Source organism: Pinus tabuliformis, chromosome 5_2 (assembly GCF_031772625.1).
Source record: "Pinus tabuliformis cultivar Carrire ecotype Pingquan chromosome 5_2, CPIR1, whole genome shotgun sequence".
Classification (NCBI taxonomy): Eukaryota; Viridiplantae; Streptophyta; class Pinopsida; order Pinales; family Pinaceae; genus Pinus; species Pinus tabuliformis.
Genome location: NC_142306.1, coordinates 333,788,338 through 333,860,426, shown reverse-complemented (window position 1 = coordinate 333,860,426; position 72,089 = coordinate 333,788,338).

Sequence of the window (72,089 nt, the reverse complement as noted above, 5' to 3'; positions counted from 1 at the left end):
TTGCTCAAGGATGAGCAAATGGTTCAGCTGGGGGGTGATGATGAGCCCCAATTTTGGTACAATTTGGGCTCATTTTGGCCTATTCTACTTGCTCAAACCATTCATTTTTTTATTGCTTATGCATGCATTTCTTAGTTTATTCATGTTGTTTGTAGGAAGAAGGGTAGGCACTCTCTCTACGTGACTAATGCATTTTGATTCCAGGTTTTGGCATTAAAAGGGAGCAAAAGACAACAAAAAAGGAGTTAAGGAGACAACAAGGTGGCACTGCGGGTTTTGGGAGAGGATGTCCACGGTTCTACGGACATCCCTCGTGATTCCCATCAAGAACTCCGAGCTCTGATCCATCTCCCCTCCGAGCTTAAAAAACGGCCAACTGTTCTACAGGAACAACAGTTATAAACTGCTCTACAGGAACAGCAATTATGACCATCCTACAGGATCAGCAGTTAAACTCTAGTTGGACAGTCGAGCTCCTAAAATGTAGGACACTTGTTGGATCATCGTTTTTGTATAAGTATGAAGGCTTTAGCCTTAGATAGGTTGTTGAAACTCTCGTATTGGTATTGTAATTTTGGAGCACAGTTCAGTTTTCGTTCCTTTTTGTAAGCCAATTTGGCATGATATCAGTTATGAATAAAGAAGGCAGTTTGTGATCTAGTTCTGAGTTTTTCTTAAGGAGACTATAGCTCTCAGGTTAGGGCCCAACCTGAGAGCCATAGGTTCCCTCTACTGTAGTGTTGTTTCCATTTCATTTCAGCACTTTGAGCTTTTCATTTACACATGCAATTCGAATTACAGGTTGTTAAGTTGGTCTTTTTCATGAGTTAGATAGGAGTTGCTTATGTTGAATTTGTTTCCACTTGCTTAGTGTAGCAGAGGATAGATATAATCGATTGGAGCTCCAACAAAAAGGTTGTTAAGGCTCACTACCGTCTCATCTGGGATTGGAGTGAAGTCCATGACTAACCACCAAAAACACGCATTTCTTTACTTGATGATTGCTGCAATATAGTCACAGTCACGTTAGATGCTTCCTTGCCATTCACACCTGCACCACACACCTTCATCACAACTTCATGCACATTCTCCTTCGCGTTTAGATTGTTGTTCATTGAATTCACAAGCATAGGCAGTTTAGGTTGATGCATTTTTGGTTGAGTGACAGTCATAAGCATTTGTTTCACTTACACTGCTCTCCCTCGTTCCATCACTTCGTCCTCCATCTTGATCACGCATGCAACCATATCTTTGACCCCTGCTCCGCTCTGTTATCTCCCAAAGTCTTTCACTCCTCACGTACTCCCATTCTCTAGCCCTTTCATTGACCTAGCCCTCTATCTTCCAACCTACTCCCTCTCCTATTCCTCCACTTCTACAGCCATCACCAGCCTCATTCCTACCTTACACATCTCCCCCTACCATTCCATCACTCCTCCATCACTCCAAACACTCACGGTAGGTCATCCTGTAGCCATTTGTAGACATCCTGTAGAAAACAGAGTATCCTGTAGGATCCTCCACAGCCATCCTGTAGAAGGCCACTCTCTCGGTTGCTGAGCATCTGAATGCGAGGAACCTCTGTGGATGGATGCTAAGGATCCCTAGGGACCTCTCCTAGCCTTCCCAACCTGTCCCACGCTTTCCTTCCTTCTTCATCCCATCTGCACAACCAAACCCTAGTTAGCACAAGATCACCATCATTCCACACACTTAAAGGAAAAATACAAAAACATATCTTTCATGATGCAAGTAGTTTAGATCCATGCATTTGCACCTATTAGAGGTAACAGCAGCATTGGTAGAAGTTTCATTCACATTTCTTGCATTGTAGAGGTTAGACTAGTTAAATTAGGGTTTCCTAGGTTTACATGCTTTGATTTGCTTTCAGTTCATTTTTGTCAAGTAGAGTAGCTTTCCTTTGAGATTAGCTTTCGTCCATCAATTAGCAAGCTTCTTCTGAGAGCCTATAGAAGTTGGCTTGAGCCCTAGCGGACTTGTGCCAGCTGACCAAGTGACAGCTGCGACAAGAGCTAGTACTTGTGCATATAGCACCGTCGCTTCCAAGTTTGTACAAACTACCGGGTTGATAAAATGAGAGACAGGAAGCCCCAGGAGTTGTAGCATTATTGCTACAATACTGGAGCTCACCAGCTTTCCATTCCAAGGGGTGGTACTGATGTTCTATTAGGAGTCCAATGGTTACAATAGTTAGGGATGATAGCTTTTAATTTTCAAGAATTTTTCTTGAAACTTTCATGGGGAGGAAAGGAAATTCAATCAAGGGGCATCATAGGGAAACTTAGAAATATAATCAGCTATAATGACATGACAAATATTTTGAAGAAATAAAAACATGGAATTATTGCACAATTATGCTCATTGGATGTTCAAACATGAAAATCATTTGTTTCTCCAGATTTCCAAAGAATATTAGATAATTATTCCAAAGCATTTGAGACTCCGAAAGGCCTCCCACCTATTTGTGATCATGATCATGTTATTCACTTGTCTTTAGGAAGTGTTCCTCCAAACATCAGACCTTACAAATATCCCTATGCCCAAAAGAGTAAAATTAAACATATTGTTGTAAAAATGCTAGAGGAAGGTATAATTCACCCTAGCCAAAGTTCTTTCTCTACTCTGTTAGTATTGGTACACAAGAAGGATGGATAATGGCATATGTGCCCGAATTATAGGGAGATCAACAAGCTGAATATTAAAGATAAATTTCCCATTCTTGTCATTTATGAATTTTTGGATGAATTACATGGAGAAATTTACTTCACCAAGATGGATATTCATTTAGGATATCATCAAATTAGAATGAAGACTAAAGATATTTTGAAAAAAACATTCAGAACTCGCAAAGGTCATTACGAATTTTTTGTCATCCCTTTTGGCCTTACTAATGCACCTTCCACATTTCAAGGTTTGTCGATGAATTCCGTTTTCAAACACTTCCTTAGAAACTTTGTGTTAGTATTTTTAGATGATATAATAATCTACAAAAAATCTTTGAAGGATCATGTTAAACATGTTGACATGGTGCTCAAACTATTGGAGGAGAAACAATTGTATGTAAAAACTTCCAAATGATTCTTTAGGGTACAAGAGGTGGAATATTTTGGTCATATTATATGTCATAAGGGTGTTAAGGCAGGTCCTAAAAAAATTAAAACAATCAAGGAATGCAAAATTCCTACAACCCTAAAGCATACTTGAGGATTTATTACGTTCACAAGGTCCTAAAAAAATTAAAGCAATCAAGGAATGGAAAATTCACACAACCCTAAAGCATATTTTAGGATTCGTGAAGTTAACAAGGTATTATCGCAATTTTGTTAAGAATAATGGAAAAATTCCAGCACCTCTAACGACATTACTGAAGAGGGATACATTTTTTGGACTCGAGAAGCAACTAATTCCTTTTAACATCTTAAAGAGGCAATGTGCCAATCTTCAGTTTTAGCTACTCCAGACTTCACAAAAACCTTTATAGTGGAATGTGATGCCTTAGGAAATGGAATTTGTGTTTTTTTAATTCAAGAAGGAAGACCCATTTCTTTTAAAATTTTCCCAATCAAGGGAAAGTATTTACACAAACCTATTTATGAGAAGGAAATGTTGGCAATACTACATGCCCTAAAGTGATGGCACCCTTACCTAATGGGAAGACATTTCAAGGTAAAAATGGAGCATGATATCCTTAAATACATTTTGGAACAAAAAATATCTTCAAAAGAGAATAAAAAATGGGTCTCTAGGGCATTGGGTTATGACTTTGAAATCATATTCAAAATAAGGAAGCAAAATGTTATTTCTGATGCACTCTCAATAAGGGAGGAGGATGTAGAAGCATTTCTCTATGTCATTTCAATTATCCAACATGACTGGATAATTTAAGCAAGGGAGGAATGGAAGAATAATGAAGATCTGTGGAGACTCATTCAAACATTGCAACAGGATCCAAATAGATCAAATAAATTTGTCTAGAAAAAGCAGTCGTTACGGTACAAAGATCACTTATATCTATGTACGAAATCTAAACTCAAACAAAATATTCTTTTGGAATTGCACACCTCTCCTTTAGGAGGGAAATTGGGATTTTTAAAAATATACCATAGGGTCAAGAAGGAATTTTTTGGGATGGCATTAAATATGATATTCAAAAGTTTGTGGCACAAGGTTTGGTTTTCTAACAAAATAAAGTTGAAACAATTAAGACCCTCGGTCTGTTACAACCTTTATCCATTCCATGTCAACGTTGGGAGGAGGTCTCAATGAATTTTATCGCATGTTTACCCAAGTCTAAAGGAAAGAGTGTCATCATGGTGGTAGTTGATAGGCTTACCATGTATGAACACTTTTGTGCATTAGCCCATCCTTTTAAATCTAGTACAATTGCTACTACATTTATGGAAACAATTCAAAAGCTACATGGAAACCCAAAGATTATTGAAAGTGATAGACATCCCATTTTCCCTAGAAATTTTTGGACATAGTTATTTTCTTGTCTTCGTAATCAATTATCTCAGAGCTCATATTATCATCCTTAATATGATGGGGAAACTGAAATAATGGAAAACAAATTGGAAGGATATCTTTGTTTATTTGTATCTGATAAACAAACACAATGGGTCAAGTGGTTACCTCTGGCTGAATGGTTGTATAGCACTTCCTTCCATATTGCAGCAAAAATGACCCCATTTATGGAACTTTATGGATATCATGCACTATCCATCACACCATATTTAAGTAGAAATTCTAAGGTTCTAGTAGTGGAAGATCACATCGATCATCATCAAAAAGTTTTCAAACTCTTAAAGGATAACCTCACTATGGTGCATAATCGAATGAAAAAACAGGCATATCAGCATCACAACAAAAGAAGTTATGATGTATGTGACTGGATATTTTTACGGCTATATCCATACAAACAAATTTCCCTCAAGAAAGATAAGAAGGATAATAAATTATCAACCAAATACTATGGTCCTTACTAGGTGTTGCAAAATATGGGTACTATTCCACCCAAATTTGAGCTTCCTGCATCTTCTCGAGTGCACGCAGATTTCCATGTTTCAAGCTTAAATAAGGTTAGCGGTGATAAGATTCTATTTCAAACAATATTTCAAGAACTTGAGCAAGAAAGAAAAATCACATTGGAGCCTAAACCAATCACGAAAACAAGAACTTGGAAGCTATGTAATCAATCAATTTCAGATTATCTCATTAAGTGGAAGAAATTACACTTTGAAAATTCTACATGGGCGGATGAGAATTTTATACAAAAGAATCCAAAACTACTCAAGCATTGAGGACAATAGTATTTTTGAAAGAGAGGGGCATGTTAGGTCCCTATATTACTAGTGTAGTCCCTTATTGTTATTTTAGTGTAGCCCCCTTATTGTTATTATGGTTCCCATGTATCCCCTATATGGTTATTATTGTGCCCCATAAAATCCCACTATTGTTATTGTTGTGCCAATACATTATTATTGTTATGTAGGCTCTGATTATATTGTGACCACTTAGACTCTTATATATAGAAAGGAGGTCTTGTCATTTGTATCATCCAAGAATCCTTCATTTATGTAATGTAAAGGAGGTTTCCCCCTTGAGGAGGATAATTTTTAAGTCCTTGATCTATTTTTTCTTCTATTATGTGAGTTGGTTTCATAAAAGAGATAGTGTAGAACAATGTCATTCTTTTGGATATTGATACTTTGAAGTTTGTCTTTGAGGGCTAGTTTTCTATGGCGATTGCTATTCTCGAATATCATTGTTAGTTCCTTCCATAGTGTGAATGGAGTTCCTTTCCTATAGATATTTGAGAAAATGTGGGCTCAAACTCCCTCCCAGATAATTCTCCTCGCCTTGGCTACATCTTTCTTCCATTGGGCTAGGTTTTGTGCATCAAGTGATCATAGCTTTTCAATGTCTATCTCGACATATTCTAGTAGTTCATTTTTATCAAGAACCGCCTCCATGTGATCCTTCCATGCCTTCCTTCCAAGGCATGCTCTAATCTCATCCCATTGATGGTCATCTTCCTAACTCCTAAGAGATCCTACTACATTACACCTGCAAATTCAAATGTCCCGAGGAACAACTCTGAAATTGTGATTCTAATGTGAATCCAACTATGATACCATGTAGAATTATGGTGATATAATTGTAGCTTCTCAAGAAGTTTAAACTAAAATGAAGGGACACAATTCTACTCTACTAATCCGTGGAATTTAGTTTACAATTTAGAACAACATTCGCAAACATACAATAAGAAAAACCACACATGCACAATATTTTTCTAGGGGAACCAAACTAGGAAAAACCCCTAAAGCATATGTCCATTAATTAGATGAATAGAGAATGTATTACAATTACTTGCTCGCTCTGACCTCAACGTCCAAGTGAATAACATTTCTCTTAATGAGAAGCTCTAACGCAAACTTAGTCAATTTATTCCTATACTTGATCTCTTATTTCCTTGTGCAAATCATGAGGAATTGACCCCTATTTTTTAGGAATTTTCCTCCAATTGATTGTGCAATTAGTAAGGATTGATCATCTAACTGCATGCAACACTTGTATACACAAGCTAGTCTACAATTGATTGTTACACTACCTAAAAATCTCCAACACATGTGAGGAACACAAATTCCTTCTATGCACTAGATATTTTGAGCTCATGGATCATTTAAATGGATTATCACTAAGTTAGAATGCTTTCGCACTACACAATTGACCTCCAACTAGTTCTATCAATAGTTAAAAGTAGTTTAACTTAATACCACTGGAAATAATTGACCTTCATTGCTACAAATTAGCAATCACACATGCCTAAATAAACTCCAAGCCTTCTAACTCGAATTATTGAGCTAATGGAGTGATAAGAGCCATGTCACCTAAGTTAACCACCTATAAGTTGTCTGTTGATGTGGAAATTCAAATTTTCTCAATTTGACCAAGGAAAAGTAAAATTGAGACTCTCTTGCTACACTCCTCAACAATTAGTTGTGATAAAAATCCCTTAACTTCTCCTTTTTTCCTTTCCTTTTATTGAAGTTTCAATGACCCCAAGGTTAGGATTATCTGGTACCACTACTAGTTAACTTCAAAATGTTTGTGAGGGGAATTCTCTATTTGAATCCGGGTTCACAAAGTTATGATTTCTCTCAATACCCCCCATGCTTACTTCATCATGTATTTCCTCCTTCTTCTACTTAGATATTTGCATTGCTACTGATTCTATTATTGTTCCAGGGTGAGCCATGACGTCTTCTACTTGATTACCTTATTGGTTTTGAACATCCAGATTTGGATGATTCATTGTGTTCTCTTCTTCTTCTTACTAGTGAGGATAGAATACTCTCCATATACTTGGCTTATAGGGTTGGGTTATTTTTCCCTTGTGGACACGTGTTTTGTAAATGTCCATTTTGAAACCAAATTCAACATTTGGATGTCTTGTTCTTGTAATAAAAAACCTAGGTCCATTAATTTTATTTATTTATTTATTTATTTTTTTTTTTTTTTTTTTTTTTTTTTTTTATGTTTGAGTAGAATACAATCAAGTAGTTCTTTGCTAAGGTCTATCTCTATACATATTCTAGCAAATTAAATATGCCTTTTTTGTTCTTTCACAATCCATCCTTTTTAATTTTCCAAAGGTATTTCCAATATTCATATTTGTGGCATAGAATTATGGGAACTGTGGGGTAATCAAGACCCCAACCCTTCCCCAAAACCATGGTCCCTCATTTAGAGTGAAATCCATAGCTCTTTGTGTATAAAATTGAACTATGAAAATTCCTTTGGAGCATAAGTAAATATCATAGTTGCAAGTCCAAGTGGAAAGCAACCATTATTGTATTATGTCAAGTTTTGGCCAAAAAACATTGAATCTGCATATAACATCCCTGGATTGAAGGATAATAAAAATATAATTTTTCCTCTGGGAGATTAACATCCATGACTAGGGCTTGCTCCATTTGATCTACAATGTAGGGCCTTGGGTTGTTCCAGTTAAAATCTAATGTCTTATGACCCTTCCCTTGCACTGCATCCTTAAAAGAGACTGATCAAATCGGGTTTCTAGAACTTTGAGCTCCACCACACAACCTCAGATTTAATATGATGGTCGAATTCTGCCCAATGCAATAGTCCTTAATTTGGACAAAGACAATGGAGTTTTCCCTTCATATAAAAATATTTGGGAGGTCGTCAGTATACTAAGACTATTATAAATGTGTTGCTTCAGGTTTTCCATGATATCCAAGCTCTTAATCTAATAAATGGAGGTCTTCGGATTGTACTTTTTCAAAAACATAGGAACTGGCTTTTTTTCCGTTTCTCTGTTTTTTTTGGATATATAAGAGATGAAATAAAAGTAAAAAATCTTAGGGAGGATAGATCCCTTTTGTACCCAGGCATATTCATAACTACAAACCCTAGAAAAAACCATGGGAATTGCTCCATTGACATATTTTGACCCCGAGGTTCAATGACGCCTTGGGATCCCTTCGCTTGGGGAGAAGGGCACTTTATGATGATCCCCTTAAAACGCACATGTCACAACCAACCCACACGAATCACATTGCCACCAAAAAAAGTTGTGGAGGTTCTGACCTCGTCCTCTTCTTCCATTCATGACTTTCATCGAATCAAACCTTGGGTCCTTCGTAAGCCTTCTCAACCTATAGGTTTTCCACAGAGTAGGCCCAACCTGGAGGGGCTTCCATGGTGCCACACTCACGGATTCCCTCTCGATCCTTGGCTAGAATGTGTTAAGGAGGCTACTGATTCACCGATTAAAGAGTCCAACATTGTCCATACCTAATGCCATGGATGAAGATGGGCTTGTATTCCCCAAGCCTTGATTTTTTGCAACATACCATAGTTGTCCTCCATGGCTCCATATATACAATAATGCCTAAAAGAAAATCAAAGGAAAGCAAAACCATAACACTACTACTGTCCATTAAAGTTTTTCCCAATAACTTTTCTCAACCTAAATTTTATGTTTTTTTGTGAACAAACTATCTTACGATAAGATTCCAAAAAAATTTCCAAATATAGATAAATAGTGAATTCAATGAAAACTAATATATAAATTAATTTCTCTAATAATTATTATTTTTAAAATATAATAACCATTTTCCTAAAATAAAACAAGCTATAAAACTAAATTAAAATAAAAGAATTACTCTCGAAAAAAAACTAGAAACTCAATAAATAAAAGGACAATAAAATTGAAATAAACTCTCATGGACCTACTAATATCATGAGAATACTAACGCATCGTGGGTCATTAGAAGTCATAATGTTAATGTGACCATAATGTTAATGTGGATTTTATATCGTTTCATGGGTATACCATATTGGTATAATATGGATGAAAAATTAAATAGTACGAATGAGTGTTATCATTACGATTTAATCAAAAGATTGGACATCCGATTTCGGAAGAGTTTTTATAATTAGCCATATCATTATTGCTTCGTTTCTTTGTATTACTGATTATCATAGTTACATTTTTATATCCTCACCTATATTGTTTGTGATAATTCATTTCTGCTAAATATATACTCCTTCCAACGGATTTCGTTGTTATTTTATTATATTTTAATATTCATTAAATAAAATTGAATATTTTTTTAAAATAATTTTTTTATTAAGAAATTAATAATCTTAATCTTTATTTTTATTTACGAAAATACATTTAATCTTATGTATTTTTCCTCTGCTTCGTTCCTAAACATAGGTAGTGTATTCCAACCTAGCTTATTAAATTTTCTTGTTTACCCGAGAAAAGTCATATATAATTAAATAAAATATATCGTTTACAATATTATCTCCTTTTTCTTCCTAAACATAGGTAGTGTATTCCAATCCATCATGCCTATGTATAGCCTATCATCGTTAGAAAACTATTAACACATAATGTGGGGAAGTTTAGAATCATCTTATGTGTTAGTGTCTAAAATGAATAATTTTAATGAATCCATTGGCAATTCCTTATTAGCCCACCTTTAAGGTTTGAAGGAACTATAATATTTGGTTAGGATTTTTACTATGGTCCTTTTATTGTTTTAGGCCAAAGTTCAAAGAAACTCATATTTTTTAGTTATTCTTTTTATTGGTATTTTATTTTTAACAAATGTTTTAATTCACTTTTTTATTTGGCCTTTTTATGGGGTGAGAGGAGCTAGCGTCTTAGATAGAAACATATATTTAATTTAAAAAAAAATTAAATAAAGATATAATCATATATATAATTTTTGTTTTTATTTTATTTTATTTTTAAGTTAAATAATACTAATATTATTTCACTAGCATTTAATGTTTGATTTGTAATTCCTATATTATAAATTTGAAAATCTTTTGAAATTCCTCAACTACCATTTATATTTCCATGCAAATGTTCATGCAACTTACACCAACATAAGTTATGATGTATGTCGCATTTGTTCCTGTGCCAGTGGATCTAGTCATAAGCCAGAGGATCTAGGTGAAGATACATATCGAGTACATACTATAGTTCCATACTTAAACATAAATCAAGAACCAATAGTCCCATATTGCAAGGTAGCCAGTATGATTGACCATCTTTACGTTTAAGCACGGGTGGCGATGCTAGAAGGAAGAATCTCTAGTCATATTGTCTCCAATAATCTCCACTTCTTGTTAGTCCCTACCATCTGACAATGGCATGGGACTATTGTAATCGATTATGCCCATATTAGCATTAGCTCACCTATTTGTTAATCCCATTGATTACAATATAACCAAAATTTTTCGACATAAACTGATTCGTCATCCAAAGTTTTTCGATATAGACTGATTTGCTTTCTTATTTGGCCTCTTCCCGAGGCCGAAAAGCAAAACCATATGTTATAATTATTAATTTGTTTCGTATTTTCAAACTAGTAAATACTAGCTAGATTAATGCTAGCATTAATGGAGCACATTAAATGTCAGTTCAGTTCACCAACATACATGGCAAGTTTAATATATTTCCTTTCCTAGCTTTCCCCTTTTAACATCTGGACATCTGGATCTTTCCTAGCTTTCCATTTTTGACGTCTGGACATTTGGGTCTTTCTAACACTGCCATTTAGGCCTTTGTAACAGTTATGTGGCGAGCACGTAGCCTATTCCCCATGACCCCAATTTGGCTATAGCTTTGCATATCCTCTTCTTGGCCTCACCAGTCACCACATCACCACATGGGTCTCTGCCTTCACACCATAACAATCTTGGATCTCCAGAGCTCGGTTTAATACACTTATTGTTGAGAATATAACCTGCATGGGCAATACAGAAGATGTACACTACAGAATCCTAGGTCTCTGCCTTCACACCATAACAATCTCGGATCTCCAGAGCTCGGTTTAATACCCTTATTGCTGAGAATATAACCTGCATGGGCAATACAGAAGATGTACACTATAGAATCCCAAAAAACAGAGAATATAAGCTGCATGGGAAATACATAATATTTAGACTACAGAATCCCAAAATACAGAGCAGGTGGAGAAATGGGCAAATTCTAGAAAAGTTTTGAAAAGCAATTACCAGGACCCGCAGAAAAGGAGGATTCAGTTGACTGGTTTGTTTCATTACACGGTGCAAAGAAGATACAACCTGGTGAGCCTGACTTGTATCATTGCTTTTGTTTCATTACACGGTGCAAAGTTGTAACCTGATGAGCCTGACTTGTATCCTGGCTTTTATTCCATTACATAGTGCAGCGATATTAGTGGCGACTCTGTGATGGTATTTTTTGTAGAAGAGTTTCCATCTTCGTTCATATTGGGCTTACTCTTTCGTTCTACTACTCTTCCCTGCTTGTGTGGTTAGCCCTCTCTCTCGCGTTGTTATCCCTTCTTTGTTGCTTGCATGGGGATTGCATGGGGAGATGTGGTTTGGTTCTCTCGATCCCTTGTAGAAGTATCAAGGGAATAAACTGATTTATAGCCATTATCTAACCTTGAAGAGCCCTTAATAATATATATACTTTTTCATTAGCCAGATAACTAGTTAGTAGTGATCTAAATACTTAGAGCTAGCTATGGACAGGTATTAATTAGCCCATAAATCTTATCTTGTTTTCTCTTAACCACTATATGTGATTGTCTATTTTATGGTTTATTTTATGAGTTTGTATAGCCAACTTGATAGTTGTTCAGCTTAATTACAGGTTTAATCATAGGTTAAATAGCACAAACCTATTTACTACTAAGGGAAAATGCCAGTCCTATCTATTCCTTGGTTACAGTCTCGTAACAACTATGATAATAGTTACGTTGTTTTATTAAGTTTAATGATTATCTTAGTTAAGATGCTATTGTTAATATTGTGCAAGCAAATAAAACAAATAATAACAACATCAAACAGAGCAATAATAACTCAGACAACAAAATTTCTTTTAACAAGATATATAAGAACTATTATATTATAGCACTAATAGGTTAAGTAGGAATACCTTCGGATGGATGTTCAAATCCACAGTCTACAATAAACTCTGGTTTTAGAAGAAAATCCCTGAAGCATGAACTATGAATACCAACATAGCCTCTGCTGAATAATAAATGGAGCTTAGTTGTTAAGCAACAAAGGATCGAGGTGTCTAAATTATTGGAAGTAAGTGTAAACATTATATTCACTGCTGCAGAGTACAACTACTGCAATATTAACTCAAATTGTGGTGAATCATGGAGCAGTGGAGAATCAACACTTCCAACCATGAAAGCTTGTAACTTGTGAAGGTTCTAGTGGCTTTTTTGAATCTCTTGACACGTGATTTCAATGCAAGGTCCTTGTGAGAAATCTTTTCCTTTTATTTTAATTTTGCTTTATTTATTATTTATCTTACTTTTAATTTATTCTTTTAAATTGACATGTAGCAACTTCGTTTAAGATGTCAATAGTCCATGCCCAGAGTAATGAAACAACTACTGCAATGATCCATGGCAAATGCTTCTTTCTGGGGTTGTTTCATTTCTGGTGCATACCCATCTCAACCTACAGGCAGCGTTATTGACATTGTAGCTTCTACTTTTGCGTGGGCGGTTGCAGTCTGGTGTTGTTTCATTTCTGGTGCATACCCATCTCAACCGAGCATCATTTTCCCCATTGCAGCTTCTGAAAATAGATATATTGAATATATTATCTAAATTGGTAGTTCCCCTTGTCAAACCTGAGCAAGCCGTTTACTCAGAAAACTTGAGTAATTTATCCCTTATAATCCAAGTTGTACTTCCTGGTGAAAAGAAGTCAGAAGGACGCCCTAACTAACGAAGTGATCTTATGAAGTAGTTCTCTGCCATCAAGGAGTGATCACACCTACTTTCTTATTATTTTGGTAAAGGTTGGGATCGCACACCTCTTGGGGTGGTTTCGGTTATATGGGCCAAAGGCGCCCTATCTAGGCTTGTGTGACAAAATAGGTTTACACACTTTCCATGATGGAAAAAAAGGTTGTCTATGTTTCAACGTTATAAATATCAACAATTGCAAAAGGGGAAACCTTTCTGTATTGTAATGCTCTTAAATTTCTCTAAGACCTTATCCTCTAGTGAAATGTTGAAGTTACTGTTAGACCTTAGGATGGGAGTCGACACTATTCTAGTTGCCCGCAAGCTGGGAATCCCGAGCAAAGCTTCGAGACGAGCCCTTCTTATTGAGTCCAAATCCTCTCACCCACATGCAGCTTTGAAGCCCCCCTGGAGCAGACTTTAAGACTGCCATATTATGCCTAAATTGCTAAATCAAAATGGAGAAAGAATTCCTTAATACAAATAGAATGGTTGGGCAGCTCAAAATGAGAGCAAGGATTATTGTTATAATCATATGAAAGTTGAAGGCAGCCCAAGAAAACAAAGGAAACTGCAAAATGATAAAGGGATATGCAAAATAATTCCCATTATATATTTCTTGCATTCAATCTTTGGAAAATTTACATAAATTTATTATGAACAGAAAAAAAAAATCTGTAAGTGTCTGCCTTCCAATTCTAATATTATATCGAAGTTCTTTATGCTCAAATATATTTAATGGTGAAAAGTAAGCATAGCCATTTTACCAACGCAAGCCTTTGGCACCGCACTAACTTCAACTTTTTTTAGGGTTGGCTAACACATTTAGGCTTTCCATATTTAGGCTTTCCATTTTCTGTCAGGGCAATGGAAAAGGTGTCGAATTACTGGTTTTATTATGTTTTTCTTGTGGGATATCAAGGTTTCCATGTTTATATATCCTTTTTTTCTTATTGGTGTGATCAGGGTGTGGATTTGATAGTCATTTTCAAGTTATGTTTGTATTACCTTCTGTCATTTGCTATTGCCATTCATTGAATGTCTACTTAGTTTGCTCTATATTTTCATATTCCTCTGTAGTGTTCTAATGTTGCTATGAAGTCGGCAAGCTAATAGCTGGAATTTACCTAAACAACTACCTTATACTCTCTTTCCTTCATTATTGATCATACCCTAATAGAATAGACAAAAGAGAAAAGCAAAATGACGGGTTCTGGAGGACTGGTCTCTTTCGGCAGGAATGCCCAGGAGGAAACGGCTAGCCGAGGAAAAGCTTGCCTTATGAGTCACCTTAGCCGACCACTAGCTACTTTACAATCTCAAGGAACAATATAACTCTGGGTTGAAATGGATACTTGTTGGATCTGCAACAAATCCATGTCAAATTTCTAATCGAGATGCATATGAGACCCACTTCGAAGTCGGTTTACAACCTCAGGGAACATATTACTCTGGGTTGAGACGGATATGTGCTAGTTCTATAACAAATCCATGTCAAATTTTTCAAAACACATTTCCAGGATTGCGATATGAATTGAACAGTCATAAACACTCTTTAGGAGCAAGCACCTATCTACACTCAAAGATATGAATTGAACAGTCATGGATATGTGCTAGTTCTGTAACAAATCCATGTCAATTTTTTCAAAACACATTTCCAGGATTGCAAGGGGACTATAACTTGGTACTATGACTGAAAACTATCAGCAGTAACAACTGGAAATTTGAAAGCACTATTACTCCTGGGAGTATTAGGCTATTCTCACATGATTTAAGCTACAAACAGATTTATACAGTAATGAAAGCTGAGGGGCACGCATATCCCTCACAGATGATGATTCAGGACCAATCAATAATTACCCAGTCATGGATCCAAATCCATAGTCATTTGTTGGCTAAGATGCTGAGATATAGACCCGATCGAGGAGGCCGGAGGCCCCCAATAACTTGGCACCGATCGAACTACCATGTGCGAGATATAATTTGTTTCTAAGTCGACACCAGATGAGATAGCGATTTATTGTTAAGCTGTAACCAAATGAGAGAGTGAAATCCTCAGCTTTTTTCTTTAGGTGATACAGGTGCTTGTTGACTCCTCTCTAATCTTTGAAACAATAATCAATTTCTTGATATATAATTAAAAAAATTACCACAAACGAAATCTTGTTGACTCCTCTCTGATCTTTGAAACAATAACTAATCTCTTGATATATAATAAAAAAAGTACCACAAACGAAATCTATCATTTGTTGGATTCAGGACTTTCTTGCGTCCTTCTGATCATGGTAATTACTAATATATAGTCCTTGATGGTTGATCCGTTTTAGATTGAACACTTGAATCATAGAATTATCTGTACAGCGATAAGCATTCATACTTCCATTTAGTGGCATCTACAGGAAAGTGGGCTTGATGGAAATTTGGGCATTGGTTTTTACTCGACGCATCCAGGTTGGGCAGAAAAACTATTTGGGGACCAGGAAAAAACTTCAACTTGCAAAACAACCCAATCAGAATAATTTAGATGGGTGCCGACCAATTTAATTCTCAAAGTGACATACAGACATATTTCAAGACTCACCTCCATTCACATCCACTAAGAGAATGCAAGACTCGCCTCCATTTGCATTGACTGAGAATGCAAGCCTAATTTACATGCATAGAGAATAATGGCGTTGCGAAGGGGTTTTGTATAACTGCAAATTTTTCTATACCTGCCAAGCAGAATGCAACCAGTACTACTCTATGCCTCCCAGTCATAATGGAACCAGTACTACTCTCCCCCTCAAGTGAGGGACTAACGTTGCAAAGTGGTTTTGCATAACTGCAAAGTTTTCTATGCCTCCCAAGCAGAAAAGAACCAGTACTACTCTATGCCTCCCAGTCATAATGGAACCACTACTATTCTTCCCCTCAAGTGAGGCACTAGTACTACTCCCACTCGAGACACTCGAGACAGGGATTAGCTGCCATGCAGCCTCCCTTGTTTAATCAATATAAACCATATGAGGTCCATAAATAGTCTTGATATCTTGATTGAGTGTCGTTTTTTTAAAGGAGATTCAATTGATATGGAACATTTATTATAGATAGAGTTTTATGCAAGACTATGTTAGAGATTGCTACTTTTATATTTTTTATTACTTTCGTTATAACACTTTTTCAATACATATTTCTCTTAAGTTAATGTTAATTATGGAGACTTGTTATTACACATATACAAGAAAAAGTTATTTCATGAAATTTGGATTAATTTTATCCAATATCCTTTGAAGGAAAGTCAAAAGAAATGTTTCTAAAATATAAAGTTGTAACACTCTTTCTAATTAATTTATTAATAATCATTAAATTTTTTTCTAGGTTATTTGAGTATTGATACTACTGGCATGCTTAATATGTTGCTTAGGTAGCAACAACTCAAGGGCATTTAAGTCGTCAAAATCCTTTGGAAATCGCAACCAGACACACGAACCCTTAACATTGCTAGATTTTTGCTCATGATGTTTCAATCCAAAACCCTGTACACCACATAATTCCTTAATAAAATACCCTATCACAATCTCTTCTACACCCTATACCCATTAATAACCCTTATATGTATATTCTTTCATTATTTTTTTCAAAATGCAATTAAAAAAAACTATTTAATTATCAACCTTAAATCAATAGTACGTAAAACTTTTTATAAAATAAAAAATAAAAAATAAAAATTAATTTTATCAATGAAGATAAATTTATCAATATCTAGCACTATTCATCATAATATGTAACTTCTTGCGTTAGTGTTATTACTACTAGCATTTGCACCTGATGTTGCAAATGAAACGTCGTATGTGGCATCCTTTTATGGTGCCATGTGTATTTAAAAATAGACTCTTTGGCCATGGAACTACGCCAATTCAACTTGCCACATGTCACATCATAAAGAAACCACGTCAACATTATATCAATGTCACCTTCCTCATAGCATCCATTTAGTCTTTCTTAGCCTTCGTGGCACATACAACCTCAGCATCGGTGGTGGGTCCTACCAAGTCAAGCCCTTTTTTATTTTGCAATGAAAACTCAGTATATCCACTTTTAGGAAAAGTCCTGAATTTTCACCTCATCACAAATATATATCGGCCCGACCCATATCCAATGTTTCTCGAGCTGGTGCTTTCCCAAACTCACAGGTGTCTAAGATTCGTGGATTAAATCTTCCACACAAACATATCCAACCCAACATTAAACCTTAACCAAGGGGCCCCAACCCATATTTCAGCTGAAATTCGACTGAGAATAGATATGGCTCCCTATTTTGAGGCTCTAAAATGGGTCCCACCTCAAATTCCTTTCTTCATACGAAAATTCAAATCCCATTAGATCTGGGGCTTCCACAAAAGTGCCCAAGCAAAACTTTCCTGAATGTCTTAATATTTAAATGTATTTTCTATAGAAACGTATCCAAATATTCCATCCTAGATACAATTCAACACTAAAAGCTCATCTGACCCCAAATATTAATCCATATCTCTGTAACATTTCAGACTTAAAAATTTTAATTGATTTATAGGTTTTTTCCCAAGCTTTCCTTGGGTTTGAGTGAGACCTAGAACATACCCATGATGATATTGAGACTCCATTCAAAATAAAATCTATAACTAAAATCATATAAATGGCTTTAATAATCAAAATAACTCAAGAAGCTAATCTATCACTAAAGAGTAATTGAGGGTCACACATAGACATATTACTGCTCTACAAAATTTAGTTACAACAACATCTCATTAAATGTTTACATATTCATCTACTACACATTACAACAAGTAATTATCTAATTCTCTACAAACCATAATACATTACAGTATTAAATAACATAGTGAGCCCTTTAGTTCATCAACATGGCGACTTTCAAATCATTTATAGTAAAAGTTAATTGCATGTCTTCATCCAACAACTAAATTTACATATATAATCAAAAACATTTATATCATACACATAAAGCTATTAATCCACTTAGCCAAAAGGATAGTAAAGGCATATTGTCTGTCAAGGTCATGCAATAGATTTAAATTACCATTTAGTCGTTCATAGGGAGCCATACTTTAACCGATAACAAACCAATGATATAATCATTTACATTCAAATACACAACAATTATGGAACTTATATGAATATATATATATATCTATATATATATATATATATATATATATATATATATATATATATATATATATATATATATATATAGATGGAAATTGAAGTTGGGACGTCAACACTCCACCCAACCATAGGCCAACTACACCATAGCATCTCTTGTAGTTTTCCACCCCCAATCTAGACCCATGATCTAGGGTATTTCCTTCTTAGGGATTCTAACCATGTTTGGCTAGGGTATTGCATAATTCTCTAGGAGTATGAGAATTCTTTATAGATGGTTTATCAACTATGTTTTTAAGGAAAGTATCGCAGGCTTGTAGCACACTATCTGGGTGGTTTATTAGCTTACTTGGAAAGACCTAAGTGCTTTATCAACTTCCTTAGCAAGCGTTCAGTGTTTTATTAACCCTTTTTAGCAAGCACCCCAATGGATTTCCACCCTTTCTAGTGGTTTATCAATATTACAAGAAGCACCTAAGTGGTTTATCAATTTCCACAACAAGAAATCAATGGTTTTTTCAACCCATTTTAGCAAGAACTCATCACCTAGTTCTTCCTTTTAGTATCCCACTGCAATTTCATGCTTGGACACCATACTCCAATGATTTCCATGCATCATTTCTAGAAATTTCATCCCATCGGTCTTAGTAGAATTTCTACAACACGAAACACTCTCTCTCTTGTGCTACACATTTTTTTTGTTTCCCAAATTCTCTCCCGCTATCTCTATCCATAGTTCTCATGCTCGTGTATCTATTTTTTCTTGTCATATTTCTTTTGCTCCAAGCTCTTTGTTTCTTGCGGGGCTTTCCCGCTTCCATTTTCTGACATTGTTGGATCATAAAAAAACGTGGGCATTTTTTTGCCCAATCATTTCCTTTCCAAGTGTTTGGTGGTGTGACATTATGTTACACCAACCCACCGGCTCCTAGATCTCCCTTAGATCTTGGATCCATCTATCCTAATCTTCAGGCCAACCAAAAATTATTATTATTTAACTACAATCATCATTAATTACAAAATTAGGGGTTAATAGAGAGGTGTTACAATGCTAGCACATGGCCATGAAGAAATACATAGTGGATCCATGTAATAAATAAAGATATCATATCCACTAACAAATACAATGTGGATTTGTGTCACAATAAACATTATCAGGATGATGGACACATAAAAGAGAGGTGTCCCAAAGTATTCTTCAAGGTACATGATATGGTATAGACTTCTTTGTAGCTTGGGAGAGATGCTATATAAGAATGAGATGTCCCAAAACCCAAGGTCTTCTTCACAACCCTAATGGTATGAATATACATTATGTGAATAGATAAATGATATCAAATATGGTAGAAATCATATAACTACTAGTCATTGAGGTATATCATTGATATACATGATAGTGTTAAAATTACCAATAGAAATTAATTGTGAGAAATAAATTTACTAGCAAAACTAAATACATACACATAAACACAATCTTTATCCTAGAGAAAAACATAGTTTGGGAAAAAGCCAATAGAATATTCGATTAGTCCCCTTTCCATACCCTAATCAAGCTCGCCAAGTGAGCCTTCTCCGTTGACATCCCTAGCACATTATAAAGAATTATTCCCAAGCATTTTAAAGACTTAATTACAGGTAATCTAGAGGCTGAAAACCATGGGAAAAAAAAATGTGCCCAAAACCACCACTATCTTACTGAGCAACTTTGACCCTTTCAATGAGTCAATTTTTACCTAGTAATCATTCTTTAAACCTTAACTAGGGGTTTCCTTGACCAAATCTGGCCAAACTGACCAAGTGAGACGACATTGCTCACCTCTAGGTCCTACTGCTCTCAATGTTTATATCCAAGTTTTTTAGTAATTTAGTGAAATATCCACTTTTAAATTATTTTTAATACTCCCAGAATTTTCCCCAAATTTCCTTATAAAAATTTGAAAAAATTGGTTTCAAGAGGAAAAATTGGAGAACCCACATTTTTATTTAAATCAACACAAAAAATATGAGCCAATAACCCTAATTTCTAGCTGAAATTCCATAAAAAAAAGTCCAACGAATTTTTATTAATAAATTACTGGGAAATTTACACAAAAATTATTTGTGGTACCTATTAGAAAAGATTGGATGGTTCCCCATTAAATTAACTCAGCCCCCTTCATTATATTTCACTACCCCAAATTAACTCAACCTCTATAATGTAATTTCTCTTGCTAGAAAAATCAGGGTTTGCTGTAAATACATTGATCTCCCAAACCTTCGATTTTGACAATTCTCAAACCTCTTTCTTCATTAAACACCAATGAAGAACTTGAAGTGGTTCTCCCTCCTAACTAGATAGGGTGGATGTTTCACCATGAAAAATAATTGCAACCAACTAGGGTGTATAGTTCCAACATTGAAATTGAGATCTCCACAAGGGTTTCCTCTTACACAATAAGCTACTAGAGCTCCAAAATTAATTCATCAAATATCCATTCATATCCCCCTGAATGACCTCCTACTTTCTCTTATAGAAATGACCATTCAGAACGACATTGGTCAATACCATGGGTTGCTTTTTCCTCTTTTAATAAGCGACTTTATAATATTTATTCCTCAGACACTTTTTAATAAATTAATTCCCTAATATTAAACATTTTATAGCCTAAAGGAATTAGCTAAGCTATTGAGGTGTCTCTACTATCAACATTTTGAAAAGGGACATTATATTCCTCCCTTCTTGAAACTGTTTGAACTACAGAAATCTGAATACCAATACTAACATTCCACACAAATCTACAAAATTATTCGTTATGAAACTTTTGTATCATCTCAATCCTACCATACTCCAAATTCTCATAAAGTTGTCAACCATGCTTCCCAAAATTTATTGATAAGATTGAAGGGTATATCTCCTCATAATCCCTTTCTCTAGGATACTCTAGATTATCCTTTAGAACCAAGCATAGATTCTTTGATATTCCCATGACAAGTAAAGGGTATATCTCCTCATAATCCCTTTCTCTAGGATACTCTAGATTATCCTTTAGAACCAAGCATAGATTCTTTGATATTCCCATGACAAGTAAAATACCCCTCATGATAAGTTATTCTAACAAGTCACCCTCCAAAGGAATAATTTGCTTACACATGTTGTGATACGCTCCATCTAAGAAGAATAATTTACTTACACATGTTGTGATATGCCCCATAGAGGAATACTACCTTGTTGCTTGATCTCAATAGCCTCATCATGGCCCACAATTCCTTCCTTAATGATTGATTTTGTTGAACTCACCAACTTCTAATTTGATTGTGAATGTGATGACTCTATCTTTTTTGTACCCAATACTCTATCGATGCATTATCCTATTATGGAAGATCTATCCCTAATGTTTTTTTGTATAATGATTGATTTTGTTGAACTCACCAACTTCTAATTTGATTGTGAATGTGATGACTCTATCTTTTTTGTACCCAATACTCTATCGATGCATTATCCTATTATGGAAGATCTATCCCTAATGTTTTTTTTTTATAGAAAAAATCACACCAATAATAAAATTAAACATGCCATGGAAATAGATTTTAGAAAATAAAGTATGTTACAAAAAGAAAAAGTACCGTCAAGGGAATTAAAATGCTACCAGTATGGGATAACTATTATATGATAAATGCTAAAATACCATTAAGAGAATTAAAATAATATCAATATGGAATAAATACTATATGACGAATTATTGAGCATGATGAATGTTCAAGTAAGACGGGGCATTTTATTTTTAACGTTAATAATATTTAAATAGGCCATATAATTTTAGCTTTAGAATTGATAATGTTTCAGGAAATGCATATATCGAGATTTTGTTTTAAAGCATTTATTTAACCAGTTCTATATATATTGTATTAAAATGATATTTTTTTCCTGGTTAAACACTGTGCTATTTGGATATATATGGAATCACTTTTCAATAGAAACTATAATTTTATTGGAATAATTAAAGCTTAAATATAGATTAGTGTAGATTATTTTAATTTTAGATTTATTAAGTGTTTAGAAGGATCAAATTTATTTTTGTCTTTTAAAATATCTGATTTCTCTAAGTTTGGTAGATCCATATAAATCAATCTAGATTAGTAAATTAAAAGCTTACTATTATGTCATTTTTAAATATATTGTCATATATCTACTTTACAGAAAAAATTAAACATGTTTTGACCTTTTTATCACTTGCAAATTTTCAAATAATTTTTAGATTATACAAATCAACAAATTAACATGTTCATAAATATATTAATATATTCACATAAAATTACGCTTTTGTTAACAATTTATATAGTTTGACTTTAAATTAATAAAAAATGTTTTGTACTTTTTAATAGAAAATGTTTTTATAATTAATAAAATAAGGAGGGAAGTTAATCAAATATATTTATGATATTATTATATCTAAATTTTATAAATTAAATGGAAAATAATAATAATAATTAATTTTTTATTTTTAAAAACTATTATTTATTAGTAATATGGTATAAAGTTAAAATAATTAATATATAATTATATTTTTGAAATGGAAATTATATTTACTTTTAAAGAAATTAATTAAAATTGTAAGATATTTCGAGAGTACATTGTGTAATATGGTTGATCCATGTAAAATTAATTAAATTTATTCTGAGACTAAATAAAAAAGTGAAATTTAATTTAAACAATTTAAAAATGATAAAGTAATTTTTACTGGAAAAATAGTGAACGATGAATCTTTATTCTAAAACAGTTTGTTTAAAAAGATAAAAGTACAATTATTATGGTTATTATTAATATGATACGATTATTATTAATTTAATTTTTTATAAATTAAAAAAATTATATTATTATAATATGATATTTTTATTATTATTATCATTATGATACAATATAATAATATATTTTTAATAATATCAAAATTTTAGTATTACAGGCTTATTATTATGATTATTGCTAATTTAGTAATATATGTTTAGTTGGCTTGTAATATTTAACACCAAAAAATTTATGTTTATCATAAATTAAAAAGTTCAAAGTTTATATTAAATAACAAAGTTTTATATTGAAAAAATTTTTTTTTTTTTTCACATTTTCACTTTTCATTATGATGGAAATGTGAAATCTATTTCATTCTTAATACTAAATTGAGTAGTAGGTAAATGTCTTTCGGATTAATCACATCATTAAGATTTGGTGGAAGTTTGGAACCAACTAATGTGGTTAATCCCCACAAAAAGGTGAAAAAATCAATCAATCTTCAAGAATAAATAACATGGATGCATCATTGCCCAAAGTTAGTGGTTGAAAACTAGGGTTTAGTGATTAGTTAATAAGGTAAATAGATTATTCTTAAAATCAAGAGTTAGGAGTTATTAATTAAGAATATTATATATTAAGTTATAAAGTAGTTGTTAGGAATCAATTTTTTTTTTATTAATATATTAAGAATCATTCTTAAATTCTTTTTACTGACTTTTACTGCTTTCTTGACGGAGGGATTGTTCTTGGCGAATAGTGAACGGAAAACAGAGGATGAATAGCCAAGGTTTCAGGTTTCTGAGCTCCATGGAGGTGCACAAAGGGGGGAGCTCCACTCCCTCCTACAGGCAGGCAGTGGCCAGCCGAGGTAAGAAACCTTTAGGATATGTCAGAGGACCTTCAGGAGAAAGGAAGAAGAATCTGGAAGAGGATCAAGATGTTACCAACACAAGCGAGGACAATAGCATGAAAGATAACGAGGAAGAAGACAAAAAACAAGGAGTAGAAAACAAGGCACCCAAGGGGCCATGTAAACCCAAGGTTGAGGTCACTCCCAGAGTAGTTTCAAATGATCCTACTCTACAGGCACACAGGGACCACATGCAGACCTATGCTATCATTTGTAAATTCATGGGATTGTGGCCCACTATAAAGGCATTACAAGCGTGGGTTAAATACCATTGGAAACCGAAAGGAAGCATAGACCTACATCTTGGGTCAAAGGGTTTCTTCATTATGGTCTTTACAAATATTGAGGACAAAGATGGAGTGTTTGAAGGAGGACCCTACTTCTACACAGTAGCAGGTCTCTTCATGCCACTGTGGATGATGAATTTTGTTCCGGAGCGAGAAATTTTTACTTCGGTCCTGGTCTGGGTAAGACTCTACTCCCTACCTCTCGATTACTAGCAAAAGGAATCATTATCTGCCATAGGAAATAAACTAGGGCATTTTGTTAAACCCTCTGAAGCCACCAGAAGGGGAAAATATACCTCCTTCACATGAATATGTGTGGAGATGGATCTATCGGGAGCCATACCAGATGAGGTCATCTTGGAAGTTTTGATGAAGAATGGGTGCAAATAGTAGATTATGAACTATTCCTTTCAAATGTTGCAGGTGCCATGAGCATGCGCACTTATTTAGAGACTACCCTCTAAGCAAAATAGAGAACAGAAGTAAAGCAACCACAATGAAAGACACTGAAAGATTTAACAAAGTGGGACATAGAGGAAAAGGGAGCAAAAGGGGGCTAAAGCAACACCAAACAGAAGGGCAAAAGGCCAGTCTGAATAGGTTCCAAGTTCTCGAACAAGAGGAAGGAATATCAAAAGCAGATCAGGTAATGGAAGGAAGCTCAGGGGAGAAGGAGAAAGAAGAAGATAGCGAACAAGCACAAGATGTTACTAAACAGAAAGAAACAATGTTGAGCATTGGAGAACTAGAGATAGATCAAGAAATGACTCAGAGTGAGATGGAAATAGATGATCATGAATTGCAGGAGATTCTAGACAGGGAAAACGTAGATCGGGAAGGATTCTTGGAATAGGGAACCATGGGAGGGGTAGACTCATTACCTCAAGAAGAGTTCAACAGAGTACAACAGTTGTTCCTATGGAAAACTCAGGCCAAAGGACTAGAAAGGCAAAGATTCAAAGAAAGGTAGGGCAACGAAGGAGTGAAAACTATAAAAACCACACCAGGATTAGCTCCCAGAAACCCATGAAAGAAAAGAGGCAGGAAAAAGAAAAACGAGCTATTGATGGAATGTGGAAAGCTAATGATAGATTCAGGTAAGGTGAAAGACCTATCCAGTTACTCCTTTACAAATCTGTAATAATGAAGTTCACATCTTGGAATATAAGAGGTTTAGGTAGTAAAAGAAAGCAAACAATACTTAGTAATAGAATGAAACAAGAAGCTCCGGATATGATCTTTATCAAGGAAACTAAATGTTCCATTCAAAAAATCAAAGAAATTCATAGAAAATGGCTCAATAGGTTTGAGTTTCTAGAAGTTAAAGTAGATAATACAGTAGGAGGTATACTCACTATTTGAAACCCTCAAAAGATTGGCATAATAGATGCTGAGGCATCTAGGAATTATTTATCTATGGTTATTTAGCCTGTCGGAGACAGCGAGACTTATTTGGTCACGAATGTTTATGGCCCACAAAGATTGGATGATAAACTCAGATTTCTAGATTCTCTTGTAGAACTAAGAGATAGATATGTAGCATGGATAATGGGCAAGGACTTCAACATGATCAAATCACTTTCGAAGAAAAAAAGGGGAACAATAACTCTAAGCAAAGATTCTATAGCATTTCAAACTTTCATAGATAATATGAAGCTAGTTGACACTGAAATGAATAATGGCCTCTATACATGGAACAACAAGAGAGGAGGGGAGTCTCAGGTGGCATGAAAGTTAGACAGATTCATTATTTTAGAGGACCTTATGCTCACAGACAAGGAAACGATAATGAAAATTCTCCCCTTTGTTGGTTCGAACCATTGGCCTGTATAAATGGAGGCATAGGGCATTGGTACCCCCAAGAACAGACCTTTCAAATTTGAGAATATCTGGCTTACCCACCCAGATTTTACCAATGATATAGCAAGATGGTGGAAAGAAGATCTGCATATTCAGGGAACAAGAATGTTTCTGCTCCACAAAAGACTAAAGTACATTAAACTCATACTCAAAGACTAGAATAAGAGGGAATTTGGCAATATTTTTGTAGCGAAAAAAGAGGTTGAAGGAAAAATGCAAACACTCAATCAAACTCTTATTACAGATGGCTTTGATAGAGTCAGAGATTAACAAGCCACCAAACTTCATCAAGACTGGGAGAACTTATGTAAAGAAGAGGAAATATACTGGAGACAAAATCTAGAGTTCAATGGCTAAAAGAAGGGGAACAAAACACTAGTTTTTTCCACAGATCCACCATGGCGAATAGATCCCTTAATAGGATCTCTTCAATCAAGGACGAGGGAGGTCATCTTCGCAATTCCCATGAAGAGATAGAAACTGTGTTAGTCCAGCACTTCCAAGGTATAGCGAAGGAGACCAATGCAGACAGAGATCACTTTATCATGGATTTAACAAGGCATATACCCAAGCTAGTATCAAAAGAGGATAATTTCAATCTCAACAGGATAGTGACTGAAGAAGAGGCTAGTGACTGAAGAAGAGGTCAGTGAGGTAGTTAAGGAAATGCAGAATGGCAAGGCGCCGGGCCTTGATGTTTCCAATGTGGATTTGTTTAAAGCCTGTTGGAGTATTGTTAAATAAGATATTATGAATGTAGTGGAGGATTCCAAGTTGAATAGAACCATTCTGAAGGCACTCAATACTTCCTTCATCTCCTTGATCCCCAAATAGGATAATGCTCAGACTCCGGACAGGTTTAGACCCATAGCTTTATGCAATGTGGTTTATAAAATAATATCCAAAGTTGTTGCCAATAGATGCAAACCCCTTCTACCTACTCTAGTTTCTATCAAGCAATCAGGTTATGTGGAGGGTAGACAAATACTCAATAACATCATTCAAGTGCATGAAGTGGTGCATTCATTGTTAAGCAACAAGAAGGTGGGAATGATTATGCAATTGGACCTTCCCAAAGCTTATGATAGGCTGAATTGGACCTATATTAGGAAGGTCCTTCTAGTCTTTAGATTCGATCACAATTGGGTAAGATGGGTTATGGCAGTGGTCACTTCTTCTAGCTTTTCAATTTGGTCAATGGTTCTACTTCCAAGACCTTCACTCCTTCAAGAGGTCTTAGACAGGGAGATCTGCTCTCTCCCTTCCTCTTTATCCTCATGATGGAAGGACTTGGGTGGTCTATCAAGCATGCGAAACCAGGGGGTATCATCAAGGGTATCCATCTTTCTGAAACTAGACAGGCTTTGTCCCATCAACAAATTGTTGATGACACTATGTTGTAGGGAGTCCCCATGGTAAAAGAAGCTCTTGCTTATAAACAAATATTGTGTGACTTTTCTATGGCAACAGGTATGGAGGTAAATCTATCCAAATTTAAGATTTTTTTCTTTAATACTAATATCACTATTCAAAGAAATATCTCCAGAATTCTGGGCTTCCAAAGGGAGGTCCTTCCTTCCAAGTACCTGGGAGTTCCTCTAACTGATAAACCTTTGCACAAAAGCATCTGGGAGCAGGTGATTAATAAGATGCAGGATAAAATCATAAAATGGGCCATTAGATCTTTAAACTTGGTAGGTCGGTTGGTGCTTACAAAATCTGTTTTGCAATCTATCCCAATTTTCATGCTTTCAGCACTTCCAACTCCAAAGGGATTTTTACAACAATTTAGAACCATTCAAAGAGACTTTCTCTGGGGTAAGGGGGACGAGAAAAAGAAATGGGCCTTGGTAGCCTGGGATAAGATTTGCAAACCGAAAACCCATGTGGGTCTTGGATTGGATGATCCAGATGTACTTAGCAAGGTTTTAGGGGCAAAATTATGGTGGCGCTAGGTAAAAGATCCAGAGGCTCAGTGGGCTAGGGTATGGAAAGAAAAATATGCCAGTAATTGGCAAGATAATGATCACATAAGGATGACGGGAATCATAAAAGGATCCCACATTTGGAATGAGGCCTGGGAGAATAGAGGCTTAGTGCAAAAAATCAATTTCTGGGAAATCAGAGAAGGAGACCTTGCCCTATTTTGGGAGGATAAATGGCAGCAAGAACCTACACTATTAAGAGATGACTTTCTGGACCTTAAGAAAGAAATGGACACCAAAGGGCTTTTTAGGGTTAAATATTTTTGGGAAAAAAATAGTATAGAAAGCAAATGGAGAACTTGGAAGAATATAGAAAATGGGGAGGACAACCCCTTGAAAGTAAAAGCTGATGCACTACTGACAATTTTGGACCAAAGCAAGATTATAGTTTCAGAGGGGCATGACCAACTTAAATAGGGCAACAACAAAGAAGGTACCTTCCATATCAAGGAAGCCAAGAAGATTTTCCTTGAGCTGGATTCCTACATTCTAGACAGGGTTTGGCAGAACCTTTGGAGGCATCAGGGTTGGATGAAAATTAAATTCTTCATGTGGTTGGGACATCATAAGAAAATTATAACTTGGGAAAATATTCAGAAGAGGGGTGTTCTGGGACCTTCTAGATGCCAGCTCTGTGAAGCCCGGGAGGAAACAATGGAGCACCTTCTCAATGATTGCATCTTTACCTCTAGGTTGAGGGATACTTTTTCCACAATTTTCCAATAGACGGACAAGGACAAAGAAAGTGTTATCAACACCCTAAATAACTGGAGACGAAACTTCTCTGAGTATGATTTTCTTCACTTGGCCTGGGTTTTAGTTCCAGGCTTCATAATTTGGAATGTTTGGAAAGAAAGGAACAATAGAATCTTTAAAAATGTTCACAGAACTACCCACCACTTTTTTTTGCAAATCTTAAGACAGCTCAAGGAGATGGTTGGCACTATTGGGAAAAACTCCCCAAAAAATACTCCTTTAGCAAATGAGATGTAGATACTTTGTTAGTTGGGTATGTAGGGGCTTATACCACAAGGAATGGTTAGGAAGGTTATGAATCTGACAAATAAGCCAGATTATTGGCATCCCCCCGTAAGGGTTTTCTGAAGTTCAACATTGATGGGCCTCAAAAGGCAACCCAGGTCTTGCTGGTTTTGGAGGTGTGCTACGAGATGATAATGGTTGTATTATCTTTATTTTCCATTGCCATCTGGGAAGAGCTACAAACAACATGGTTGAATTAATGGCTCTTGAATAGTGTTTAGAATTCCTGAAATAGGATAATCTCTAGAACATAATTATTGAAGCCAATTCTGAGTTGATTATCAACTCGGTTAAAAGAATATGCTACGACACAGAGCCAGAAAAAGTCTCAAGGCATTGGAGACTGATCCAGGTCTTTCAAAGGATCCAATTTCACCTCCTAAATCTATGCACAATGAGTTTCACTCATGTGCATAGGATGGCCAATCAAGGAGTGGTTTGCATTAAAAATAGGGTCAAGTTGATTTGGTCAGAAATGCCTCATAACACATTAAGGGAGCAGTGTTTTAGCCAAGCGGAAGAGGACAATAAGGTATACAGTAACAGAGCCATAGAGTCGGGATCTGGTTGACTTTTACACAAAGGTATAACACAAGTAAAGTCGCTTTTGGCATGCAGGTCTACGATTATCAACAACAAACTAGAAGTTTCAGGGGGAGGGCTGAAAGAAGGGATCTCCATGTTCCTTTAGCCTGGGCACCAGATTCCAGTCTTTTGCGGTGGCTGAAAACCATGTTTTTTTTGCCTGTGGTAGCTTTAGCGCCCTCGAATTGGTTTCCAGTGTATCGCACCACTTTCATGCCAGAAGTAGTTTTTCTCATTTGGAAGGAATTCCACACACCATGCAATACGTGGCCCAAAGTGGAGAGGAAATACCACCCTCATCGCGCTGTAATCATTGGTGAGCTAAGGCCGTGCGATATGTTTCATGACTGTTGGATCAAACACGGTCATTCTACGTCTAGGATTGATCATGCTTGTTGGTGGGTTCGTAACAGACTTTAAGTTTTGCACTATTCGCACAACCCATCGGGAATTGCGTGAATATGGAGGATTTCAGGAGGTGAAAATGAACGAAGGATATGTTAAAAATGGACCTGATAGAATTATGAATTAGGATCTAATGAGTTTATTGGGTCCGTATTGCTTTTTAAAAGGTGTGCTTATTGGCCACTCGAAATGTTTCTCATCCGCTGGATATTTAGCTCAGGATCTAATGACTAGCTATGGGTTAAGCCTTATGTACACTATTTCTTTTTATTACAATTGTATAGAAGGATCCACTCTTGCCTTAGAAAAAAAAAGAATAATTATTAAATTAATTAAATCAATCTTTTGAAATTGATTTAAGAATGTTATTAACCTCTCTAGTAAAAATTTTGATTCATTTTCTTTTAGTCTCCTTAATAAAGGGCTTAATTCTTCCCTTGCCCCTAAGGAGATTCCCATCGATGACATTATTTGTAACATCGAGTATGGTATTAGGGATTTTCTAGATAATTTCAAGGAGGCTATTATGCAATATTTTTCTCTTGTTCTTAGGAAGGCTAAGCCTCCCAAAAGAAACCTTAGCAAAGTGGAATTTCTTTCCCTCGGGGCCCTTAGGGATAGCACTCACATTGTTGTCTTTAAAGCTAACAAGGGTGGGGTCGTCGTCAGTATGGATAAGTTTGACTATTTCATCAAAATGATTGACCATCTTTCTAATAGTGGTAGTTACTTCAAGATTAAAAAGAATACCATTAAGTCGATGTCTAAGGAAGTAGTTATGACCATTAAATCAAATTTATCGCTTAATCCTCTTTCTAGAAATCTTATCGAGAAAAATCACCTCACCCCTAGGATTTGTGGCCTTCCAAAGATTCATAAATACGCCCCCCCCTTGAGACCTATTGTTAACAAAATAGGTGGGCCTACTTATATTATTGTTAAATTCTTCGCTCTTAAGCTTAAACCTCTTGTGGGTCACACTAATTCCTACTTTAAGGAATCAACTTCCTTTGCTAAAGAATGGAAGGATATTAGGTTGGACCCTAGGGATGTGTTATTAAGTTTTGACGTTGTTTGCTTATATACCAAAATCCCCATTCGAGAGGCCATTATTTTCATTAACCAGATCACTAACTAGGGAACTGCCACATTAGTTGGCCTCTGCCTCACCTCGAATTTCTTCAGTTTCCAAGGTGAGTCCTATGAGAAAACGTGCGGTGTTGTGATGGGTTTCCCTATTTCCCCTATTGTAGATAACTTATTTATGGAATATTTTGAGACCAAGGATTTAGTCTTGGCTCAATTTCGACCTTAAAAGTGGAAGATGTTTGTTGATGATACTTGCGTCATATGGCCCATGGTCGTGAGAAGTTGGATCTATTTCTGAACCACCTGAATCCCCAATCAAACTTCATCAAGTTCACAATGGAAGTCGAGGCAAATGGCTGCCTCCCCTTCCCTGACATTCTCCTTTCTAGAATTGATGATGGTTCCATTTCTCACCTATTTTTTCACAAAAAAATTCACATAGAACAATATCTTCATGCTAGCTCTCATCATTTTCCTACTCAAAAATTTGTTGTTCTCAACACTCTTGTTGCTCGTGCTCATAGAATCTCATATGAAAACCACCTCGAGCAGTAGAAATCTCATCTTCTTGAAGTTTTTAAAAATAATGGGTATAGCAGAACTCAAGGCCTCAAGGCATTTAAAAGAGAACATAATGATTTAAGAGTTAAAACTCCTCGTGTTGATCCTATCTCCAATGCTCATCTCCCATTTATCCAAGAGACCATAGACAGGATTGTCCATATCCTTAGGAGGAATAATGTTTCATATTTGTTCAAGCCTCTCAGAACCATTAGGAATTCTCTTGGATCCATTAAAGACCATGTCAACCCTAAGGACATGAAAGGTGTTTGCATGATTCCTTGTTCCTGTGGTATTTCCTATATTGGAGAAACGGGTTGGTCCCTTAACCAGATAATCCATGAGCATGCAACATACATTAGGCACAATCATTACCACTCATTGGCTCTAGCTGAGCATGAGGAGAAATCCAAACACCATGTCTGTACTGAGGTCTCTAGATTCATTGCTAAGGTTGATCACTTACACCATAGGAAGCTTAGAGAGGCTATTAAGCTGGAGAGGCAGGCTAGAAATGTTAACAGGGATGATGGTTGGAAATTAAGTAAGAGCTGGATTCTGACCCTCTCTTCATGATTCCACCCCCTGTCTATGTCCTCTGTGTTCCCATTTCTAAATATTATTTACTTGTAATATTAGTTACCTACTGCGTTTTACCATTTACGGTCCCTTATTTCTTTATTACTATTTAAAATTTTGTTATATATGGTTTATTTTGTTTAACATAATTATTATAAATATACTCCTAACACTTTCTTTTTCTTTTTATATAAATAATATTTTATAACCTTTTCTTAACTGTTTATCTTTATTCATTTTTTGCAATAATATAAATTTATTTAATATAATTAAAATTATTAAATAATTTCCTAACTACTTTATAAATATATAATATCTTTGTACCAATTCTTAACCCTATTCTCTATAAATATATAAATTTTTTATTATTATAATTATTTATTTAATGTAATTAAAACCCATAACAACTACTTTATATTAAATTTGTCAATTCTTGTCCCTTAGAGCTTCTCTTTTAATTAATTATTCTTACTTTATTAGGAATTATTTTATCAAAATTAATAAACTCATAAAAACTACTTTATAAATAGATAATATTTTGCAACCAATTCTTAACCAGGATTATTTTAATTAATTTAAGAATTATTCTTAATATATTAAAATTGAAGAATAAAAATTAAAAATTAAAAATTAATAATTTTGATTTCTAACCGCTACTTTAGAATTTAATACATAACATTTTTAATAAATAACTTCTAACGACCAATTTCAAGAATATTTTATTTACCTTATTAATTAATCACTAATTGATAGTTTTCAACAGCTAATTCTTGGCAATGATGCATCCATGCTATTTATTCTTGAAGATTGATTTATTTTTTCACCTTGTCATGAGGATGAACCACATTAGTTGGTTCAAAACATAGACCAAATCCTAATGATGTGATTAATACGAAAGACACATATCTACAATATGGATTGCAAAAGTTTTAGATCTAAATTAAGTAGTCTTTAAGTACGACTTTTTGGAAATTTTGCCCATTTTTCAAAAAATCACACTTATAGTGTACTCAATTTCCTATTAAGAATATGAAATTGATATATGATATTTAAAAAATATTAATAATACAAAGGTGTGATGTAGATTATGAATTATATATATATCTATATATTGTGTGTGTGTGTGCACGTGTGTGTTCTTGTTTTATTACTAACTTTTTTTTCTTAATTCAAGATATGGGGGAGATTTGTAACTCATTTAATTTTTAATATGAAATTGACATGTAAAAATTTAAGACACACATATATGGAGAGAGAGTGTGTGCTAACGTTTTAATATGGAGAATGAGAATTACAAATAAATAAAATTTCTTCTATTTAGAATATTATATTAGTGTTTTTCTCAGAATGAGCATCTTAAATCAATTTTTTTGAGGCCAAAATCTTTGTTCAAATTTTACAATAAAAAATAACTTTTCATCTTCATAGATTTGATTTCTCTCCGTGTTTACTAAATGTTAAAATAAATCTATACTAGTAATCATATTTACATTTTCACAATATATTTGGTTACTTTTATTTGTTTCTTCCGATAATAAGATAGATTAATTTATTTGTATTAAATTTAATATATAATATTTACATATATTTACATTGAAAGTGTTCCTCTGTGGGGTTTGGCTAGGCATGTTGAGGCAATCACAAAAGTGTATTTTCGTTTGTCTCCTTCTGGTTAAAATCTGCCACGTGGCTAGCACCCAACACATTCGAATGCACCACCACCACTCAGTCAGGCTTCGACATGGGAGTTTTGGGACCTATTCCAGGCATCTTCACCTCCTGTTGATCAACAAAGGAGGGCAATGATGTTAGTAGAAAGGTCGATGATGTTAAGGAACATACATCAACCCTCTTTGTTGATGGAGAGAAGGACGGTGTCGTTGAGAAAGAAAATGTAGTTTCAAGAAAAACTACAAAACATCTCAAAAATACAGGATATGTAGGCAACTTTGAAGAAGCTTGGAGCCATGGATTGTCTAAAGGATTTAGTCATGTTACTAATTATGATTGTCTTAGCTTTGTCCAAAAAACTGTGTTGCTTCATCCTCAATCACCATCATCAGAAACATTTTATTTGATGAAGATAAAGATTCCACCAATAGAAATATGCAATTATTAGTAGCCAAATATCAGAAGGAATCAATGGAGCTTCGAATAAAGCATGAGCATTCCCTCTTAGATGCTGAAAATGAATTGAAAAATAGAACACGTCTTGGACCATCTTTATGTAAGAAGAAAATGAGCCTTGCATTAAATGTTAGGATCAGAAATTGAATGTGAATGGGTAGCAAGAGCATCAAGAAGATGACTCAAACAACACCAACTTCTCCTATTTTTCTCTCAAGCTTAACATTACTGCCTAAAAGGGTCATACCTCACCTAACCAATACTCCAAGCATGGGATATACCTCACTTTCCCAATACTTGTAGCATGGGCATGTGTTATCATTTTTAGAAGGAACATTGATTGGTTCCTTGACATATAGTTAAATGTAAAACACAAACAACCACATCATACCTTCCCAGTACTTGTCGTGGACATATTTTCATTTTAGGAAGCAACATTGTGTAGATAAATCTTCATGAAAGACACAATAACTCATGACTATTGAAGAATACTATAGTTTAATTATTCTAAGTTTTTGAGACTACAGGGTATAATTTTCAATTTTTTATTACTAAATTTAGTAGATATGTGTTAAAATTAAAAGTTTGAGTTATACAATTGGCAAAAATTTAGGTGTTCATAAAGTTGAAAACTCATTTTAAATAATCAAAAATCACAATTTTGCTTCACAAGATTGAGTGTAGATGTTGAATCCCACTGATATGGCATAGTTGACCCGACCATGATCTTGGTGTCAAGCAAGAAGCCGACATCATGTCATAGATTCAATTTTTTGTCTCTCTTTAAAGTTGTCCATTAAGTTACTCGCAAAAGTGACTATGTGAAAACTGATCCATTTTGTATTAGCAACTTTCTTGATTTTCCCAATTTTTTTATTCCTTCGATGTACCTTTGCACCTTTAGGGGCAATTTCCAGTTTTATAGAATAATGAAAATGCTATTTTCAAAATTCGATCATGATAAGAATAAGTTAAAACTAATTTCTAATTTTTTATAAGACAATAATTCCCATTTTTCTATCGAACAAAGTTGATACAGTTAAATAAAAACTATTAGTGAGTTGTGATGATTATCTTAAAAAAGGGGTTGAATTATTGATTGCATATTGTTTCAAATACAAGATAGTTTTATCTCGAGAGTGCAAAATGATTATTTTCAAAAAATAATTATTATATTTATTAATTTTTATATTTCATTATATTATATGAATGTAAAGTTGAATATGCAAGAAAATTATTAAAGAAATAGAATGCATTTAAAAGTAATTTATAGTTTATAATTTTTGAATTAAGGGAAATATACCTTATTTTATATAGGTTTTTGTTGAAGAAAGATTTTCCACCATTCATAGCATGGATATGAATAAATATGTATTTTATAAGAAGATGTTAAATAACATGGAAGAAATAGGGGGTCATGAGCGAGCTTGGACAATGCTTCATGGCTGCTTAGGGTTTCTGGTCAACTCTACAACAACTAAACCTCTCTGCACAACACTAGACTGCAACAACTCAGCATCTCTAGCGACAACATTACTCAGCAATTAGACCCATTGCTATGGATCCCCTTTTGGGGGGGGACTCAGAGCCTCCCCCCCAGCAACAGCAGTGAGAATTGGATTCGCAATGGGACTGAAAGAGCTTCTGATACAGTTCACCCTGACAGCACTGCAAAGAAGACTGACCTAGCAGAGAACGGGAAGAAAAAATCACCACAGGATACGGAGGCAATGCCTCAGACTCAGCATCAAGACCATCCTACATTGAACAGAGAGATCCCCAAAGCGACCTCTGCCACTTGCAAACTTATTGCAGCAGAATGACCCAAGATAGAACTACCTGGTCACCGGATCAATACCCAAATCCAATTTATGAAAGACCAAGATCTCATAGGGAAATTTATCAGATTCTGGCCAATAGAGAAAGCACTGCAGGGGTGGATTGTGGCCAAATGGAAACCTAAAGGACATGTCACCCTACAGCTCAGACCTAAAGGCTTCCTTATGGCTATCTTCAACTGCATAGAAGATTGTAACAGAGTCCTAGATGGTGGCCCCTACTTCTTCAGCTCTGTGGGCCTGTATCTTAGAGACTAGATCGAAAGATTCAATCTAGGCAAAGAGGATTTCAGTTGGGGGCCATCTGGATCCACTTGTATTGTCTTCCATTGGAGTACTGAGATGAAGAATCGCTAAAAGACATTGGAAATGGTCTGGGTGACTTCATAAAGATAGCCAAAGAAATGAAACTAAGAAGGTATACCTCTTATGCTCACATCTATGTCTACATGCATCTAAACAAGGCACTCCCAGACTCGGTAAGTCTATATCATGATGATTTTGAATGGATTCAGACTATATATTATGAACATGTTCCATTTAGATGAAGAAAATTTCATGCACATGGTCATCTTTTCCGTGACTTCCCCTTCAATGCAACCACCAAAACCAATACCACCTCAGAAAAACCTGATTCGGAAGGATCTACCAAAGTAAATACCTGGAAAAGCACCGAAAAAAGCCTGCCTTGGGCTTCAGAAATCCCACAACCATCTCCTCCATACCCTCCACCAGCAACAACTTTGATATCCTAGCACAACCAGCATTGAATGACTCTGAACCCCCTAACCAAACTAATGATATACCCATGTCATCTTTGGTAATCCAACCCTCAGACACAAGTAAAGCCCTGAAGCCACCTTATGCCCTGGTAAGCCAAACATCCAATCCCACTAAGGAAACCGAATGGAGGTCTAATGGAATGGAAATTGATAGCTTTCTCCAAGAACCAATCCATTCAAATGAAATAGTGGTGGGAAGCAGTGAGCCCAAACATATGGAAGAGGAGCCTGCAAGTATTGACATTGGGGATCTAGATATATTCAGCCTTGAGCAAGCATGTAGGAGGAAAGAGTTTGATAAAGTCCCCGATAGACAGTTAGAAAGTTTGGAGGTAATCCTTTCTAGAGCACATCAGCAACGAACTTTAGGGATCCAACCAAGTAGTCAATGGGATGGGAAAAACCTTCCGAAAGATACCAAGAAATGTGGAAGAAAGATATATCCGCAAAGAACCATCATCATTGGGTAAATGTTGGTGGATTCTGGAAGATATTCCAAGTTAATGAAGTATTACAGATCGCTACCCAATATTGAACCATGAAGCTCACATCATGGAACTTAAGAGAGTTAAACAGTCCTGTGAAGTATAGAATGATCAAAAACATGATACAGCAGGAGAAACCTTAAATTTACGTCATACAAGAAACAAAATGTAGCAGTAATACACTTGGCACCATTCTCTCAAAATCCTAGCCAGGAAGCCATTTAGTAGTAGTGGATGCCTTGGGAGCTTCAGGTGGACTTGCAATAGCATGGAATACATAGTCTGTTTCGCTCACGGATTTTCATGCGACTCATAATTTCATACAAGCTACTTTTCATATTATTGGTACCAATACTCACTGACATCTCACCAATGTCTATTTCCCTCAAGATGCCATGAACAAATTGGCATTGCTGAACACAATTGAAATGCTCAACTCTACCAGAGTACATCCTCTTTGGATTACAGGTGGTGACTTTAATATGATTACTAAACTTGAGGAAAAGAATGGAGGCTAAGTTAAATTAGACATGGAAAGGAGCCACTTCAAGGATTTTATACAAAATAACTGGCTCATTGATCTACCCTTTAACAATGGAATGTACACCTGGAACAATAAAAGATCAGGCTCACAGAAAATAGCCTCACAATTGGATCGTTTCTTTTTATCTAACAATGCCATTCAGTTAGGAGGAGACTTCACTGCCTCAATCCTTCCTCTTTCCGGGTCATATCATTGGCCCATATCTCTTCAATGGCAAAGACCTGGCAACTACATAAGGAGACCCTTCCGTTTTGAAGCATTTTAGCCTACTCACACACAATTCAACAATCTCATCTTCTTAGTATGGAAAAGCTTCATTCCCCCCGAAGGATAAGAAAATGTATCAATTTCAACAATGGCTCAAATATCTCAAAATGCATATCAAGCAATGGAATCAAACAACCTTTGGAAATATCTTTCAAGCCCAAAGAGATCTAGCATAAGAAATGATGGAACTTCAGTAGAAAATAATTAATGAAGGAAGGACAGAAGCACTGATGGAAAAGGAATAGAACCTTCAGAATCAGCTGTACGAAAGAATAAAACAAGAGGAGATCCTCTCGAAGCAGAAATCCAAAGTAAGATGGCTAAAAGAGAGAGAGCAGAATATGAAATTCTTTCACCGCACCACCATACAGAGAAGAATGCACAACAACATCACACAAATTTAGAATCAGTAGGGAGAAAGGCTGGAAGAACACGCTGATATTGAAAGAGAGCTCCTCCAACATTTCAAAAATGTTCATCAGGAACCACAAACCAATAACCAGCGATAGAACGGATTCTCTAGCATATCCCTAAAATCATAATGGAAGAACATAATCAATTACTCCTTTGACTGGTTACTCTACAAGAAGTTGAATCAGTAATGAATCAGCTCAAGGAGGGGAAAGCTCCTGGACCAGATGGTTTTACCTCCAACTTCTTTCATAAATTCTGGGATCTCATCAAAGTGGATGTTTGGCAGGTTGTGGAAGAATCTAGAACTTTGCATTGGTTGCTTCCATCCCTAAATGCTATCTTTATTGCACTCATTCCTAAAGAAGAGCACTCTATAACTCCAGACAAATTCAAGAAAATAGCTCTCTACAATGTTATCTACAAGGTCATCTCCAAAGTCATCACTTCCCATCTGAAACCGCTGCTTCCCTTGCTAATATCTCTAGAACAATCAGGATATGTAGAAGGATGGAAAATCATTGATGACATCATCCTCACACATGAGATCATTCATTCATTAAAGCACAACAAAAAAGTAGGTATGCTTCCCAAAAATAATCTCTCTAAAGCTTTTGACAAGTTAAGCTAGATCTACATTCAAAAAATGCTTACTGCCTTTGGATTCTCTCCTCCTTGGGTCAGATGGGTCATGAATCTTTTCTCCTCTACTTTTTTCTCCATTTTCGTAAATGGCATTCCCTCATGGCCTTTCCACACCTTTAGAGGCATTCGACAAGAAGGCCGCTTCTCTCCTTTTCTTTTTGTGCTAATGGCTGAAGGGTTAGGACATATAATAAAGAACGCTCTTCGACCTTAACAGCTCAGAGGCATTTCACTCCATGACTCCCCAGCCATCACACGTCAATAGTTTGTGGATGACAGCATGTTGTTTGGGCACCCTTCAGTTCAAGAAGCATTAATGTTTAAATCCCTTCTTGATGAATATTCAAAAGCATCTGGAGCGAGCATCAACACTGAAAAATCCCAAATTTTCTTTTTTCACATGCCCCCCTCTACTCAATCCTCTATAACTCACATTCTCATATTCTCTAAAGCCTATCTACCCTCAAAGTATTTAGGCACCCCTTTTACCAACTCAGCACTTAAACATGCCTCTTGGCAATTTCTCCTTGAAAAACTTGAAGCCCACCTTTCTTCTTGGACCTTTAGATCCCTTTATATGGCTAGTCGGTTGGTGTTCGTTAAAGCTATTCTACAATCAATGCCTCTATATCTTTTCTCTATTTTAGCAACACCAAAATGGGTGCTTAAGAGAATAAAAAATTTACAATGTAACTTTCTATGGGAATCCTCAAGCCAAAATAGTAAATGGGCATTGGTCAAATGGATGACAGTTTGCCTTCCCAAAAAATATGGAGGTGCAGGTCTTCGAGATCCTCAACACAGCAATGTTGTTATGGGAGCAAGGATATGGTGTAAATGGCTCTCAGCTCCAAAAACACTGTAGGCTACACTTTGGACTGCCAAATATGCAAGTAACAGACTGCTAAAAGATTTAATCAGACTTCTGCCCACTAAAAATGGCTCCTTAATATGGAATGCAACCAGACAACATAGCTACATGATACAGAAGCACAGTTTCTGGGAAATCAGAGATGGTAGCAATGCTTGTTTCTGGGTTGACTCATGGCAACAAAGACCACGACTCAACAATTTGTTCAAACCTCCACATACAAATGATTGGGCACTGCAACAGAAGGAAAAAGTCAATCAGCACTGGATTCTAGCCCTTAACTAGGGATATAGACAATGGCTAAAAGCTACACAGATTATTAGACATGGAACAGAGCAAATCCACAATGAGAATGACATAGAACTCACGAATAGAAAAATTAGATTCTTAGACAAGAAGGACATTCTGAGATGGGGGTATACACCACGTGGGATTTTCACCACAAAGAAAGCGTACAACCTTTTGATTAGCAATCAAGATTGAAAAGACCCTATGTGGGATAAAATCTAGTCTCCTAGTATTTGGCCCAAGATCTCGACGTTTCTCTGGCTACTGTGTCAAAAAAGGATACTCACCTGGGACAATCTAAGGAAAAAAAATTTCCACGGGCCCTCAAGATGCCCCAATTGCAACCAACAGGAAGAGACAATATAGCATCCTATGGACACATGCTACCTTTCCAATAAACTATGGGAAAAAATTGATTTTATATGTCAAAAAAGAGGTAGAGTAACAGGGGATATTATAAACACCATCCGTACCTAGGTAATCGATCCTCACAAGAGCAGGTTGCTAAACTCCTTATGGAAAATTATTCCAGGCCTTCTAGTCTAGACTATATGGAAAGAAAGAAACAAATGCATTTTTAAGAATCAATGCACACCTCTCGATAACATATGGAGTAATTTCTGCAACAACCTTCAGGAAACCTTGACTCTTCAAAAATGCCATGAAGAGGACCTTCCTACCCTTCCCCAGGAGAAGAACGTTTCAGAGAATTGGCATCTTCAGATTAACCAAACTCATGAGCACCCCAACAACATCTCTCCAAATACCAAAGCTCCAAGTAAATGGTAGCCTCCTCCCTAAGGAATGATACAATTAATATTTCATGGAGCCTCCAAAGGCAACCCAGGCATGGCAGGATATGGAGGCATCTTCATGTATCATGGAGGCAAACCACTTCTGATATTCTTTGGCTCAATAGGTTGGGACACAAACAATTTAGGTGAACTAAAAGGACTGTGGCAAGGACTATGCATAGCTCAACAGCATGGATTCTTTCCTATTGTAATTGAAGGAGACTCACAAATCCTTATCAACATAGCCAATCAAATTCTCCAAGGAACACCTACTCACGATGTGGCCAGCAGCTGGAGATTAGCAGCTCGTTTAGAGCATATAGACAAATCGCTCTTAACCAATAGAGCAATCAATTTCCATCATGTCAAAATGGAAGGAAATAAAGTGGCGGATCTCCTGGAAAATCTGGGGGTGGATAGTGAAAGAGTTCTAAATGCTCGCTCATTTGACATTTTAAATGGCAGCTCTCATTTACAGGAATGCACTAATCTGGTGCAGAATGATGTAGAACTCCCAAATGCGGGTGATTAAAGGATCTAGAACAACGCAACAAATGTGGGTTGGCAAGTGGCGTGGCCACATGGACTCCCATACTTCCACCCAGAAGCTCACCACCGACATTAATGGAATTTTAATGCTTTGTTTGGGGCAATGAAACCTCATTCTGGTTCATAAGATGGAAAATTAGGACCGCCTTTCCCCTATTCCACCTCCTCTGAATTGCATTTGTCTCCCTGCTACTGTAGAGCTGAGCTCACGCACGTCAATGGGGAGACGATGCCAAATCCTTTGCTGTATTGAGATGGTAGATGATGCCCACTTCTCATAGAGTCTACTTTACTGCTTTTGAACTGCTGCTTCAGCCTTGAATCCTGGATCTGAACCATGGATTACTAGTCCTCCTACTTCCACTAGCCATTCAATTCTTGGCACTGCTCCTGATCCTCCTCGTCAGCCCAATTTCGACCAGGTGAACATGCCTTGTCTGCATCACAGGATGCGTTGCAGAAGGGGCAACAGTAGAGGAAGAGAAATTTGCCCCACCTTGCTATCCCTCTCTGACTCAACCCCTTCAGACTCTTCCTCCCCCTCGAAAATGGATCATTTCTTTGGTTGTTATCCTACCACCCATTGTGGTAGGAGGCGTGCTCAGCCGGCTAGTTCTTGGAGAACTGAAGAGGCTCCCTAGCCTGCTGCTTCTTCTATCCCAACTCTGCAACCCATTCACTCTACCCAATTCTAGTTTTGTTGCACGTTGGAGTGCCCATGCATTATTGCAATCATTTCAGTAGCTTTTAGAGAGGAGACTCAAAGCTCTGAAGTCTCAGCTTGTAAAATTTAGGAGAGGACCAACACCAGCAGAAGAAAAGCCTCTAGCAGTAGCTCAAGGACACGTAGAAGCCATGAAGAAGCTTCAGACTACTCAGGCACATCTCAAGGATGAAATATTCCATGCAGCTTCAAGAATGTGGATGCAACGACAAGAGATCAATAGGATGAGGAAGATGACATGAAAGCGTATAGGTGTTTGATTGTGGAAGAACCTCCTCCACCTAATGACACCTAGCTAGTCAAAGTTTTCATTAGGTTTTGAGTTCCTGACTACCAATCTTAGGGGTATTTTCGGCTATTTCTTTTACGAAAATTTTGTCAATTTTGATGTTTTGTTCAACAAACTCTTCCACTTTGGCGTTACAGGTTGTTACCCCTGCATGGGAAGCAAACACTTCTAGTTTTAGACTAGTTTCCCCGATGTGTGCAGTCATTTACAGTTATTGGTTGATAAACATGGCATAATCTGAGACTTGATTTGCAGAGGCCGATGCCTCCTTGTACCATTTTATGTTACATTAATAGAATTAGTCATATTTAGAAAAAAAAACATTGAAGAAATAGGATTCCTAAAATTTCTTAAAGGTGTAGGAAAATGAAACTTTAGCTAAATTGAAGTTTGCATAGCAATGCCATATATTGGCTAGGGTGATGGGGGACAAAGGAAAATATTGTTTTCCAAAATAAGGATATTGTTAAAAATATAATTACCCCATACTTAAAGGAAAAATTGTGGTGTGATAAGGAGTTAGAGAAAAAAAGGAAATTAATGTATTATGACGTGATAAGGAGGCAATTATTTTATAGACAAGTAGTGATCTAGTGGGTGATATTGATAAGAAGCATGTTGTTAAGCCTTATATAAGCCCGATGTTAACCCTAAAACACTTTATTAATTCATAGATATTGATTTATAGCATTTATATTGTTATATTTTTATGTTAGATAGAATCCTTCATTATACCGCTTTATTATAGTTGTACCCTTTGTCTCTTATATATACATTAAGGAAACCTAATATTAGGATCATAAATCCTTATCTTATACATTGTATTCATTTTAAAAGGAGGTTTCCCCCTTGAAGTTATTTGCAAAAACTTGCCACTAAAGAAAGGAACTATTTCCCCATAAATCCTACCTCTATATATACCATATTGTAGGTAGACAACTAAATATATTTCCCTAGATTTTTATGCACATAATCCTTTCACAAAAGTAGAAACAAAGGAAGGATTAATCACCTGATTATTGTCACACATTGGTGTACATTATGGACTTGATCTAGTGGCACACGATATTTGTCCTCACCCAAAAATATATCTCTAGTTCATCGAACCTATCACTTAAACATGAACATGAGCACACAATACTAACCTTTCCCTCTAATCAAAGGAAAGTTAGTGTACATAATAGAATCTAATCACAACATAAGGATATACATCATGATATCATATGGAATAATAAATAATAGAGGTAAATAACTTAGTAATATACATAAATGAATTATAAAATATTATAATATACCTTGAAAGTAGGGTACTCCTCTTCAATCCCAGAATCATCACCCTTGCTTGATTAACAAACACAAACTGGGCTCATCTATGCAATAGGGATAGGTCTCCTATTAGAAATTATCTAGCATAATAATATGGTTTAATATATCTCTCCTCCTCTTCCACCATTGAGAGGGGTTGGTTATATAGGATCTTATTAGATATAGGAGGATTCACTTGGTAACCTAGGGTTTTGATGGATTATGAAACTTCTCCAATAATTAATCCAAATCCAATTCATGACGTCTTTACTAGAGTTGAATATCTTGGGAAACCTAAAAACTTAGTGAATAATCACTCCATGCGCAAAGGAATCTTATGTACTTTTAGGAAGCCATGATAGAATGTACACTAACTGAGGACGATGCCTACATAGGTTGACTAGGGACAAGGAGTGTAGGATTATCTATTGAGAACAAGAAAGGGTGAAAGAGGATGCATTCCATATTGCAATTGTTGTGAGCTGAACTAGGGTTTCTCCTCATCATAATGAAGTGGAAGGTAGGGTTATAAGAGGTTACCCTTAATACATTAGTTCAAAAGAGAAAATGATGAAGAAAATGCATTATAACTAGGCATCAAGTATAAGGAAGGAGTCATAAATCGAGGAACTATATTGGAGAAACCTTGACAACCAAGTCTCAGTAATAGATAGATCACCCCCAAGGAAAGCATACCCATGCTTGATATAAAGAAGAACTAAACATGGTTTCCAAAACTATAAAGTATGAATCCATGACATGAAATTCTTGTAACACTCCCTCCCACTCCCTTGTGTTATTCTTAAGTAGTGGAAGGTGTTACATCAAAATTAACCTCACATTCAAGTTCTATTATGAATATGAGGTCACAAAAGTAATCATTTTCAAAATTATTTGAAACTTGAAACAAATTCCACCATTGAACTCAGCTTGTCTAGAGCTTTCCATCGATATAATATCTACCTCAATATGACTCTTAGATTGAACTTTATGCCCATTCAAATATTAGCTCGTTAATCTCCCCCACATCAAAATGTACTGGCACATGGGGCTTCCAAGTGGCATATGTGGCCCTATCACATTGTTCATAAGCCAATGTAGATCCCACCATTCCAAACTCCTAATTCCATCATGCCATCACGCTAAAATGAGAGGCATAACCCTTCCAAACCATTGAAACATGATAGTAAATTATTTCATCAACTACTAGAGAAATTTCCATCTAGTTCTCTTCATCAATTGTGCCTAGCGCCAATCCAGTAATGTTGCATGTCATGAATGGCGCTAGACAGAAGGTGGGGATGACAACATTTAGTGGGAATTTTCTATCCCACAACGTTAAATTGACATTATCCCTTCTATTGTTTCTGATGTAGAATGATACCTAGCACCACCTAGTGGTCATGTCATCCAACATCACAAGTTCCCTTTTGTCCTTGCTAATCTCAGGGTGATGTCACCCTGCCATGTGCAATCCTTTTACGGTGCCATGTGTATTTAAAAAGTAAACTCCTTGGCCATGGAACTAGGCGAATTCAACTTGCCACATGTCATTTCATAAAGAAATCACATCAACATTATTTCAATATCACCTTCTTCATGGCATCCATTTAGTCCTTCCAGGGTGGTGGGTCCTACCAGGTCAAGCCCTTTTTTATTTTGCAATGAAAGCTCATTATATCCACTTATAGGGAAGTCCTAAATTTTCAAGTCATCACAAATATATTTGTGCCCAATCCATATCCAATGTTTCTTGAGCTAGTTCTTTCCCACACTCCTAGGTGTCCAAGATTCATGGATTAAATCTTCCTCACAAACATATCCAACCCAACATTAAGCCTTAACCAAGGGGCCCCAACCCAAATTTCAGTTGAAATTGGACCGAGACTAGATATGGCTCCCTATTTTGAGGATCTAAAATGGGTCCCACCTTAGATTCCTTTCTTCATATGGAAATTCAAATCCCATTAAATCTGGGGCTTCCACAAAAGTGCCCGACTGAAAATTTCTCGAATGTATTGATATTCAAATGTATTTTCTATAGAAATGTATCCAATTATTCCATCCTAGATACAATTCAACACTAAAACCTCGTCTGACCCCAAATACTAATACATATCTCTGCAACATTTCAGAATTAAAAAATTTAAGTGATTTATAGGTGTTTTCCCAAGATTTCTTTGGGTTTGAGTGAGACGTAGAACATACCCATGATTAGATTGAGACTCCCTTCAAAATAAAATCTATAACTAAAAGAATATAAATGGCTATAATAATCAAAATAACTCAAGAAGATAATCTATCATTAAAGAGTAATTGAGAGTCACACATAGACATATTATTGCTCTACGAAATTTAGTTACAACAACATCTCATTAAACGTTTACATATTCATCTAATACACATTACAGAAGTTAATAATCAAATTCTCTACATACCATAATAAATTACAATATTAAATAACATAGTGAAAGTAAATTTACATATATAATCAAGAACATTTATGTCATACACATAAAGACATCAATCCACTTAGCCAAAAGGACAGTCAAGGCATATTGTCCATCAAGGTCATGCAATAGATTTAAATTACCATTTAGTAGTTCACATGGAGCCATACTTTAACCGATAACAAACCAATGATATAATCATTTACATTTAAAGACACAACAATTATGACACTTATATGAATAGATATAAATGGATGGAAATTGAAGTTGGGACTTCAACACTCCACCCAACCATAGGCCAACTACACCATAGCATCTCTTGTATTTGTACACCCCCAAGCTAGATCCATGATCTAGGGTATTTCCTTCTTAGAGATTATAACCAAGTTTAGCTAGGGTATTGCATAATTTTCAAGGAGTATGGGAATTATTTATAGGTGGTTTATCAATTATGTTTCAAGGAAAGTATTGTGGGCTTGTAGCACACTATCTGGGTGGTTTATTAGCTTACTCGGAAAGACCTAAGTGCTTTATCGACTTCCTTAGCAATCACTCAGTGTTTTATGAGCCCTTTTTAGCAAGCACACCAATGGATTGCCACCCTTTCTAGTGGTTTATAAATATTACAACAAGCACCTAAGTGCTTTATCAATTTCCACAACAAGCAACCAATGGTTTATCAACCCATTTTAGAAAGCACTCATCACCTAGTTCCTCCGTTGAGTCTCCCACTGATATTTCATGCTTGGACACCATACTCCAATGATTTCCATGAATCATTTCTAGAAATTTCATCTCTAACACACAACACTCTCACTCTTGTGCTCAATTTTTTTTTTACTTCCCAAAGTTCTCTCCCGCTATCTCCATCCATAGTTCTCATGCTTGTGTATCTATTTTTTCTTGTCATATTTATTTAGCTCCAAGATCTTTGTTTCTTGTGGGGCTTTCCCACTTCAATTTTCCGACATTGTTGGATCATAAAAATGTGGGCATTTTTTTGCCCAATCATTTCCTTTCCAAGTGTTTGGTGGTGCGACATTATGTTACACCAACCCACCGGCTCCTAGCTCTCCCTTAGATCTTGGATCCATCTCTCCTAATCTTTAGGCCAACCAAAAATTATTATTATTTAACTATAATCGTCATTAATTACAAAATTAGGGGTTAATAGAGAGGTGTTACAATGCTAGCACATGGCCATGAAGAAATACATAGTGGATCCATGTAATAAATAGTTATATCATATCCACTAACAAATACATTGTGGATTTGTGTCACAATATACATTATTAGGATGATTGACACATAAAAGAGAGGTGTCCCAGAGTAGTCTTCAAGGGACATGATACAATATAGACTTCTTTGTAGCTTGGGAAAGGTGTTATATAAGAATGAGATGTCCCAAAACCCAATGTCTTCTTCACACCCTGATGGTATGAATTTACATTATGTGAATAGATAAGATGATATCAAATATGTTAGAAATCATCTAATTACTAGTCATTGAGGTATATCATTGATATACATGGTAATGTTAAAATTACCGATAGAAATTAATTGTGAGAAAAAAATTACAAGAAAAACTAAATACGCACACATAAACACAATTTTTATCCTAGAGAAAAACATAATTTGGGAAAAATCCAATAGAATATTCTATTAGTCTCTTTTCCATACCCTGATCAATCTCGCCAAGTGAGCCTTGTATTTCATGTTATTTTCTCATGTAACTAACATAAAACTTGAAAAATTTACCTGTTTCCAATCACAAACACCATAAGGGAACCTATCCACATGAAGTAATTGATAAGCATTTGTTTATAAATCTGAAGTTCAAATTAGCACAACAAAACTAACATTCAACAACAGATCAAGTTGGTATCAGAGAAAAGGTTATTTGGTTGATTACTTGAGTTTTGTGCATGTAGGGTTTTAATGGTTGCAAAATTGTGATGCTTACAAGGTTAAAGTTGCAGAGAGGAGAAGGGAAACTGTTGGTTGCAACTCCTAAGGTAATGCCCAGAATATGGAGAGCCACAAGGCAAAAATTGCCACCCAAAGTTCCAATTTCAACTACACTTGAAACACCTCAAGTTTTACCTTCAATTGAGATTGAGGAGGTACAACCAATACCAGCTGAGCTTGAATCCAAAGGCATCATGTCTGGAGCAAGAGAGACTCAAAGTCTTTCAGAAGAGAAAGCATTCAAGAAATCTTTCCATGACTTGACTGACATGGTTAGAGTCCCCTATGAAGAGAGGAATACTAGAATTCCTGGAGAGAGTTCTAAGCCTCCACATGAAGAGGGAAGCTCAGGAGATAAAAAATATGATAAGAAGGGTTGAAAGGGTAATGGAGGAAAGCCACCTCCATCTCCACCATCTTCATCATCTTCCTCATCATCTTCATCATCCTCAACATCTCAAATAGCAACATCTTCCACTTCCACCACAAAAACTATTCATACTCATTCAAAAACCCCAAAAGAAAAAACTCCCTTACTCAAATTGGACATTAAGTTTGAAATTTCCATGTACAATGGTGAGGTGAATGCAAAAAGGTTAGACAATTGGAGGTTTACTGCAGAATTCACAACCTTCAAGAAGATGTCATAAAGATCCAGTGGACTTCATTGATGCTAGAAGGAGCAACATTAGTATGGTGGGAAGCACAGACTCAAGAGGAAATGTGAATTCATGGTAAGATATACATTTCTTGGGTTGAATTTGCTTCTTCAATTAAAAGAAAATTTTATCCTTTAGCCTATATGCAAAAATCCATTATGAGTTGGAAAAATTTAGGCAATTGAAGGGCCAAATAGTTCAAGATTATACCCAGAAGTTTAGAAAGAGGGCTTTGTTATTAGGAGTAAACTTGAATTCCCAAGATACACTATTGAAATATATTGGGGTTTTACATTCCTATTTAAAACATACTATCCTTATGTTAAATCCAAGTAATTTGGATGAGGTATGTGTGCAAGCCACGCACCTTAAAGTAAGAGGAAAGAACATTCAAGAAGAGGGTAGTAAGAAGAATCCTTTCAAAGGTAAGGAGAAAGAGAAGGGAGGAAAATGGAAGGGAAAGAAGAATGCAAGTGTGAAGAAAGAATGGGAGAAAACTATATGCCAACATTGTTCCAAAGTTGGGCATGATGAAACCCACTGTCGGAAATTACATCTCGAACTAAGGCCTAAGAAACCAAAAAATAAGGGAAAACAAAAGACGACCGCTACCACACAAAATGATCTTGGATTGGATTCTGGTGATGAGACCAAGATTTCATCCATGGTCATGAATGGAAAAGAAGCTGTTTCAAGCACTAGTTCCTCACATAGTCACAATAACACTCTAAACGAAGAATCAAGAATAGAATTGTTCCATGTAAGGCTAATTTCAAATCATACAAAGATTGATGCATTTTTTGATAGTGTGTCACAATCAAACATAATTTCAGAAGACTTGGTCGAAAATATTAACCTTGAAACTATACATCATCATAAGCCATATCCATTGGGTTAGATAGTCAATAATGCAAATTTATAGGTTACAAGGAAATGTTTATTCAAGTTTGCCATTACTAAAAAGTTCATTGATGAAGTTGAGTTAGATGTAGTTCCACTTGACATCTCAGGAATCATTTTTGGTGGTCCATATTTGTATGATAGGAAAGCAATATTTTATCGCCATGAGAAAAAATATATGTTTCTCAAGAATGGGGTGGAGTACATTGTGAGAGCCCATCGCAAAAAGTTAAACATTTCTTTGGTTAATGCAGGACAGATGAAGAGACTAGTAAATGCAAGTAAAAATTTTGTGCTTCTCATGATCAAGAAAAAGAATGATATTGATTATGAATATTTTGAAGGTTGTGATGAAAAATTAAAATATTATTTGTGTGATGTGGTGAGAAAGCATGGCGATATGTTTTAGGAACTAACGGGGTTACCTCCCAAGAGGGAAATTCATCATGAGATATAGCTGCGGCGGGATGTTCCACTTCTAAACATTGGCATGTATCACATATCAATTATGGAAAGCATGGAAATCAATAAGAAAATTCAAGAATTTTTTAACAAAGGTATCATAGACCCATCTACTTCACCATGTGCTTCGCCCATTATCTTAGTGCCAAGGAAGGACGAGAATTAGTGGATGTGTTTGAATTTTCATGCATTGAATAAAATCACAGTAAGGAATCATTATCCACTCCCAAGAATTGACGATTTTCTAGATCAATTGAGGTATGCAAATTATTTCACTAAGTTATACTTATGAAGTGGTTATCATCAAGTTAGAATAGCTAAAGTGGACATTTGGAAAACCACATTTAAAACAAACAAGGATTGTTTGAGTGGCTTGTTATGCCTTTCAGTCTTACAAATGCTCCAACTACTTTCCTGAGAGTTATGAATGATGTGTTGAGACCATTTCTAGATGAATTTGTCATTGTTTACTTATATGATATTATCATATTCAACAAATCCAGAGATGAACATGTCATGCATGCGAACAAAGTACGCGATGTCTTGAGAAAAGAGCAGTTGTTTTTAAAGATGTCAAACTGTGAATTTGGCAAGAGTTCTTTAGTGTATTTGGGACACATTGTTGGAGGAGGTGAGCCAAATATATATCCCTCTAAGTTTGAGGTCATTCTAAATTAGCCTAAGCCAAATACAGTTAAAGAGGTAAGAGGCTTTCTTGGGGAAGCACAATATTGGAGGAAATTTATTGCTAATTTTTCTTCCATTGTAGCACCACTACATGCATTGACTAGTGTCAAGAAAGTATTCCATTCGAGAGATGTAAATCAGAAAGCATTTTATGCTTTAAAACAGAAGTTCAGCTTAGCATTGATATGGGCTCTTTTAGATGTTAGACAACCATTTGAGATTCAAATGAATGCTAGTGATTATGCCATGGGAGAAGTTCTACTCAGCATGGTAAGCGGATTTCATTTCATTCTGAAAATTTTAATGAAGTTGTGACTAAATATCCCACTTATGAAAAATAAATTTATGCATTAGTACAAAGTGCCAAAAAGTGGAAACACTACTTAATGGGGATGGAGACCATTATCCATACCGACCATCAACCATTGCAGTACTTACAGTCATAGTCAAAGTTGCAGCAGTCATGACACTTTAGATGGATGGGCTTTCTACAATAGTTTCATTTGGTTATCATGTAAAAAAAGGGAATCTACAATAAGGTAGTTGATATGCTCTCTAGGCCTATTGTAAATGCATCTATTTTACTCAAGCAAAATTTTGTTTTACATGAAAGTTACATTAAGAAATATGCATATGATAATGAATTTCGAGATGTGTATGCAAGATTGAGTCAAGGAAACCAAATTGAAGAGTTAGAATACCATGCACATAACAGTTTGTTGTATCACTTGGGCAAGTTATGTATTCCACAGGGAGAAAGAAATAATATCATAAGGGAGGTGCACACTTCATTGATTGCTGGAAAATTTGGTGTAGGCAAGACAATAACGAATCTCCAAAGGTATTGTTATTGGCCACACATGTTTGATAATTTATCTCATTTTATTAGAGGTTGTTATTTGTGTGTAGGAAATAAGCCTAGCAATAAGAAACTAGGATTGTACACTCCACTTCTGGTACCTTCACATCCATGGGAGAGTTTTCAATGGATTTTGTAGGAGGTCTTACATTGTCAAGGAAAGGTCATGATTACTTGTTTGTAATTGTATATAGGTTCAACAAAATATGTATACTAACCCCATGTAAAAAGAAAATTACAACTGAACAAACAACTCATCTTTTCTTCCAAAACATTTGGGTTCATTTTGGTCTTCCTACTTCCATTGTAAGTGATGGAGATTCTCGATTTTTTTTTTTGGTCAAATTTGTGGGACATGATGGACACTAAGTTGAAGAAGAGTACAACCTTTCATCTACAAATAGATGGAAAAACTAAGGTGGTTAAGAGGATAGTAATTCATCTTCTTAGAGGATATTGCAGCAAAATTTCCAAGTTGTGGGATCAATAGTTGCATTACATACAACATGCATATAACAAGGCAAAGCATTCTTCCAAAAATAAATGTCCATTTGAGGCATGTTTTGGGTACTTTCTAAGATCACCATTTGACTTCATCTTTGAGAAATATGTTGCCATTGATGGTCACAATGACATCGATAAGGCAAGGAAGTTCATAGAGAAAATTCAGTTGATACATCACAAAGTGCAAAAACAGCTTGAAACAAGTTAAAGCAGCTACAAGGCAAGGCACGACAAACATCGTGTCGATCAAAAATTTCGAGTTGGAGATGAAGTTTGGTTATATATTAGAAAAGATAGACTTCAAAGGAAAGGTAAATAGCTTAAGCCAATCCATTATGGTCCTTTTAAAATTATAGAAAAGATTGGTAACAATGCATTTAAGCTAGATTTTCCTCATTATATGCGAATATACTTTGTTGCTAATGTTGAGAATTTGAGATTGTTTGAGCCTCCTTTGATTGATGATCAAGGAGAGCATGCTTAGCTGCCATCAATAGATGATTTCTCACCAGAATATCTTGATGAGATTCAACAAGATCTCATACTTGACAGAAGAATCAAAAGTTCGAAGAGAGGGAATGTCGAATACCTTAGAGTGGGACTCAAGGGACAAAAGCCTTCCAAGGACAAATGGTTGCAGATCGAGAAGGTGAGGAAGTTGTACACTCACCTACTGAACAATTGATAGTATCTTTTGGGGTCCAAAAGGCTTCTAGTGGGGAGGAATGATCAGGTGCCCAATTTTTAGCTCAAAAATCAAAGTTCTTAGAATGGCTCGAAACCTAAACAACCACGTCCATCTCGGTGAAACGATCCCAACATAAATCATTTCATTGAAATATGAGTTCCTATGAGGAAGAGAATGAGTTCTGTCTACTTTTCCAAATAGGAAAAATTTTGAAAAAAAAATGTATAGTCACTACATAGTTAGTAGTTCGTATTGTTGATGTGGCAGATGACTGGGCAGGGTCAACATTCAATCAGGTTATGACAAGTGTCAAATTGTGGTTGGTTATCAGATTTGGTTCTTTGGAAAGTTATTATTGATTTGAAGTGGACCAATGAGGAGGGGACAAGTGGCAAGCCCGGAGGCCACCATGTGTCCCTCGCCAAAGGACCACATAATTGGCACGTAGTAAAATTATGTGCAGGCCGGGGGGTCGAACCGAGGACCTGCACCATACAAACTATTGGAAATAATACTAAGAGGAGGGTGAATCAACATTATCAGATCAATAATTTTATTTCCCAAACAGATTTGTATACGCTACTTCCACTAAGTGAACTAGTGTGTACACACGACTGTACTTAAAGAAACCAGCGTATATGTAGAGAAATTTTGATTTAGCCAATTTATCATGCATTGAACTTTAACCAGTATATCAAAGATTTACTAGATAGTGCAGTAAAAGTAGAATAAAGAATCAGACATAAGAAACACACATGAACACCAAGATATAAGGTGGAAACCCAATGTGGGTAAAAACCACCTGTTTTTGTCGTCTTTGTCTTCTTTTAATAATAAGAAAATCTATTTACAATATTTTACTAGTGCAGACTCATACTAGTATGCAGGCTTCTACTTGCAAAAGGTTGCAAACTTCTCTCATTCTCCAGCTTCTACTGGAGGGAAGCTACAACCCCCTAACTCTTATACTAGTTGATATGTTTACTAGTACATACGTAGTGGCCTACAGAAGGCTGCAACCTTCTTTCTTCCTCCAAGGACCATGTTTCATAAATTTTCAAAATAGATCCATCATAACTACAATTCAATCATCACTTTTTGAATCAACCACAACTGAATCAATCAATCACTTTGACAACTCATCGTCAAATCACAATCAATTTGATCATTCAGAATATTGTCACCAGAATACAGTCACTAGAACCAAGAACTCTGCAATAGCAAATAGAAACAACTTAAACATACTTTATAAGGTATACACTACTTCCATGTGTCGAACCAATGTGTATACACACTTTTATCAAATCCAACCAGTGTACAAATCTGCAATATTAATTCATAATTCTCTAGCTCTTCTGGACTTCAGTTATACCCACATCATAATATTTACAGAATAACACATGCGTCAATATTCAGATCTAAACTATACATGATCAAATCACATAATGATAACTCATTTCAAGCCTTAATATCTTGATCCATCATTAGATATTATCCCTCATCAACTGCTAAGGTTCATCCTTGGTTCAGATCAAGCACAACACCATAAGCCAATAACCTACATACTAGATGTCACACTTCATCAGATATTCTATACTTGCACACCTATCCTAATGATCTTCTCCTCCTTATATAGTTTTATGCCTTTCTCAATACCATGCACCAAAACCACTTAGGACCAATACCTTGGACCAAATACCTAGGGTCAATACCTCGGACCAAATACCATGGACCAATACCTTGGATCAAAATACCTTAGACCAAATACCTTGGAACAAAACTTAGTTTTCCAAGATATACACGTTTTTCCTTCTGCGAAAGTGCATGTGTATGTATACACTACTTTTGTTCAGAGAACTTGTGCGTATATGTGGCCTGGTCAAGGTGAACTTGTGTATACCTCTCTTTCTTCATTCTTTGTACTCTGATCTATAATTCTTTGTTGTTGACATGTTGTACTGTGATCTTTCATCTGAGTGATTTGCCATCAAGGACAACACCTATATCATAATTCCAACAACCTGTCCCTTTAGACTTGATGGCAACAACAACACCAAGTCACTCTCCCCCTTTGACATCAAGGGTAAAGGGTGGACCAAGATAACTTCTCCCTTTGACATACATTATGCTGGTCATGCTCCCCCTAATTAGATGTTGAATTCTCTAATTAAGCTCTCATGCTAAGATGTATTGAAACCGTCCATGCTCCCGTTGAGCACAAGCAAAGTCTACAAAAAGGTTTTCTAAAAGAATAACATGTCTCTATAACTCAACGATGTGAGGATGACCTTCCTATCATAAATGACTCATACATACTTCCATATCCCAACCAAGTGGGGATATACCAAATTTGAATCATCCACCCAACCAAGTGGGATATACCAATTGTTTATACATTACAAAAACAAGAAATATTACATCATCCATCCCATGTAAAGTTGGGATATAAATTACATCATTTGTCCAAGAGGACTCATTCAAATGTATGAGAAGACATATCAAACCCTAGATTTTTACATGACTTCAGCAAAAAATGGTATAAATATATGAAGCCATAGTTTGACTCAGCAACCATCATGCCAACAATGTTGAATGTACATGAAGGCTAATGCTCCCCCTGAACTAGTGCTACATGTGCATTGTTAACAGGTCAATGATCAAGACATCTTTGTTAGTTAGATAAAATTAATGAATAGAGCATATTAATCATCATTATCAATCAGAGCACCCATATCAGAGCCTTCCCCACTGTTTTTCTTGTTTGAAAAACATATATGCTCCTTGACCCACAAAAACATGCATGTGTACATGAATACACTTCATGAAACATGCGTATAATAACCTTTCTATGAAAAATTTGATTTAACAACAGGATGATGCAACAACTACTCACAACTTTTTTCTAAGATATTCAAATGTCTCTTTGGGCAGTGGTTTAGTTAATACATGAACAAAGTGTTCTTTGGAGGGAACATATTCCAATTTGACCTTTTGTTCAAGCAATTTTTCACGTAGAAAATGGTATTTGATGGGTATGTGCTTGGTGTTGGAGTGCATGACTGGATTCTTTGAAATACTGATGGCACTTGTATTATCACATAAAATGGAGATGGGTGGAGTACATGTGATCTGAATGTCTTGCAATGTTTTCATCATCCAAAGTAGTTGTGTGCAACAAGATGCAGCAGCCACATATTTTGCTTCAGTTGTAGATAACGCAATTGAACTTTGTTTCTTGATGAACCAAGAAGCTAACCTAGAACCCATATAGAATGCACCACCACTAGTGCTTTTTCTTTCATCAACACTTCCTGCCCAATATGCATTTGTATATGCATGAAGAGTAAGATCTGTATCTCTAGGATACCATAAACCAAAGTTCTGTGTTCAATGAAGATATTTGAAAATCCTTTTGACTACCTGAAGGTGGGATTCCTTTGGATTTGCTTGGAATCTTCCAACTATTCCTACTGCATGCATGATGTCAGGTCGGATACTTGTTAGATAAAGCAGACTGCCAATCATGGATCTGTGGGTTGGTTGATGTACTACTGTTGATTCATCATTTGAGCTAAGACTGCATCCTGTTACCAATGGGGTACATACAGGTTTAGAATCTTCCATGTCGTAACTTTTCAAGGTCTGTTTGAGATATTTGGTTTGTGAAAGAAAAATACCATCTTTATTTTGCTGAAATTGTACACCAAGAAAATGGGTAAGTTCACCAAGCGAGGACGTTTCAAATTCTTGCTGCATTACAGAAGCAAAATAAAACTTATGGATTCTTCATTGCTACCAAAAATGATATCATCAACATAAACAACAATTATTAGCAATTTATCAGTGTCAATCTTTGTATATAGATTTCTATTTGCTGACCCTTTTGAAAAACCCTGTTGGTGTAGATATTTGTCAAGGCGGTAATACCAAGTCCATGGAGCCCGTTTTAGACCATAGAGAGCCTTTTTGAGTCTACATACAAGTTTTGCATCATTTCCAATAATGAATCCTTTTGGTTGTTCAATATAGACTTCTTCTTCTAAATCTCCATTAAGGAAGGCAGATTTTACATCCATTTGGTATACTTTGAATTTCTGAAAGCTAGAAAGAGCAAGAAACATCCTTATGGCTTCAAGTATAGCAATAGGTTCAAAAGTTTCTTCAAAATCTATACCTTCTTATTGAGAATACCCTTTACAAACAAGTCTGGCCTTGTTTCTAATAACTTCTCCATTTTCATTCAGCTTGTTTTTGAATATTCATTTAGTTCCTATAATATTTTTATCATGAGGTCTAGGAACTAATTCCCAAGTATTATTGTTTTCAATTTTCTCAAGTTAATCATTCATGGCCTTGACCCAACATTCATCTTTTCATGTTTCATTTACATTTTGAGGTTCAGTGCAGGATAGTAATGCTAGATAGTTTGAGGTTTCTGTAATAGTTCTTCTTGTCTGTACACCTGCCTCTTTTTCCCCTAAAATTTGAGTTTCTGGATGATTTTTCTGAACATACCTGGATGGAGTCTTTTCTTCTATCGTTATCTCTTCTTCTGGTGCTTCATTGGTTTCTCCTTTAGAATCATTTTGATTTGATGTGGGAAAATAATCCCCATCTTCTTCATTGTCATAATCTTCAATTTTTATTTGTTTTGGATTTTTGCATGATTCATCAACTACAACATCAATACTTTCAACAATTTTCCCAAGTCTTTTATTATAACATTTATATCCTTTATTTTGGGAAGAGTAACCAAGAAGAATACCTTCATCTGCTCTGGGCTCAAACTTACCAAGTTTTTCATCAGTCCCTTTGATATAACATTTTCTTCCAAAAACTTTAAAGTCTTTTTTGGTAGGAGTCTTACCATACCAAAGTTCATGTGGAGTTTGAGTGATGTTTACCCGAACATTTGCTTGGTTGAGAATAGTTACGGCGGGGAATGTAGCGTCGCCCCAGAAGGTTGCAGGAGTTCCAGATTCATCTATCGTAGCTCGAGCCATTTGTTGAATAGTTTTGTTCATTCTTTCTACCACTCCATTTTGCTGAGGAGTCCTTGTAGTGGAGAACTACCTTTTATTCCTTGTTGTTCACAAAAATCAAAGAATTCATCCAAGGTAAATTCCCCTCCTCGATCATATCTGAGGCATTTGATTTTGTGATCTGATTCATTTTCAACCAAAGCTTTGAAGGCTTTGAACTTTTCAAATGCTTCATCATTATGCTTTAGAAGACCTATCGAACACATTCTGGAAAAATCATCAATGAACAAAATAAAATATTTTTCTCAACGAGGTGACTTTTTCCTTGATGGTCCACATAAATCAGTATGGACAAGTTCAAGAGGTTTACTAGCTAACCCTTCTTTTTCAATGAAGTGAGCTTTGGTTTTCTTATAGAATTGACATGGTTTTCATATTGTATTTTTAGGGATGCTGATATCTGGAAGATCACGAACAACCTTGAATCTGCATGCTTTTCTTATTTGAGAAAATCTTAGATGTCCCAATCTTCTATGCCATAGCCAGTTTTCATAATTTTTTCTTAGATAGCACTGTTGTTGTTCTCCCTTGAGAATGTATAAGTTGTTTGGAGTTCTTGTACCTTTGGTCACAGTTTCTCCTATATCAAGCTCATGAATGACACATCTGTTTGATTGAAACACCACTTCATTTCCTTGATCACACATTTGAATGACACTCAACAGGTTATGCTTTAGACCGTCTACATACATAACATTCCTAGCTTTAACCTTTTATTTCAAGAAAAAAGAGCCTTTACCTTTTATGACAGGAGGAGTGTCATTTCGAAATGAGACATTCTTTTCCTTTTCTAAGGCATTATATGAGTGAAGTTTTTCTTTGTCACCTGTCATGTGTTTTGAGCATCCATTGTCGATGTATCACTGATTTTCTTGTCCTTCTACATACAAGGCTATACCACATCTTTCTGTTTGAGGTTATTTCCTTCTCCATATCTTGGGATTTAATGGAGTTTGCTCCTTTTGAGATGTTTGCCAAAATTTTCTCCTGTATTCAGATTCTTCATGGCCAAAGTTGTTACAAATTGAGCATTCTATTTCATTTTAAAGAAGAGAAAAGTTATTATAGGAAAATTTCTTGATCCCTATTACATTCCTTTGATTTCATGCTTCTCTAGTCATGATGGTTTTGTAAGAAACACATTGAGTAGCTTTGTGTCCAAAATTATGACATGAGAAACATTGTCCATTAAAGAAGTTCCTGCGACTATTGAATCTATTGACCTAGTGATTGTAGTTTCTATTGATATTCATTTTTGAAGCAAATTGAGTATGATTTAACTAAGGTTGATTGTGGCTTCTGTTCACCCTTGAAGAAAATTGAGTCTAATTTACCTGGTGATCTTCTTTATGCCTTTGCTAACGATTGTCATACTGTTCACTATTCTTTGCTGCATCAAGATAGCTTTTAGTGGAGGTTGACAACTTCTGTGATTGAGATGCTTCTTCACTATATCTAAGACCTGTCTTTATCAGAGGAAAACATTTCACTTTGATAATTTCATTTAGGGTTTCTGATCTTTAGCAAATCTAAGATTGAGAGATTTTGTTTTCTCAAGATCCTTTCTTAGACCCACAATTTCACATTCTAGTTTTTCATTGTGTTTTTCTTTTTTAGCAAGTTGGTATGTCAAGGTATCTATAATCATATTCCTTTCTTCTAAATATATTTTGAGTTTATAGATTTCTTCATGACGGTCATATTCTTCTAAAGCATCCCAAAAATTATCATCGTCATAAGCCATTAGAAGTCTATAGTCATTACTATTTTCATCTTCATCACTATTTGATAAACCATCACTATTTTCATGAGTATAGTAACTCTTTTTGCTTACAACTTGTTTTCTATTCCATTTTGCATATTCCTTCCCTTTTTCATATTTAAATTTATGAGGAAATTTGGCAGCATAATGACCGACTCTACCACAGGCAAAGCATTTGAAGGGTAATTTACCTCTAAATCTTCTGGAACCCCATTGAAGCTTCTTGACAAAGTTTACTTCATCTTCTTCTTCTGAAATATGTACTGATTCATTGAGTTCTTCCTTTCCTTTTGCTAAAGCTTTAAATGTGGCTTCTCTCATATCTAATGGACCTGGTTTTCTCATCTCAAAGGGAGTTAAGATTTTGTGAAGCTGTGTCATAGTGATAGTCTGTAGATCTTGTTTTTCTTCTATGGCAGACACTTTTGATTCAAATTTAGCAGACAAGGATCTTAAAACTTTCTCAAGTAAGGTAAATTCCTTTATTTCTTCACCCAGATTATTCATACAATTGAAAACCTCATCTATACGTAAGAAGTAACTAGTTATACTTTCATCACTGTGCATCTTAAGAGTTTCATATTGAATTCTGAGAGTTTGAAGTTTAGAAAGTTTTATCAGAGAGTCTCCTTCGTAACTTAGAATGATTTTGTCCCATATTTCTTTGGCTGATTTGAGCTGCATGACATTGACAAACTCTGGTTGTCATAGACTTCCCAATAAAGTATTGACAGCCCTGGCATGAGTTTCATATTGCTTTTTACCTACCGTATCTGTAGGAATTGCTGTTGGAAATGTATATCCTCCTTCCATAATTTCCCAGACATCTGTTCCAAGAGACTGTAGATAGGTTGTGGTTCTTATTTTCCAATAAACAAAGTTACTCCCATCAAAGATTGGTGGTCTGATGGATCCCACGCTTTCTTGATTAATCATGATGATGGATCTCGCTTCAAGCGATCAAGCTTCTTCTAAAGGACCTTCTCTAATACCAATTGTTGGAAATAATACTGAGAAGGGGGCTGAATCAGTATTATCAGATCAATAATTTTATTTCCCAAACATATTTGTATACGATACTTCAGCTAAGTGAACTAGCGTGTACACGCGATTGTACTTAAAGCAACCAGCGTAGATGTAGAGAACTTTTGTTTAGCCAATTTATCATGCTTTGTACTTTAACCAGTATATCAGAGATTTATTAGATAGTGCAGTAAAAGCATAATAAAGCATCACACATAAGAAATACACATGAACACCAAGATATAAGGTGGAAACCCAATGTGGGTAAAAACCACCTACTGTTGTCATCTCTATCTTCTTTTAGTAATAAGAAAATCTATTTACAATCTTGTACTAATGCAGACTCATACCAGTACATAGGCTTCTACCTAAAGAAGGTTACAACCTTATCTCATTCTCTAGCTTCTATTGGAAAGGAGCTACAACCCCCTAACTCTTGTATTAGCTAATATGTTTACTAGTACATAGGCGGCGACCTACAAAATGCTATGACCTTCCTTCTTCCTCCAAGGACCACGTTTCATAAATTTTCAGACTGGATCCATCATAACTGCAATTCAATAGTCACTTTCTGAATCAACCACAATTGAATCAATCAATCACTTTGACAACCCATCGTCAAATCACAATCAATCTGATCATTCATAATACTGTCACTAGAATACAGTCACCAGAACCAAAACCAGAACCCAGAACTCCACAACAACAAACATAAACAACTTAAACATACTTTATAAGGTATATACTACTTCCATGTGTCAAACCAGCATGTATATGCTCTTTTATCAAAGGAAACTAGTGTACACATCTGCAAATATTAATTCATAATTCTGCAGCTATTCTGGACCTTAGTTATACCCAGATCATAATATTTACAGAATAACACATGCATCAGTATTCAGATCTAGACTATACATGATCAAACCACATAATGATAATTCATTTCAAGCCTTAAGATCTCGTTCCATCATTATATATTATCCCTCATCAACCACTAAGGTTCATCCTTGGTTTAGATCAAGCACAACACCATAAGCCAATAACCTACATACTATATCTCACACTTCATCGGATATTCGATACTTGCACACCTAGCTTAATGATCTTCTCCTCCTTATATAATTTTAGGCCTTTCTCAATACCATTGTTGGGTCCCCATAATACTAGTGATTACCCCATTACTATTATAGTTATACCCCTTATTAATATTGTTGTGCCCCTATTTCCCCCATATTGTTATTACTGTGCCCCATAGAATCCCTGTATTGTTATTTTTTGTGGCTTTATATTATTATTGTTAGGTCGGCTAGATTATATTGTGACTCCTTAGACTCCTATATATAGAAAGGAGGTTTTGTCATTTGAATCATCCAAGAATTGTTCATTTATGTAATGCAAAGGAGGTTTCCCCCTCGAAGAGGCGGAATTCTAAGGCGTTGATCTATCTTTTCTATCTTTTCTTGAGCTGGTTTCATAACATTTGGTATCAGAGCTTTGGATTCTAGGGTTTCGCTGCTCCAAACAGGTCATCGTGGAATTTTCGCTATAACGTTTTTCTGTGATGTTTCTGAAGTTGCAAAAAAAACCCATTTGAGAGAAAATCTCGCTGAACCTCAGGTTTGAAGTTCAGAGCTTTTCGCGCTATATTTGCAGAGATATGATCTGAGTAAGTTGGTCTGTTTGCAGTCTACTGAATTACATTCCCAAACAGGTGACCTGGGGAAAATCGTCATAACTTTCTTTCTGAGCATCGGATTGAAATTTTGCAAGAAGGTACAAAAATAGGATGGACTGTAGTTTTCTTGTATATATTTTTTAGAGTCAAAGGTCGAAACTGTGACATGTGGCACTTCATACAAGTTCGCTCTACTGAACTAGTCTACAATCAGGTCACTGCGGGAGATTGTGCATAACTATTTCTTGGAGAATCCAATTTGGATCAAACTAGTGGCATTGGAAATAGGACACAGAAGGCTACTACAGGTCACAATTTCAGAACTGGATGATTCGAAATTACAGAGATACATCAGATTCAATATCAGGCTTCTACAAAGTGAAAAAAGGTGTGTAGTTTTTTTCTTAAATTTTTGCGTAAGCTTGGTTTGAACGAATTCAAAGGGCATAGTAAAGTATTGTTATCGGTAATTGATGCCCCGAGGAAAGAAAATGCAAACACCTAGTAAGCAACCTGAAAGCTCTAGCATGACTTATGAAGAAGAGGAAGAAATGCAACATGATATAGCAAAACTACGAGACCAAGTGCAACAAGTGTCACTTGCACAAAAAGGAATATAATCTAAGATGGATGGTTTAAAGAAAGGCGTAGAAGCTAAGATGGACGATTTGAAGATATATTTGAAGACAGACATGGAAGAATTCAAGAAGTTGCTACAAGAAAGGGTTACTAATGGTGAAAGGGTAACAATGAAACTCATGATGAGAACAAAAGAAATGTTAATCATGATTTCATAGACTCTAATGTTGGATCAAAGACCCACCATATTCCAAAAATCGATATGAGGAAGTTTGATGGCAAGGATCCCACAACATGGATATTACAGATGGAGCAATTCTTCGATATCAATAATGTGCAAAACACACAAAAGGTACATCTGGCAACTTTATATTTGGAACCAAATCAGTTTGTATGGTATCAATGGCTTTGCTCTCGTAAAAAAATTATCACTTGGGAAATTTTTACAGAAGAATTGATAGCACATTATGAGGATACAAAAAGCAACACTTTTTTTAGCCAATTGATAAGTCTCAAACAAAAGGGTTCAATAATCGAGCACATTGAGGAGTTCCAAAAATTGAACACAAGGGTAAAAGATATTCCAGAGGAGCATAGGATTGATGTGTTCATAGGGTCTTTAAAGGATAATATCCAACATGATGTTCGCCTTTGGGAACCTGATTCATTAGAGAAGGCATTCAAGTTAGCAAGTAAAATGGAAAGAAAAATTATGGAAACCAGGAAGCATACCACTCACAACTATAAAGATGGAAGTGTTGTTGCCCCTAGTCTTCCACAACCTATAAGGTTGACACCACAACAATTGGAAGAAAAAAGAGTAAAAGGGCTTTGTTACAGTTGTGATAGAAAATACACTAAAGGTCATAAGTGTGCTGAGAAGAAATTATTCTACATAGATTGTGAAGAGGAAGAAGAAAAGGAGCAAGAAAGGTCAAAAGAAGAGGATATACTCCAGGAACAAAGCCTAGATGAATAAATAAATCTGACCATATCTTGTAATGCATTGGCGGGAATTACCACTCCCCAAACCATCAAGATAGAAGGACAAATCATGAAGAAAAAGGTAATAGTGACTATCTTGGAAAAAAGATAGTCACTATTACCTTTTTCGGGTCAATACCTCAGACCAAATACCTTGCACCAATACCTTGAATCAAAATACCTTGGACAAAATACCTCTGACCAGAAACTTAGTTTTCCAAGATATTCATGCCTTGATTTGAAAGACACACTTTCAAATCCATCAACAAGAAACTTTCAAAAAGTAAGAAAAAGTGAATGGCCACAAAATTGACGTGAAGCAAAGTAAGCAAACCATAAAAATGAAGTTTGACACTAATATTGTAGACAATCTTCTGTTTCGGAAAACCATAATGATCAAAAACCTCTATAAGAAGTCTTGTCTATTCAAACAAAAATCATAAAACTCACTGTAAAGAAAACTAAGGCCAAAAAATCTTCAAAGCAGGAGGGAATTTGTAACAGTAAACTCACTAAAAAATTAAATTCTAAAAACAAAAACTGACCACTCAGAAACCACACAGACCAAGAAAAAAATATTTCTAGAAAGAAAGATTTGAAAAATCATGCAAAAAATTGTATATGCAACTGTTTCTCTACATAGTTGCGTGTACACGCGCTTCTTCCAAAAGAAACTCGTGTATACGTAGTTTCAGTTCACAGAAACAAGCATGTGTACGCTTCTGTAAACAGAAAAAGGTGCATATATGAAGTTTTACAAGAAAAATAAAAAATGAGGCCTGATGAAAAAGATCAAACTTGAAGTCTGAGTTCCTACAGGAGCAGGCAGTACAGTGACAGCAAGCAAACTAAGAACTGAGCCCTGATTGGCACTAAATAACCCAAACTAGGAATAACAAGATTGTTATCCCCAGTGGAGTCACCAATTCTGTTGAGGGAATAAGTCCCCTAGGGCTTTGGGTCAGAACCCTAGCAGAGCAGGAGTAATCTATAGCAAGAAACAAGTACTCAACTCAGGAAACATGCTTAAATAAACTAACTATGCGAGGATGAACATACCCAGATGTCCTTCGTTTAGATAGTTCGAACCAGGGTTCAAACCCTTTACAACTCATGATGAAATTTGAACCTGCAAATCAACCAACTCGAATATACATAGCAACATATAGATAAAGCATTGTAGTGAAATCAAATTTATATCACATAAGTAGATGGTTAGTTATACATTGAAATAGTCATTCATATATAAGCCATAACAATAACATCATATGCATAAACAAAGTTGATATCAGGAACGAGACAACATTTCGTTTTATTGTAGAAAACTATAATAAAAACATGGAAAGAGTTCACTTGAGTCTTCGTCTTCCAGCTCCAAGCGGAACCATCCTCCAAGTCCGTCCAGTCCTAGTCTTCAACAACCTCCTTCCATAACCAATACCATGATATCTCCAACCATATGAGAGAACATCAAAACTCAAGGAAACAAGGGTTTCCTGAACTTGGGGAAGTTCTTGAAGCATAGGGATTCTTCAAACTTGATCAGGGGATAATCTCAGTATAGCAATTCTATCATTTCTCTCCTCCTTAACGCCTTCCCATTGAAGTCTTTTTATACTTCTCCCAAATTATTTTTTTAGTTGGGAAACAGTTGGGAACAGTTGGGCCATGGACACTAATAGGTAATCAATAGGTAAAACCCATCATCTCCACCCATAGTTAAGTAAATTTAATTTTTTTAAGTGTTTTAACACATATACGTGGGTTGGGTATAGACTGACCTTCGTGTACATGCTTTTAACACAGGGAAAAGTAGCATACAGGGAGTAAGAAACTATTTTTAAAATATTTGGACAAATTTTGGAAGGAGGGGTTGCCCTAGGCCATAAACCAAGCATCAAAAATACAAAGGGTGATATTTCGAGCTATAACATAAGCGAGCCTGGATTGCGCATTGGGCAAATCCAGCAACCACTCTTGCCTCCCAGATAGCCTAGATTTTCTTTTGTGAAGTTCTGGTATCCAGTCACCCAGCCTCCTAAAAGAAATTGCACAATATTAACTGTCATTCCCTAGCTATGTGTTATGTCATTCCTCGAATTTGCTTTGGTTTTCACTGACAGATTTCTTGCCATGCATGTCGCTTTGTCTCCATATATTTTAGGTGTTCATCTATCTCTTATCAGTACAAGACCAGTGGCCTCCAAGAGAGCAGGAGCAAAGGACATTGACAGAAGTGCAACTTGAGCAGCAGTTAAGAAGCTGCCCACAAGTCTACCAATCTATGAAGATACCATGCGGTTTCTAGACAAGGACATCAAAATGAAATGGCAAGAGGTCAATGAAGCAATTGTAGACACTTTTGGGGAAGACCTTAAAGACCATCAGGTGTATGTAAATATTCACAAGTCTAGCTTGTACCTAATTTCATGCAGATACCTCGCGTTCCCATGCACGAACATGATACATTGGATCGTCTTGCACATTGATGTTGGGATGATGACTCTGATCAATGCTAGTGGGATGAAGCTTGCCACCTTTTGGGCACAGGATTATGATGAGACATATCAGATGTCAAAGCCTATGACTATGATGGAGACTCCTTTCAGCTTAACCAACAGCAGTGCCAACTCCAGAGACATTCTAAAGAACTAGGTAAAGGAGCTAGCTAGATTTAGGATGACACCCAACCAGATCTACAAGATGAAGGTACTACAGAAGTCATGTTAGTACTTGGTCATAATTTCATTTCGCCAAGAAAGGATGGAAACCTTCCCACAGAGTTAAGTGATTGCACTGGACCAACTTTCCAGAGAGGGTAAACCATGTAACTGGTCCAGCATGTTGGCTCATCAGCTGAAGGAATAGGTAACGAAGGCTTGATAGTCACCTGGAGATATGCATGCAGATATCTACATGTCCACCAAAATCTTAGATGAAATCTGTGCTCGACAGGAGTTCCCGGGATTGGAGTGGGCATAGTCACCAGTAGAGATTGTTGTGAACACATATTGTAAGCTATTGTCCGAGTTCATCTTTAGTCACCCTAATTTACAAGATGATATTCAAAGAGGATCCACCCTGCATGTCGAAGGAAGCAATGGAGGCACTGATAAACATTGTTGATCAGTATGCCTCACTGTCCGGCACATTCGTATGAATGTTCAGCATGGAGAAGCCTCTGCATGTTCTAATAAAGTTTTCTTTAGACATACTCGTCATGCTGGAAGTAGCATATCACATCTCGGCAGGATTGACAGCTAGACTACACCAGAAGAAGAAGGCACATCGGCCCGCTCTTCTGTTGCAGATTGGGTTATATGAGATTTAGAGTTTCAAGAAAACAGATGTCGAAGCAAAATAGATGAATAAGTATCCATTTGACCTCCATAGTTACAATCCATATGACCCAGATTGTCTTGTGAAGGATCACTACATGAGAGTACACTTCAACTAGATCAATGGGGCATGTCATTGGGCGGAGGATGACCCATGGAGATATTGTTACAACTCCTCTAGACTCAATGAACTAGTCGGATTCACTGTGGAGTGGTTAGAAAAGCAACGTGAAGTAGAATCCTAGAGAGCACCAACACTATAAGCAGTTGTAGTAGCAGAGGCAAGCATACTAGTGCGTGACAAGGGAAAGAGGAAGATTGTCGATCACATGGAGGAAGAGGAAAGATGCAAGTTCCAAGCAGATCCATTGGTAGAGAAAGAGGCTATGGCTATAAGGACAAAAAGGAAACAATGTGACAAGTGAATTTCGCAAAGGTAGAGGGAGAAGAGAAGAATGGAGGACATAAAGAAGGAGTTGCACGAGTTGAAGGAGAAACTCCAGAAGGAACGAGAGCTGCGCAAGAAGGAGAGGGAAGCACAACAGTAATAGTAGTAGGGGGTACAACATGTGCAAATAGATGAAACAATGCTCTTACATGTAGTGGATTCATCAGAACATTTGGCATCAGGAAAACAGGGTGAACCATCATAGGAGCAGAACTTCACTCATGAGATAAAGCAAGCACTTCAACAATTGGATATGGCTATGGAGCAATGGGAATTGGAACATGACGCTGACCTTATGCCTCACCACCAACAGGTTGAATTACCTACTTCGCCACATCCAGATGATGAGAAAGTCTCAAACGACTGAGGAGGTATTGAGATCATTGGATATCAGCCGAAAGGAGAGATGCACAACATCTCATTCGACGAGTCTCAACATAGAGTTGTGCAGTCTCATAGAGTATCGACTCTGGATGATCATACATCTCCTCTGAAAGTTGAGGAATGAGTGATCGTTTCTGAAATACACAAACATCCAACAGCCTTGGCCGATGCAACTGGAGTGTATGCCAAAGCCACAAGCTCAAGTGTTCACTTTCTGATAGCTGAAAATGAGTGAATGGCTAAAGAACTTCAGATGGACAAGCAAGGTGGAGAATTGGTGAGAGCGTCTACCCGAGCTGAACTGAAGAAGGCAATACTCGATGAAGTATTGTCCCTTGACATAGTTACGTGAGTGTTGTACTCCAAGTTTGGCACCGTGCATAAAGAAGTTTTCCATCTCAGCTGATGGCAACAACAATGTGTTAAAAGAGGACGTATCTGGACAAAATTTCATGTTGTTATTCATTACATGCAAACATGGACGATGAGATACAAGGGAGCCTTGCTTCACTTGCCTAAGATGATGAAGGCTAGTGCGGTTGAGTTGAAGGCACGTATTTGGAGTTAGATCAAGAACTAGGTAAAGCCCCCATAGCTCATCACTAGTATACATACTTCCCATGCATGTGTGTTGAAGAGTATGGATGTTGTGGTACATGCACATGCAATCCAATCTATTGGGACTCTCACCCAGGAAAAGACAAAGGCACAGATCTAACTAGAGCTTGACTCGTACTTTGACGAGTTGATGTGCATCGCCACCAGCCCATACTTGCCCATCAGTGCAAATATCATGCACAAGTATGTTGCTAGTCCGGCCGCATTGAAAATAATGATGTGAATTCTTAGACACGATTTGGATAGAGGAGCTTCAGCAGTGTACTAGGATGCTATGGAGGCAAGAGTCAGGTTCTAGAAAGATGTCAACTTCGAGCACATGGACACCATCACGGACTATCGATCTTGGCATCAGTATGTTATTGTTGATTAGCACGAGGATCTTGAGGAGTTGGACCTCCATGGTTGTCTAAGTCATAGTAATGAAAAGCATGGATTGCTCAAGCCATTTCTCTCACATGGGTACATGTGCATTGTAATGTAACATCATGTCAAGAGTAAGTCAAGTGTCGATAGTTGGATGTAACAGTCATAGAGTAGATTAAGATTCATGAGGGTAGATGAACTATCACAAAGGGGAATGTCAAGGGTCACCCCACCATTTGCTATAAATATTCCCTCATAACTCATTGTAGAGGCTTTTGGTTAGCCAAGCTTCCGATAAGACTATTTTGGAGAGAGCTTGGACAAAATTATAATGAGCCTTGGCTTCTCCACTATGTAGAGATACATCTCTTTGGAGGAGCAAGCAGTTATGGTTGTAACGTTCCGCTATTGGAACTAATGGTTGGACATGGATGTATTGTATGACTGGAACTTACACTTCTTAATATAACAAGAACCATAACGTTTCATGCATATGTTGTATTGTATTCTATGCTATCTGGTTTACTCTAAATGGTATATGTATATGTTTACTTATGCATGCATGTATAGCTATCTGTCTATGTATGTATGAATCTTTCTCAAATGTGTTGTTGGTTTAACCATGACTTTGGATTGCTTGATAACTCGCCTTCCATGTTGTGATGTATCATTGCTCATGTGTTCCCTTCTTAATTGCATGCTATCATAGGTTTCCAAGGGGCACACTCGTCTCAACCACCATGTGTTAGAACCTCTCATGCACCTTCCTTGGCTCGTTATAGCTGTCACACCCTTGCTACCAACAAAGTTATCATACTTGCCTCTATTCGAAATCACGTCAAGGCATTACCATATGACCCACTATTAGGACTCCTACACCAAATGGTCTGAGGTCTAATTGGGACTTATTACTGGGGAGATCCCCTGACATGTTGGCGTGTCCAACACCATCAACGTTTATGGTGCTAGAAGGAGGGCCAGATGACAATCTATGTCCTCTCATCCTGTTTTGAACCTTTGCATATCTATCATGGATTCTTGTACTCTTCTCCCTCCGTGATGTTTTTCGAATCATGAATATGTCACCATCACGAGGGATTTCTTTGATATCTTATCCACTTACACGTATGATGGTGAAGACAAAGTGGCATGAGTTCTTACATGACTTTCTTTCCATGTTGCGTGAAGAAGATGGATGTTCTAACGAACATGGTATTTTGTTGCTTGCATACACACTTCACGAATCTCCACTTTGGTGGTTGTGCAGCCTACTAATTGACAATGTGCACTCACTTGAGCACTTCTGTGATCTCATTGAAGACACTTTCTATCATTTTGATCCAGACCATCTTGACCAAAAATTGTTACAACAACGGAAGGTCCCGCATGAATTGACTATGGATTTTTGGCAGTGCTTCCATGATTTGTAGTTTCAAGCTCCAAAGAGCCAGATGAATTTTTTCTATCTTTGGGACTGATTCAAGTATTGTGTTAATAAATCTTCTCACCCTAAGAAGAAGTTTGAAATCAAGCCTTTCTCAACATTATTTTGTGATGGAGCTGCGCAATCTCAAACGGAGACAGTCACTGTCACAAGTGACTATCCACCGTCCCCTCATCAAATAGCTGCACCACTATAGAGTGATGTTGAAGATCATGCTCACTAATGCTTATGGTTACTAAATTTTCTTTGGTAGTCTAGGATTAGACTAATGGTTCACTTAAAAACCAATTAGTTGTGCACTAATAAGATTATGCACGTGTATTTCCTCCTGAGGGTCCCACTAAGCTAACCAATCACCACCGGTCCCACTTTGAATTCTTACTCCATGAGCAATTCAATATCCACCATTGATCTGGCTCCTTTGGATCCAACAAATATCGCATCATATCACACGCCAACTAGCCCAGATGATCTCCACCATCGATCTGTCCCGTTCGATCCAATGGTTATCGCACAATCTTGCACGAATTCATTCACGACCAATATCAGGTTGAGAATGCATGAGAAAAGTGGTTTTCCCATGCTATGTGTCACCAGTTTAGGTTAATCATGCAATTTGGGAAAATACCATTTACCATTTACTTTCCACATGATATACCACTTATTTCTTTTTAACTCCGCTTACGTGCTCAATACATAACTTTAAGAACCATGGTTTAATAAAGGTTTAGCTAAATATCGAAAGTGAGCCTTAATGCTAATTGACATTGATTAACAATAAAACACATAAATG